Source organism: Elgaria multicarinata, chromosome 11 (assembly GCF_023053635.1).
Source record: "Elgaria multicarinata webbii isolate HBS135686 ecotype San Diego chromosome 11, rElgMul1.1.pri, whole genome shotgun sequence".
In the NCBI taxonomy this organism is placed as follows: Eukaryota; Metazoa; Chordata; class Lepidosauria; order Squamata; family Anguidae; genus Elgaria; species Elgaria multicarinata.
This window is the reverse complement of record NC_086181.1, coordinates 42,680,050-42,751,931: the sequence shown is the minus strand read 5'-3', so window position 1 is coordinate 42,751,931 and position 71,882 is coordinate 42,680,050. Positions and strand designations below refer to the sequence as shown.

General features: G+C 42.5%; 2 protein-coding genes and 5 gene segments (V, D, J or C); 2 read left to right on the top strand and 5 right to left on the bottom strand.

Moving 5' to 3' along the window:
- The first annotated feature begins 12,704 nt into the window (after positions 1–12,704).
- Positions 12,705–17,614, top strand: LOC134405981 (vomeronasal type-2 receptor 26-like). Its single transcript, XM_063137210.1, has 4 exons — positions 12,705–13,484; positions 15,161–15,388; positions 16,292–16,418; positions 16,713–17,614. The coding sequence occupies exons 1-4, from the start codon at positions 12,705–12,707 to the stop codon at positions 17,612–17,614; spliced, it is 2,037 nt and encodes a 678-aa protein (XP_062993280.1).
- A 9,069-nt stretch (positions 17,615–26,683) lies between these two features.
- LOC134405980 (vomeronasal type-2 receptor 26-like) lies at positions 26,684–31,789 on the top strand. The gene is made up of 4 exons (XM_063137208.1): positions 26,684–27,475; positions 28,433–28,660; positions 29,225–29,351; positions 30,888–31,789. The coding sequence occupies exons 1-4, from the start codon at positions 26,684–26,686 to the stop codon at positions 31,787–31,789; spliced, it is 2,049 nt and encodes a 682-aa protein (XP_062993278.1).
- A 7,578-nt stretch (positions 31,790–39,367) lies between these two features.
- LOC134405979 (immunoglobulin heavy variable 3-21-like) lies at positions 39,368–39,888 on the bottom strand. The segment is given in 2 exon segments: positions 39,368–39,702; positions 39,789–39,888. Coding segments are annotated over 2 exon segments (378 nt in total).
- A 1,785-nt stretch (positions 39,889–41,673) lies between these two features.
- LOC134405978 (immunoglobulin heavy variable 3-21-like) lies at positions 41,674–42,233 on the bottom strand. The segment is given in 2 exon segments: positions 41,674–42,047; positions 42,134–42,233. Coding segments are annotated over 2 exon segments (417 nt in total).
- A 10,867-nt stretch (positions 42,234–53,100) lies between these two features.
- On the bottom strand, positions 53,101–53,662 carry LOC134405977 (Ig heavy chain V region 3-like). The segment is given in 2 exon segments: positions 53,101–53,474; positions 53,563–53,662. Coding segments are annotated over 2 exon segments (417 nt in total).
- Positions 53,663–57,113: 3,451 nt separating this feature from the next.
- Positions 57,114–57,637, bottom strand: LOC134405976 (immunoglobulin heavy variable 4-38-2-like). The segment is given in 2 exon segments: positions 57,114–57,481; positions 57,571–57,637. Coding segments are annotated over 2 exon segments (414 nt in total).
- Positions 57,638–59,043: 1,406 nt separating this feature from the next.
- LOC134405975 (immunoglobulin heavy variable 4-38-2-like) lies at positions 59,044–59,567 on the bottom strand. The segment is given in 2 exon segments: positions 59,044–59,411; positions 59,501–59,567. Coding segments are annotated over 2 exon segments (414 nt in total).
- Positions 59,568–71,882: the final 12,315 nt, after the last annotated feature.

Genomic DNA, 71,882 nt, shown 5'->3' with positions numbered 1-71,882 from the left:
AAGTGGAGCCGAATCTTCTCCCGGTTCATGGATCCTATACACACGGTGCATAGAGCACCCATAAAAGGGGGTCCAGGGAGGCTCTTAGAGCCAGGTCTGCTGAACACACTTTTCCTCACCTTTGGCCTGGAACCACCAGCCTTAGACTCTGGTTGTATCATCCTCAGGGACTCAAGGACCCTTTTCGGCAACCCCCAAAGGCGGAGCAGTTTCATCTTCTGCACATGGATTTCCAGGTGGTTATGGATGTCTCGGGGAAGGAAAAATAGGTCCTGCACTGGAATATGGACACAGACATTGGCCTTTGTTGAGGTAGGCAGCAGAGGTGGCCCATAAATGAAGCCCTTGAGTGACCTTTGGATAAGGACTGGGCAGCCCCACTCACGTTGGATCTTCTTCTTTTTGACATGAAGTTCTAAAATCTGTTGATTGACTCCTGGAGGGAGTGGCATCTGAACCTCAGTGAAGACGAAGGCATCCCTTCTCTGCCTGAGAGGCCGGGACAGTGGCCTGGGCCTCATTCCTCTAAGCACCTCCACGTAGTGGCTGCCCAGCTCCCAAAAGGATGCTAAGTGGCTGCGCTGCACAGCCACCTCAATCCTATTCATGTCCTCTCGGCATGCAAATGGCAGTAAAGACCTGCGGGGCAGCAGAGGCTGGTGGCCTGGGAGGATCATCTTGGGGAGAGGCCATCTCCACGTGAAAAACGCACATCGAAAGGAAATGCTAACAGCCACAGGCAGAGACTCCAAATGCATCTCCAAACACTTCTTTGCCACGTGGAGCTGCAGCTTGTCCCGGGCCTCTGTTTGGAGAGAGAGAAGGAGCTGTGGGGCTCCAGCAACCTCTTTGGACTTCTTGCTACTCGGCCTTTCACTTACACCATCCACGCGCCAGGGCTCTGGGGCTTTCTTGTGTCCATACCCATATTTGGGATAGAAGAGCCTCACAGGCTCAAGGGCTCTTGTAGGCAGCAGCCATCGCCGATGGACTATGATCCTCTGCACGTTCTTCTCCAGCTCTCGTCTGGTGGCATGACTGAGGAAGTTGAGATCCATTAGGAAAACAGCCACTTCCCGGTGCCTGGCCTCTTGGAGGTGAATATGGGGCTTGGCTGGTAGAAAGTACTGGAGGGATCTTTGAATGAGGCCAGGGAGTCCCCAGGTGTGCTGCAGAGCCTTCCTTCTCACATGCCACTCCATTGTCTCTCGAATCTTCTGGCCAATAAATGGAGTCTCTCTTTCAGAGAATCTGGACACAGCAGATTTGCTGTGCAAGTGGTCAGTCATAACTGGTGGTACAATATCCTGAAATAGCCGGCGGAGGGACTTATTGAATAGAGTGGGCAGCCCCCACTTATAGGTCAGGACTTTGTGGATGACGCTGAGTTGGACACGATGAAAAATGACCTGATCCATAAAGAGCAGCTGCTGGGATCTTGGCTTTAGATATCTTGGCCCAGGTGGGATAAGTTTGGGGAGCTTGTGTGTTGCCATGTCATAAACACTTTCCCAAGATTGCCGAGCCATGGGAACAACCACGCCCAGCTGGATCTGAAGGGATCTCTTGGCCAAGCTGGCTTGTAGGACCTGCTGCTTCCAGGCACAGCTCAGCTCTGGGGAATTCACCCCTGAAGAGAGAGCAGGATTCTTGGAGAAGCTTAGCGACACTGTGGAAGACGTCCGCTTCTTAATTTCCTCTATCTGAGGTAATGCAAAGGCCTTCCTACCCTCTTTCTCTCTCTTGATCCATGGGGGAGAGACTGGAATGAACCTCTGCAAGGACTCAAAGACACGTCTGGGTATGCCCCACCGCCTTTCGACGATCTTGCTCCTGAGGTGGCTCTCCAGCTGCTGCTTTCTCTCTGAACTAATGAAAAGGAACTGACTGATGCCAATGCATACCTGCACTTCAAGTTCGCCTCGGAGCCTGGGGCCAGGAGGAGTTGATGGTGGTGGGGCAGGCAAGAGGAACTCTTTCATGAACCGTTGTACCAGGCCAGGCAGGCCCCACTGGTGCTGAAGTCTCTTCCTGAGGATATGGGTCTCCAGGTGCTTCCTATCACTCTGTGCTATGAAGGGAGACTCTGCATTGCCACGTTCAGCAAAGCTACGTGTCCAGGAAGGAGAAACTGGCAACGAGGGGGCACTGGAGGAAATCCTGTCCAAGGACTGCGTGTACAATGTTGGTAGCCCCCACAAGAAGTGGAGGTATTTGCACTTAATGTTCATCTCCACAGTGTCTGCTTTTCCCCGAAGGCCCAAGCATAGCCTGTTCCTCAACTGAGGATAGACGTTACTGAGGGAGCTAAGTTTGGGCAAAGGCCTACTCAAAGGCTTTGTACTAGTCATCTTCTGGGAATGCCGCACAATTACAGGGAAGGTCTCCAGCCTCATCTCTAAGGATTTCTTTGTAAAGTGGGCCTGAAGCTTTGCTTGAGAGCTGGGAAGAGTTTTGGAGTCCAGGACTTCAGCTGTGAGCCTTGTGATGGTTCTCTGTTTCTTTTTTGACCTTCTCACATGAGATGTGTCCTGGGGACTCTGTTGTCGGGCTGCCTGCCTTGGCTGAAAAGAAGCCTTCATGTGCCTGAGAGTCTCTTGCACCCTCTGGGGTAGTTGCCAGTGCTTGAACTGAACCATTTTCTTCAGGTGCAGCTCCAGCTTCTTCCTGGTTCCCACACGCATGAAGGGGAGGACTTCAGGCTTTGTCACCACTGTAATTTCACCCTGGTGCCTCTTGGGAGCTGAATATGAAGCAGAGGGCATGAAACGTCTGAGGGACCTGAGGAGTGCTGAGGGCATCCCCATGAGATGTTGCACTCTCTTTGCCACCAAGTGTGACTCCAATCTCGAAGTCACAGCCTCTTCCACAAAGGGAAGATCCACAGGGGTGAATTCTCTCAAGTGACCCCGGCTGATTCCAGCTGGCAATGAGTGGGCCATAGGCCCATACATGGCTTCTCTCCGTGCTCTCCGTGCCTTTCTCTTACGTACTCTGCCACGGCTGGCCTCTCGTAATGACCGCTGGAAAAAGAACCTCTCACTATGACTTTCAGTCACCTGTGACTCTGGAAAGGCTTCACTGTCATCGCAGGAGGAACCTCTATAGCCTCTCTGTTGTTTATGGGCAAAGATATGAAGCTTCAAACTGTGGTCTCCCTTGGAATAAACCAGTTGTGCAGCTTCCTGAGCCGCCCGATCACAGACTTTGCAGCTCTCATTGTCACACAGCAGTTGACAAATGGAGGCTATACGAGCATGCCGGGGGGCATCATGGTCCGCCCTGGCAAACAGTGAGATCTTGAAGCCTGCAATGGAAAGGCAAGCTTCCAATTAATTATTGAATAATGTCCAACAGGTAAGTAATTATTAATTAATTATTAATCAGTTAGTAATTTATTAATGCTTATTAACTAATATTTATTAATTAATGATTAATTAATGGTTGGTTAATTAATGGCTTGTTATTTAATAATTAATGGCTGATTAATTAACTTTTGTAATTCGCCCAGAGAGCTTCGGCTATGGGGCGGTATATAAATGTAATCAAATAAATCAAATAATGAACAATTAATGGCTGATTAATTAATTGTTAACTCCTTGACTATAAATCCACAATTAATTAATTATTAATTAATTTAAAATTAATCTATGATTAATTAATTATTAATTAACCCTCAATTAATGGCTCAGTTCATTGATTCTTGTAAGCTGCTCTGGGAGCCTTTCAACTCACCTCTTTTAACTTAAGAGCAGGATAATGAACCAATGAATGAACAAATGAATACATAATACCATGTCACATTATTCTCGTCACTTATCAAATGAAACAAGTGAAATCAACAAATAAATTTATGTGTTAGGTTTTTAACCTGCTTTTCCATCCTGAAACATAGATTACAACACCCCCCCCAAATGTAATTGTAAATGCAAATTAAAAGAGAAAGGATGAAACAACAATAAAAATAACAAAACTGCAACCCAAGAGTCATTAACCAATTGGCTAAAAATAATCCAGCCGTTATATAATCGCCATGCTTACCCCCAGGGTAATCTTTGGTACTACCCAGCAAGGTTGGGGATCTGATGAAGAAAACCCAGCAATGGCCATTTGGAAACTACACACACAGTTTAAGGGTTCATGATGTGTGGCGAGAAATGTATTGGGTCTGCATTTTTATGTGAGATGACCCACCTCCCAGAACCAAATGTGGAACGGAACATAATTTACACTTGGAAATCCATTTATTTATTTATTTATTTATTTATTACTAATCATACAGTGCATTCTGGAAAAAAGAGAGTGCTTGACAGCATACATACATTCCTTTCTCTCTCAAAATACTTTAATTCAAAATGCACATTTTATAAAGCATGTTCCCATGTTTTCTCGAGCTGTTAACTGCATAGGAACATTCAGGAAGCATAGAAGCCAGTGGAAAACTTAATTCAGATCCACACACTGGTCCAGGGTTTGATGAATACTAGGGTCACACTGTTTGTCCAATCCATCTAGCCCATATGCTGATTGGCAGCAATCTTTTGGGCTGGAGATGTCGTGGACTGAAACTGGGACTTCCTGCGTGCAAAGCAGGTGTCCTTCCATGTTGCTTTGACATCGGGGTTGAGAAATATATTTACCTGCTCTCTCTTCTGTGGTCACCTGCTGCCTCAGTCTGCTTCTCTGATGAACCAACCATGAAGAAGAAAAAGAAGATGAGAACAAGATGTCAAGTTGCACAGAAAATAATGGAATAATATATTAAGTTGATGTAGCGTGATTATTGTATGTGTTATAAAATCTAAGCTGCAGGAGCTATACTAGAGTGACCTGATACAACACAGGGCAGGGCTTCTGTGGCTTCAACTGCTCTGATGAAAAGGGAATTTCACCAGGTGCTGCATGCATACAAATGACACCTGCTGAAATTCCCTTTTCTACACAACTATTAAAGATACAGGTGCCCTGTCCTCTTTTTCATATGGTCACCCTAATGGTCACCCTACACACAAAGCACTTCCAGAATGCTGAGATGCCCTTTAGCAGGGATACCCATTGCTGGAACAAGACCTAGCAAATTCCATGAGTCAAGTGAATTTGCCTCAGTATTGAAAAATGCTACATTAGATGCTTAACTACTATGGTTGTTAACAGAAGTTGAGTAAGACAGCCAAAGAGGTGAATACAGTACTTATCCATCCTATGATGGCTGAAAGCTTTGATAACATTTCAGGGAAGGCAGAGGGACACCTGCAGTTTCTGTAGAGCCAGTTAAATACCTCAATCCATGCAGGGAAACTATGCTGGAGTTTCCATATGAGACAGATAATCAGGGCCAATATGAGATCTCTGCCCTGAAGGAAACAAGATTCCCAAAGGGCAAGGAGGAGTCTATACAAAGCCATCCCCATAAATTGTAGTGGAAGTTCGCAAACCCAATGCAAACAAGACCTGGAATACCCAGCCAACGGCTAGCTCCCGATAGGAACACCCTAAGAGTGTTCTGGAACGCATCATAAAGGATGATGCAATAGGGCCTCTGCACAACTGGAAGCCAAAAAGAACTCTCAGCCATAGACATGGCTGGCCCTCCTTCTTGTCATTTGTACAATGATGTTTTTTGTTTTGGTTTTTAGAAAACAGAACCCCTTGGCTGTAATGGAAAACTTCCCCTCCTCTTGCCACTTGAAGCACCACACTAGAGGATGTGACAGCACCCTCTAGTGGGCGCTTTGTAGTGCAACTTCCCCTGTACAGAAGCCAGGTCTACACCAAGCAGGATGTAGCACTTTGAAAGCAGTTTGAAAATGGTATACAGAATGTGTCCTGGGCCACAAACAGTTGTTAAAGCACTTCAATACCTCTCTTAGATTCAGGGCGTTGCTTTTAAAGGGGTGTTCCCTGGTAAAACAATAAATAATACAATTACATGTGGTTGTGTCAGGGAGGAGATACCACAGTCTGTGGCTTGACACTGACAAAGAAGCAGGCTATGCGCATCTCAGCTGCTGCCATTTGGCTAAGTTGGATGCAATTGATGTTAGAGAATGTTGTGAGGACCAGTATATAAAACCTGGCACATAGCCAGGCAGGCCCTGCCATTAGGCAGAGCGAGGCAGCTGTCTCAGTTGGCAGCTGCTGGGAGTTGTGGAGTGGCAGCAAGGTGCTGGAGAACAGAGCTCCAGGTCTATCTTACACTCTCCTAAGCTAGCCTATTGCCCTCAGGAGATGTGGAGAACACCACATCTTGGAGTTGTTGTAGATCGCAACCTGAATATGAGCCAACAGTGTGATGTGGCTGCAAAAAAAGCAAATGCTATTTTGGGGATGCATTAATAGAAGTATAGCTTCCAAACCGCACAAGGTAGTGGTTCCCCTCTATTCGGCATTGGTTAGGCCTCATCTTCAGTATTGCATCCAGTTCTGGGCACCACATTTCAAGAAAGATGCAGACAAGCTGGAGGGGGTTCAGAAGAGGGCAACGAGGATGATCAGGGGTCTGGAAACAAAGTCATACGAGGAGAGACTGAAAGAACTGGGCACGTTTAGTCTGGAGAAGAAAAAACTGTGGGGAGATGACAGCACTCTTCTAATACTTGAAAGGTTGTCGCACAGAGGAGGGCCAGGATCTCTTCTCGATCCTCCCAGAGTGCAGCACACAGAATAATGGGCTCAAGTTAAAGGAAGCCAGATTCCAGCTGGACATCAGGAAAAATTACCTGACTGTTAGAGCAGTACAACAATGGAACCAATTACCTAGGGAGGTCATGGCCTCTCCCATACTAGAGGCCTTCAAGAGGCAGCTGGACCTTAACAGGTATGCTTTAAGGTAGATCCCTGCAATGAGCAGAGAGTTGGACTCAATGGCCTTTTAGGCCCCTTCCAACTCTACTATTCTATGATTCTATGCCATCACCAATGGTGAAGTACATAAGAACATAAGAAGAGCCATGATGGATCAGACCAAGGGTCCATCTAGTCCAGCACTCTGTTCACACAGCAGTCAACTAGCTGTTGCGCTAAGGTGCATAAGTGCTAATTTGCATTAGTGCATCAGCACATGTGTACTTGCACAAATACACGTTAACTAATGAATTTGTGCAAGTGCACATTAGCCTTAATGCACATTGATGGTAAAGCAAATTAGCTTGAGTATAACGAAGTTCTGGGGAACACCCCCTTGAGAATTCTGGGTTTTATAGGACTTCCCCCTGATCTAAACATGCATAGGATTGAACTCTTCATTGGCAGTATTTTTACATTCATTGTTATATATTACTCTTTGAGGTTTTATGATAAAGCCACTCCAAAGGTCATCATTAGATGTGTGGTATATAAATAAAATCAAATTAAAAGAGACAGGATGTGGAACCCTCACATAGCGACCAGAAACACAATTCTTAGTTTGGAGAGATCCCATGGAGATTGTGATTAAATTCACAATGGTCACCTTGAAACTTCTTACTTGCTGTCTCACTAAGGAGCAGAGGAGAGAGATTTGTTTCCAATGGTGCCACTAAGAGCCCAAAATCAAAGTTTCCTACCAATACTGGTTCTTGGTGCTCCAGAGACTCAACTTGGCAGCTGTAATTATCTCACCCAGCAATTATCGGAGTGGCTGTTATTGCTTCTTCGTGATACAGCTCCAGCAGCTTTCTAGTGAGTACTAAAAAATAACCCATAAGGAAGTCTGAAAGAGGTTATAAATCCCTCCACTTGTGCCCATCAAAGCTGTCAGGTGGGGGCGAGAGGCAGGGAATGCTATGTCACTTTGAACTCTGAGCATTTCCCCCTTTCCTAGAACAGTGCTGACCTCAAATCAAACTTGTTGGACATCGAAAGCATGCTCCTCAAATCTGATTGATGTCAAACGTAAGGATGATTACCTGTCTTTCTGTCTTTGTAAAAACTGTTGCCAGCCCTTGTCACTTGCTTGAAGTAGTCTGATGCCATGCCAGCAATGAAGCTGTAGGCAAGCACAGGGGTATCTTCCCGGGAGAGAAGCCTTGTTGTCAAGATGGTGATCCTATGGATGGTGCTGCTGTTGCTGGTTGACATGATATGCAAGGTAGATACCATGAGGTGCCTCATGAATGATCCCGTCCCCGTTCCTCATGAGTGGCATCGACCAGAAGACCTACTCATTGGTGGGACTGCATCTCAGATAATTTACATTTTCAAGCAACTTTCCTTCATGGAAGACCCTTCTGGGAAGCTGTTTGAGATCCCATTGTAAGGAATTCTTTTTTCTCCTCCTTGCAGAAGCTTGGGAAAAAGAAAACAAGTAAACAAACAAGTCTCAAAGCCCAACTGAACCAGTTGGCAAGACATGAATGTACTTAGAGAAAAAGCTCCTTCATCTCTGAAAATACTCTGTCTGAATATTACGTTGTCTTCGGTGCAATTTTTATTTCCGCTTCTCTGTCTGTATTCAGATTAGGTATTAGAACTACCCTTCAATATAGCCTTGTATTGCAGGACCGGGGCTTCAAAACGCTGGCTTGTGATACTGCCGCAATGCTGTATACTCCACAGTTCCTTCCTGCAGTCAAATACCACCCCATCCCAGCCATATAATATAATATAATATAATATAATATAATATAATATAATATAATATAATACACCAGCCCATTCAAATAGATAGGAAAACTAAACCTAAGACAAACATGCTAATAGTAACAGTAATTAAAAGCTTTGAAAAAAGACACCGCTTTGTTGCCAGAAGTGAAATCCAAGTCATTTCTCTACCGCACATACAGACAAATACTACAGCCAATACTTTAAAAAGTCTCACTGCACTATTCAGCCACGTTGCACCATTCAGTTCCTGCATTTCATCTATCCACCCTTCCCACCACCATGATTGTTGAAGCAGGTTGTTTCACCCTAGTACATGGCATGATGGGCCCTGATTCACATTGAGTGAAGTTTTACTCTATTAGGGTGACCATAAGAAAAGGAGGACAGGGCTCCTGTATCTTTAACAGTTGTATAGAAAAGGACATTTCAGCAGGTGTCATTTGTATAGATGGAGAACCTGGTGAAATTCTTCATCACAACAGTGAAAGCTGCAGGTGCCCTGCCCTCTTTTAAATCTGGTCACTCTAGTATAGCTCCTGCAGCTTTAACTGTTGTGATGAAGAGGGAATTTCACCAGGTTCTCCATATATACAAAGGACCCCTGCTGAAATTTCCTTTTCTATACAACTGTTAAAGATACAGGAGCCCTGTCCTCCTTTTCATAGGGTCACCCTATATTAATTTATTTATTTCTATACCATCCAATAGCCAAAGCTCTCTGGGCAGTTCACAGAAGTATATAAGTGCAGCATAAAATATAATGTGGAGGTTTAAAAGCACAATACAAAATTACAATTAGAATAAAACTGAGCAGCAATGCAGAGATTTGAAATACAAATTTAAAATGCAGATTTAAAAGAGCAGAGTTAAAAGACTAGGATGGTAAAATGGTAAAATACTGGGGAAATAAAAAGCTGTTCACCTGACACAGGAAAGAGTGCAATGTAGACGCCAAGCAAACTTCTTTAGGGAGCTCATTGCACAGCCTGGTTGCCATAGTAGAAAAAGACCTCCTCCTTTATAGATTTCAACGACAGGTCTGCATTAAGTTCTGGAAGGTGTGAACTGAATTAAAAGGAATATCTGATGCATCCCTATTTGTATGCCTCTTTCTGTAATTTCTTGACAGCTTCGCTCTATTGAGTGATACTTTTAAGTACATGCATCTCTCTTTCCAGTATGGTGACAAAGTTCTACCAGCATGTCCTGGCCCTGGCATTTGCTGTAAGTGAGATCAATGAAAATCCCAAGCTCTTGTCCAACATCACCCTGGGATTCCACATCTGTGATAGCTACTATGACATGAAGATGACCTATCGTACCACGCTGGAGCTGATCTTCAGATCACATACATTTGTCCCCAATTACAAATGTGACACTGAGAAAAACTTCGTTATGGCTATCATTGGGGGACTTAGTGCTGATATCTCCTTCCGCATGTCAGACATATTAAGCATTTACAACATTCCACAGGTAGGAGCTGTGTATGGGAATGTGGGTGTTTTCATAAATTGCACAGACATAAACTTGAGAGGGAGGGGCATACAGTGGTGGCCAAAATCACGGACACTTTTTGAAATTTTCATGTTTTGCAACTTTGCATTTGTTTCACGAAATTCAAATGTTTATATATCAATTGAAAGACCTGATTCACGTAATACAACAATCCTGCTTTTCTTCCTGGTTGTCCAATCAACTCTTTTCTTTGGTACCATTGCTCTACTTATGACGTACGTACATACACTTTTAATTGAGACATACTTCAAATATTCACACAATCTCCAATTGCTCTTCAGTTACAGAACAAACAGCAAAAGTGACTTTCCCCAACTTGAAACATGATGTATCGCAGCTACTGCCATGTGATTGGTCCCCAGAACAAGGACTGTGATTGGCCAGTAGGGTTTGCAATTCCAATCTGCTTCTTCACTCAATCACACCTGTGTTTGTTTTTAGACTAAAGTAAGCATAACTCTTTTTTTTGTACTGCAGATATTTGCATTCTGTTTTTTGTATTGAATTCAACATTAAATTCTCTTTCAATTGATACAGAACATTTTCTATAAGCTTGCAAAGTTGCAAAACATGGAAATTTCAAAAAGTGTCCACCATTTTGGCTGCCGCTGTGGCTGTAGCTAGACCTAAGGTTTATCCCAGGATTGTCCTGGGGTCAAACCTGTTCATCTAAGTGCCACACAGGGCATCCAGCGCTCAGGCAGGGATGAACCCTGGATGATCCTGGGATAAACCTTAGGTCTAGCTATGGCTTATATGTGTGGGAATTGGAGACATAAGTTTGTAAGTGGGAAGAAAGAAAGAAAGAAAGAAGGAAAGCATCAGCGCTTTAAAGGCCCAATGAAGAATGACACAGCATATTCAGTTGAAAATTCAAGCAGGAAAGCAGTGAGGGCTCTTTAACCTAAATACAGTTAAAACATACCATGTGGGGAGTGTTAAGCTATGAAAAGTAAATGCAAAACCTAGGGTGACCATATTTGGGAAACCAAAAAAGAGGACACCTAGTGTGTGTGGGGGGAAGCAGCTTTCTGAGTCCTGCAGAAAGTACGTTATTCCCCCGCCACCTTAAAGAACCCGATTGGAGTGGAGGAGGGGAAAGGATTTCATTCTGCACCACCACCATCCACTCCAACTGGGGCCTTTTCTATAATGTCCACGAATGACCCACTTTCCCCTTTAAGACCTCAATTGGAGCTCGGGGTGGGGGAATGATGTGCCTCAAGAAAGCATGTCATTCCCTCCTGCCATGCTAATGGCAGCCTTAAAGGGGAAGGTGTGTCATTCCAGGACATTATTGAAAACTATAGAAAATCCCCCCTGACACCATGGAAAGAACAAAAACCAGGACAAATCCGGGGAAATCCTGACAGTTGGTCACCCTACAAAACCACTTCACATGCATAAGCGAAGTGTGAAACATGTAATGATTCCAGAGAAAGTACAGCTGTAATCGTATTGCATGCAAAGTTTACACCATGCAGTGTAAACTACAGTTTAACTCTTGCTGAGACTTATTAGAAAACAATGTTAGTAAATTAGGGTGACCATATGAAAAGGAGGACAGGGCTCCTGTATCTTTAACAGTTGCATAAAAAAGGGAATTTCAGCAGGTGTCGTTTGTATATATGGAGAACCTGATGAAATTTCCCCTTCATCACCACAGTTAAAGCTGTAGGAGCTATACTAGAGTGACCAGATTTAAAGGAGGGCAAGGCACCTGCAGCTGTAACTGTGGTGATGAAGAGGAAATTTCACCAGGTTCTCCATATATACAAACGACACCTGCTGAAATTCCCTTTTCTGTGCAACTGTTAAAGATACAGGTGCCCTGTCCTCCTTTTCATATGGTCACCCTAAGTAAATGCTTTCAAGCATCAAATGGAATAGCTATGAGACACAAAAGTTATAGTACTGTACTGGCAGGTTCATGTTGGGAGAGATGTTCCTTCAGGTATATAGGAGTATAGTCCAAAGCTTTAGGGAAAGGGGAAAATTGTAGCTATCTATCCCGGGCAGAGTTTTGAGGAACCAGCTCCAGTTGGAGGAGAATTTTTCCAGTGTGGAACCCAGTAAATTCCAGAGAGGAAAATTAATCCTGGTAGGAAGTGAAGGAATTATTTTACAATGAAAACAATCATTTTAAAACAATCAACCACTTTCATACCGCTTTCATAGTGGAATATCCTGCTTGGTGTAGATGACTCCATAGACACACTTGGTAGGGTGACCAGCTGTCAGAAGTTCCCTGGATTTGTCTGGATTTTTGTTCTATCCTGGGTGTCAGGTGGGATTTTCTGTAATTTTCTTTAATGTCTGGTAATGACACACTTTCCCATTAAGGCTGCTTCAATACTGCTCCATTCAGGGCCTTAAAGGGGAAAGCTTCTCATTCCTGGACATTATCGAAAAGGCACCTATTGGAACAGTGGTGGGTAAAGAGGACACTGGGTGTCCTCTTTTTGTTTTCCCAAATACGGTCACCCTAACACTTGGACATTCCTGCTTACTAGTGTCCAAAATAACTAGACATTTTCTTTTAGCTCACCTATGGGTCATTTGCCCCAGAGGACAGTTTTACAATGCAGCTTCCTTCTTTTTATCGCATGGTCCCAAATGAAGCCCATCAGTACACTGGGATTATCCACTTGCTTAAGCATTTTGGATGGACATGGGTCGGCCTCCTTGCTGTGGATGATGACAGCGGAGCCCATTTCTTGCGGTTCCTCGAGCCATTGCTTTCCAAGAACGGAATCTGTTCAGCCTTTGTGGCGAGAATCCCTAAACAAGCGGTTTGGTTTTCTACAGAGGTCTTCCGTGACCTGAAATCAAATGTGCTTGTACATTTTACAGAGAGTAAAGTCAATACATTTGTTTTCTATGGAGAAACTATGAGTGTCATACTGCTGAAGATTGTGAGCAATTATATGGATGAAGAGTTTGGAAAATTGTGGATTATGACAGCCCAGATGGATTTTGCATTGACGAGATTTGGAGACTCAGATTTGCAACTGTTTTATGGTGCCCTTTCCTTCACCATTCACTCAAATGAACCCCAAGGGTTTGATACATTTCTTCAAATGACAAAGCCTTGCAGGACACAAACAAATGGTTTCCTCAAGGAGTTCTGGGAACAAGCATTCGACTGTTCTTTTCCGGATTGCAATGTGCCAGCAAGGGATAGCGAAACATGTTCTGGTGAGGAGAGGCTGGAGAACCTTCCTGGGGCTTTTTTTGAAATGCGCATGACAGGCCACAGTTACGGTATTTATAATGCTGTCTATGCTGTGGCACATGCTTTGAGTGACCTAATCTCATCTAGATCAAAACACAGAGCAAGGGTGGAGCGTAAAAGAGTTGAACTGCAAGACCTCAAGACTTGGCAGGTAATGTCTCCCCAATGCAATGTCTTCATTGCCATGAACAGAGCAATAAGACGACATCCAGCTTCTTCCTCTATGATTAACTAGTGGAATCATGTACCATTGAAAAAAGCTTTGTGGGATCACATTTTCTCCTATTCTTTATGCCTGAAATTAGTTCAGCTGTTCATATTCAGCTTTCTGTAGCAAAAGCAGATGTTTTTTTTTTTTTATTATTAAGCTGGATCTAGATGACTACTTAAAATAAGCAAGGAAGGGAGCTTGTTTCTAAAACATGGCATGAAGAATTCAATGGCTGGGCTTCAAATATTGCCATATTTAGGGGTGGAGAGTTTTTGATCTTGCCATGATTGTCTTTTATTTTATTGTTATTTTTTAGATCAAGGTTGATTAGTTCTCTCTCTCTCTCTCTCTCTCTCTGTGTCTTTTAAAGTTGTACCAACATGTATATGTATTTTTTTTGTAATATATGCACACATTCGCTTACACATTTTAAAACACATTCATGTTTGTATGCATACACTCCTTGACTAAAGTACATCTATTGACATTTTGGAAATATACGCTTTTTGTTGGTATATTTTTTTTTCAAATCTGCTGATAATGGCAAAGCCATTTTTTCCCTTTTTGCTCTTTGTTTTGTATGTGTGGAAGTGCAATTCAGCCACGCTTCGCACAGCCTGGGCATGGGGAAGGCTTTGCAGGTGGGGGAGAGGGATGAGATGTGCCCGCCAGGTATAGGCTGGGTACAGTAAGGTGCCTTCAGGCTGGGAGGGGATGAAATGGAGCTATAAAGGAGAACTCACCCCTCCCAGCTTCCTCTCCATTTGTGCAGTTCCCTCCGTAGCTGTAGGCAGTGTGAGCTTGCTGGTTGCCATTAGGGGGCTGAGTATGAATTTTTTTACTCATGTTCTGAATTGTTCATGAGGGTTTTTTGCCACTCCACACTGCAAGACAACTAGGGAGTATTAAATAGGTTGATTTGTCTGTTTATCAGTTTGGTCACATTTGCTAATAGGTGGCCTCAGATCTTACAGGCGTAAGAGAAGGATTTGGGAATGGTGAGCATTCATAGGCACTGTTAGGGTGACTGGTAAGATCTGAGGCCTCTCTGCCTTCAGCACAGCAGCCTGAATGGGAGATAAGGCTTACCTTTGAGGCCAACCCTTCTCACTCACCCAGCGCCCTGTGGCTTGGGTTGGGGGTGATACCGGAAGGTCTTCCTATTCCACAAGGGGCAGGCCCATGGGAAAGGTGAATAGTCCAGTGCCAACCCAAGGGCCATTAATGGCTTGCCCAACTTAGAAGGGCCTGAAGACAGGCCATACTGGATGCCCTACAAGATTTCACCCCCTTTGCAGTTCTTGAATAAATGTGGCCCAACTCTCATTATTTATCAACCTCCACACTGCAATATATCACAAGCTCAGAGATGTATGGATTTCTGACTACAAATGGTGTTCAGGGCCATTCTTCCTCTTAATGGAGTGGTTTTGGTAGATCCATTCTTGAAAAATCATGAACAAATCCTTCACACACCTCTAGTCATACTTGTACTAAACCCTTTAAAATCAATAGGAATTATGATGATCATTATTAACTGATGACCAACTTATTTCAATAGGTCTACCCTAAGTAAGAATACATCTCGATCCAAACCAATGTTCTCTTCCCTCTAGCTCCATCCATTTCTTCAAAGCATTTCATTTAACAACTCAGCTGGAGAGACGGTGTCCTTTAATGATAAGATGGAAATGGGAGGTGGATTTGACATCATGAACCTGATCATATTTCCAAACACCTCTGTCTTCAGAATGACAGTTGGAAAGATGGATCCCAAGGCATTTGATGGAAATGAATTCACTATTAATGAAAATATAATTGTTTGGCCCAAATATTTTAAGCAGGTATGGATATTAAGGTATTTGTAATTTCCTAACCATTTTCTGGATAGATGATTCAGAGGCCAGAAATTTCATTTACTGCAAAACTTACCCTTTTATGGTTTATTTGTCTCTATAATAAATTGATTGCCTCAAATATCAGATAGAAGGATGCATTTCACACAAAATTTAAAGCAATTTTATTTATTGATTTATTTATATTTTACACTTATATACTGCCCCCATAGCCAGAGCTCTCTGGGCAGTTTACAGAATATTCCACTATGAAAGCGGTATATAAAAGGCAGGAGCCACACTACTGCTTTATAGCGTTATTGAAGTGCACTGACAATCTGTTATATTTTCTGTAGAATTAAAACATGGTATTTTCCATGCCTCAATTACAATTTGTTATGCTTGCTAAGGAAGTGGATAAAATTCTTTTCCTGATAATAGTGGTCCATGAAATCAGGAATGCTCAGGAAATGATTTACTGCATTTTCAGTCATCCATTTCATTTTATTATTCTAGGACAACTACTGTTAGTTTTGTAAATTAGGTGATGACTAAGGGCTCATCTACACCAAGCAGGATATTCCACTATGAAAGCGGTATATAAAAGGCAGGATCTACACTACTGCTTTATAGTGGTACTGAAGTGCACTGACAAGTGTTGGGGCCCATGACACATCTACACCAAGCAGGATATAACACTATGGAAGTGGTATGAAAGTGGTATATGGTATGTGTGAGTGGGCTCCAACAGTTGTCAGTGTGCTTCAATCCTGCTATAAAGCAGTAGTGTGGCTCCTGCCTTTTATATACTTTCCTGCTTTCATAGTGGAATATCCTGCTTGGTGTAGATGAGCCATAACACAACCTTTCTCACACATTAACCTCCTGAACTCTTCTCCTGGTTGCCAACAGGTGTTGCCCATTTCATTATGTAGCAATTCCTGCCATTCTGGTGAACATAAGGAAAAGATGGAAGGGCTGAAATTTTGTTGCTACAATTGTGTTCCATGCCCAGAAGGGGAGATTGCAAACATGACAGGTAGGTGACACATTGAAGAATTATCTCTGTGTGTGCTCATTTTCAGTATTTACTGGTTTTGTTTGTTTGTTTAGAGAAGCAGAGGGGTGATAAGGTTCATTTCCATTCAATAACAATATTAACAGTATTATCAGTTAGAGCATATTGAAATGCTCCTTCAGATTATGTCCTTTAGTCAAATTTGTTGTGTTTGAACAAGAGAAATTATGGATCCATCCAAGCACGGACAATAATTGTAGTCACAGGAATTCATGTCCATGTACATATGTGACAGCCCCTCATTCTTTGTTTCAGACACACAATACTGTTTCAAATGTCCACAAGATCAATATCCAAGCAAGAACAAAGATGGATGCATTCCCAAAGTTATAACCTTTCTTTCATATGAAGAACCTGTAGGAATCAGTTTAGTCTTCGTTGCGGTTTCTTTTTCCATTGTTACAGCTTTCACCCTGGGAACTTTTATTAAGCATGAAGACACCCCCATAGTCAAAGCAAACAACCGGGACCTCACCTACACTCTCCTCATCTCCCTCCTGCTCTGCTTCCTCTGTTCCTTGCTCTTTCTTGGGAGGCCAAGGAAAGTAACCTGCTATCTCCGACAGACAGCTTTTGGCATCATCTTCTCCATGGCTGTTTCTTGTGTGTTGGCCAAAACCATCACGGTGGTTGTAGCTTTCATGGCCACCAAACCAGGCTCCAGCATGAGGAAGTGGGTGGGGAAAAGACTGGCTAACTCCATTGTTCTTTCCTGCTCCCTCATCCAAGCTGGAATTTGTGCCATCTGGCTTGGAACATCTGCCCCATTCCCAAATTTGGACATGCAGTTTCGGACTAGTGAAATCCTAGCAGAATGTAATGAAGGTTCTGTTATAATGTTTTATCTTGTCCTGGGCTACATGGGACTTCTGTCCGCCATCAGCTTCACTGTGGCTTTTCTAGCCAGGAAGTTGCCTGACAGTTTTAATGAAGCCAAGTTCATCACCTTTAGCATGCTGGTGTTTTGCAGTGTTTGGCTGTCTTTTGTTCCAACCTACTTGAGCACCAAGGGAAAATACATGGTAGCTGTGGAGATCTTCTCTATCTTATCTTCCAGTGCTGGGTTGCTGGGCTGTATCTTTTTCCCTAAATGCTACATTATCTTGCTGAGGCCTCAAATGAACAGCAAGAAGCAGCTTATAAGAAGGAAGAATTGAAGAATCTATCATGCTGGTCATATGTATTTCTCCTATGGAATGGATTTAATAGGCCTAGTCTAAGGGCTCATCTACACCGAGCAGGATATTCCACTATGGAAGCAGTATGAAAGTGGTATATAAAAGGCAGGAGCCACACTACTGCTTTATGGTGGTATTGAAGTGCACTGACAACTGTTGGGGATCATTGACACAAAACATATACCACTTTCATAGTGTTATATCCTGCTTGGTGTAGTTGTGTCATGGGCCCCAACAGTTTTCAGTGAACTTTAGTACCACTAGAAAGCAGTAGTGTGGCTACTGCCTTTTATATACCACTTTCATAATTGAATATCCTGCTTAGTGTAAACAAGCCCTAAGAAACAGACAACAGCTGGGCAGTTAGAAATGTATGTTTAATCCATTTTGCCTACATATGCTTAGTAAATACAACAATTAACTAGTGTGATCTAGGTTGGATCCTATGTACTTCAAAGAGCAAAGAGGAAAATGAAGTAAATCATACTGAAAGCAGCTACTGGCTGCAAACAATTCCAAACAATCCATAGTGAATTCTTAGATCCATATAATCCTTAGGAACATAGATAACTGTCTTATAACTTAATCAGACCCTCATCTATCCAGCCAAGTTTTGTCAACACTGACTGGAAGTGGCTCTGCAATGTGAGCAGGCCTAGTCTAACAATCACATGAGTGCTGGGCTACCAGATATTCCAATTCAATGCCTTTCAGCTGCATACCCTGAGCAAATGCAACCAGCTTCCAAAATCATAAGGATGAAGAGGTAGAATGCATCTTATGATTTTACTAGGGTGACCATCTGTCCTGAAGAAGCCGGTCTGAAGCCAGCCACTTTCGCTTATCTCTTTGGGCAGAGTGCCCAGACTGGGAAGCCTGCCAAGAATCAGACAACACAGCACTAAACGATAAACAATAATGTGTATTCACACACGTTAAACACCAAATAGAACAGTCTTTAGTGCTCACGTAAAGTTCCAAGCCAATTCCAAAATACCAATCCAGGGTTCAAAAGGCACAAGAGAGCAAGTCACCAAAGTCCATAAGCCAGTCCAAGTTTCAAAGGGCAGGAGAGAGTCACGGGGTCCAAGAAGTCCAGAGTCCAAAATGATCCAACAGGAACATGGCACAGTCAAGGGTGCACGGTCCAGAGCTTCTCCCAGGCAAACCAGATAAGCTCTGACAATTTGCTGGCCTGCGCACTGCTACCTAAATACACCAGCTCAGCCTCACAGCTGTTCCTTGTTCAGCTGGCGTTTATTAGCAATCCGCTTGGATCGGCGTAAAGCCTCCTTCTCTGCCCTTTGCTGTTTGAACGAGGGCACGTGTAACAAGTCTGTTTGCTCCTCTTCTAAGTTTGCACTGGATGAGGCCTCTGCTGGCTGTTGATCAGCCAAGCTGGTACTGGGTCCCGCCTGTGGCTGCTCATCCCCAGAGTCCTCATCCTCAGAAAACTCATCGTTCCTCACACCATATGAAAAGGAGGACCGGGCTCCTGTATCTTTAACAGTTGTATTGAAAATGAAATTTCAGCAGGTGTCATTCGTGTATATGGGGAACCTGGGGAAATTCCCTCTTCATCACACCAGTTAAAGCTGCAGGAACCCTGCTCTCTTTTAAATCTGGTCACTCTAGTATAGCTCCTGCACCTTTAACTGCTGTGATGAAGAGGAAATTTCCCCAGGTTCCCCATATATACGAATGACACCTGCTGAAATTTCCTTTTCAATACAACTGTTTAAGATACAGGAGCCCTGTCCTCCTTTTCATAGGGTCACCCTAATTTTACAGCTATGAATGATTCTTTCATAGTGTATTTTCTTTTACCGTATTTCTTTGATTCTAAGAGGCCATCGATTGTAAGACGCACACTAATTTCAGTACCACCAACAGAAAAAAAGCTTTGATTCTAAGAAATAATAAACGCTCCCGTGGTTCTAAGATGCACCCCGTTTTTAGAGATGTTTGTATGGGGAAAAAAGTGTGTCTTAGAATCGAAGAAATATGGTAGTTCTGGTGAACTTCTGTTGGTAATGGCAACAGATTGTCGTAGCAGGACAATATGGTCCAGACTAGGAGTGGAGAACCTCAAGCCAGGTCTGTGTGTGCTTTCCTCATACATGCTCCATTGCTTTGGTTCACTGTGTATCTTGCTCAGCAACGCTTTGCCCTGCATGTTTTGATAATAGCCATCAATATTATTTTGTTTCTCGATTTTAGTAACAAGGACAGTTTTCTTCTTCTTCTTTCTGCTCTTACAATCTAGTGTTTTTGCTTTTTCATAACCTGGTCAAATGTTTCTTTTGGCTCTATGTTACTTTCTTGTATTTTCGAATTCTTAAGAATCCCCACTGATGTATTGTTGCACAAATAAATAAATACAAAAATAAATAGTTTCTTGCATTTTATTTTTATTTTCAAAGGTAAAGTCATGTCCTTCTAGGAGAAAATATTTGTCTTTTGAATGTTTCCCTTTACCTTTAACCTCACGATATGCTTTCTTGCTTATGTAGTCCTATAGTTGCTTACCGTGTGCTATGTTTTTTTGAAGATCAACCTTCTAAACAGCTTTCTTTACTATTAGTTTATATCTTTGTTTTCCCTCAATCATTGCTTATTGTCCTTAAGGATTTTCAGGGGAGAAATGAACTCTTGACTGGAGCTCCCTTAGACAGAAGTTCAGGTTTTTAAAACGGCTGTGGGTAAATCAAATGATAGTGTCTTTGGGCTCATCTACACCAAGTCGGATATTCCACTATGAAAGTGGTATGAAAGCAGTGTGTAAAAGGAAGGAGCCACACCAGGCAGGATATAGCAGTATGGAAGTGGTATATAGTATGAGTCAATGGGCCCTAACAGTTGTCAGTGCACTTCAGTACCGTTATAAAGCAGTAGTGTGGCTCCTGCCTTTTTTATACTGCTTTCATACTGCTTTCATAGTGGAATATCCGGCTTGGTGTAGATGAGCCCTTTGCATTATTTACTTTGGGTAATGTAGCCTGACCTATCTCAAAGGAACAGCAGTGCACATTAGGGAATGGCAACCTCTCAGGAGGGCCAGTCTGCAAACTCGCAGGCTACTGCCTGGCCAGCCCTGTTCTGGACAAGTCCAGCTGAATGCTCAGCATTGCATATGTGCGGGGACTCCAGAAATTGTGTAATTCCCCTGGCACAACATTAGTGTGCTGGGGGAATTGTGCATTTTCCCGGAGGCCCCAGAAGTGCACTTTCCCTCCCCACCCCCGTACCCATCAGGGAGAGAGAAGGGGGAGAGGTGTAGGAAAGCATGCTGTATGTAGACTTAGTTTGCCACAATTAGAAGTGACGATGCAGAAGTCATGGAGAGAATCACTGGGACTAAGAGAGGCCTTAACCTCTCCCCGCTAATGATCTTGGAACAGATCAGTGAGGTGGGGTAGAGGCTTTAAATCTTTCTATGTATTTTTGCTGTATGTATTAGAGAAATGATAGGCTGGAGTGCTGGGCTGAAAACAACAGAATGAAATTTAATAGGGATAAATGCCAAGTTCTACATTTAGGGAATAGAAACCAAAGGCACAGTTACAAGATGGGGGATACTTGGCTCAGCAATACTACAAACGAGAAAGATCTTGGAATTGTTGTAGATCACAAGCTGAATATGAGCCAACAGTGCGATATGGCTGCAAGAAAGGCAAATGCTATTTTGGGCTGCATTAATAGAAGTATAGCTTCCAAATCACGGGAGGTACTGGTTCCTCTCTATTCGGCCCTGGTTAGGCCTCATCTAGAGTATTGCGTCCAGTTCTGGGCTCCACAATTCAAGAAGGACGCAGACAAGCTGGAGCGTGTTCAGAAGAGGGCAACGAGGATGATCAGAGGTCTAGAAACAAAGCCCTATGAAGAGAGACTGAAAGAACTGGGCATGTTTAGCCTGGAGAAGAGAAGATTGAGGGGAGACATGATAGCACTCTTCAAATACTTAAAAGGTTGTCACACAGAGGAGGGCCAGGATCTCTTCTCGATCCTCCCAGAGTGCAGGACACGGAATAACGGGCTCAAGTTAAAGGAAGCCAGATTCCGGCTGGACATCAGGAAAAACTTCCTGACTGTTAGAGCAGTGCGACAGTGGAATCAGCTACCTAGGGAGGTTGTGGGCTCTCCCACACTAGAGGCCTTCAAGAGGCAGCTGGACAACCATCTGTCAGGGATGCTTTAGGGTGGGTTCCTGCATTGAGCAGGGGGTTGGACTCGATGGCCTTGTAGGCCCCTTCCAACTCTGCTATTCTATGATTCTATGATTCTATGAAATACGCTCACTCCCAGCTTCTATTTGGACCCAGTTTTGCCACTGTAGAAAACGTCCCAATTTGCCTCAGAATGATTCAGACTCTTTCTGCTTTAATTGGGTACTGAACCCTGAGTTGATGTTTGGAAATTCAAGTCTTTGTCTTCCCACTGACTGCCATGGGAAATCCAGAAATGGCTAGATTTGCTCATTATGGAAATCTGGAACCCATCTGCCACAGCGTCCCCCTGAGGAACAGAAGGGAGATGTTGTAAGAGCTAAGGGGAGGGGGGATCATGTTTGCTACAAATGGTGTCATTCAAATCCCAAAGTGTGCAGAGCTAATTATCTTCTTCACTTCAATTATCAAAATCACTCTAATTTGTTCACTGGGCCAAAGCACCAAAGGATTTTTGGAAGGGCTAAGCAAAAGCAGTAGTCAAACTGGTATTTTTTTATATATATAACATCCCTCGTACTATTGAAAGCTGGCAGTTCCTTCTGACTCTCTCTCTTTTCATTTTAGAGGTGTCAAACCAGAGATTGGGCAGTGTTGGCAGGCATGTAAGACGTGCATTTATAACCCCATTGGTGCTAAAAGTAAGGCTGAGAGCGTCCCCTTTATGAATTGTGTTAGCAGAGTCAAACATGGTCCAGTGTAGCCTGTTTAAACCAGGCAATTGCTGTGGTTGTCCAGAAGAGAATCTGCATCTAAGGAGAAACTTTCCTACTAAGATGCTGGGAGCTGTGGTGGCATTGCTGCTACTTCAGTTGCCTGACCGGGTATGCAAAGTCCATATTATGCAATGCACCACAACTGCTCCCATCCCAGTTCCACACGAGTGGTACCAGTCAGGGTCCATCATCATTGGTGGGGTCGCTTCTCATATCTTTTACCATTTTGGTGGATTAGCTTTTGAGGAACATCCTTCTGAGGAGTTTCCTATGGTTCCAATGTAAGGATTGTTTTTAAAATACAAAAATAAATAAACAAATCTGGTTTATGTCGGTTTAGTCATGAAACCTAAGAATTGATTTTTGTTTTTTTTTCAAGCAAAGGGATCCTCCAAGAAAGCACATGTAGGTCATGTATAACATCATAATATTTATTTATTTAGTTAGTTAATTGATTGATTACATGTCTTTCCATTCAGCCCTTCCCATGTGATCTGAAGCAATATGTAGTGAACACGTCCACACAGAGCTGATGAACGCATGGAGGGTAGGACAGGTGTGTATGTGTGTGGGTGAACATTCACCTCTACGAAAGTGGTAGTCACTCAGTGGTAAAGCACATGCATTCCAAATGCAAGTTCCAAATTCCATCTCCACTGTTTCCAGTTAAAGGATCCTTATGTACTGAGTTAGATCATTGGTCCATGTTCTGGCTTAATTAAGGCAATGCATGATGCCAAAGGCATTGCTTTTTCACCACGATTTGGATCTCTCCTGATGTAAGGTATGATTTCATTGCTCTTCTGCTCTTAGCTTTTTCTGCAGGTTGCTGTCTGTTGCTCCTTTCCTCAACCCTGATTATGCCTACCTCTTTGTTAAATCTTTATTATGTATATTTCTATGACGTATTGTGTATTTTTCATGTTATTATTCTTAGGCACTATGGTATCTTTTAAAATAAGAAGTGGAATATAATTTCTTAAAATAAATATTGACCAAAAATTATATGTTTGTTCGTTCGTTCGTTCATTCTCTCTCTCTCTCTCTGTGTGTGTGTGTTTATGAAAAGGGCTTCAGGCTGCAACTCTATGACCAACGTACTAGGGAGGAAGTGCCATTGAATTCAATGAGATTTATCTCTGTGCAGTCATGTATTTGCATATCTCTAATTATACCAAATTTGCATGAGGCTACATTTTGGCAACTTTTTACATGCTGCCATCTTTTGTGATGTGTGAAAAAATCCTGAAAAATTAGAAGAAATGCAGTTAGCGGGGGATGATTCAACAGTCACCTCTGTGAAATATCACATAACAGCTGGACATTGGGAAAATATGCAAAATATCCAGCAAATCTGGGACAGAGTGGGCATAGCTTTTGTTTTTCGTTTTAAATAAAATATTGCCAGGGGGACAGCATAGATAAACGTACATATGGAAACATAGGTTTTGTTGTTGTTTGTATTAGTGATTTTTATCGTGCTTGATATTGTTAATGATGTTGTATGATTCAAGAAGTCAAGAAAAGTTTTTTGTTTTTGTTTTTAAACGGGGGGGCATGCAAAATTTCAGGATGGACAATGCCAGGAAATTAGCAGGGATTGTGAGAATGGGTCAGATCAAAATTTAGTTATAATTACAGCAGACCCACTGAAATGATGGCTAAATGTGGATCCACATGAAAACGTGAATGGAGGTGACCTGGAAGTGTGGGCTGATAAGTCATCAATATGTGGATGACATCCAGCTCTATCCTTTCCATCAAAGGGGGACTTAGGCCTTAGCTAGACCTAAGGTTTATCCCAAGATTGTGCTGGGGTCATCCCTGTTCATGTAAATGACACACAAGGGATCCCAGGAGCAGGCAGGGATGATCCCGGGATAAACCTTAGGTCTATCTAAGGCCTCAGTGACACGGATCACATTTTAGCAGCTTAAGTTAAAACCAACCACATCTTCAGTTGTTCTTCTCTGGGAGTCTTCACCAAAGGAAGCATGGTGGGTGGCTACTAAGAAAAGGGCCTTTTTTGTTGTGGCACCCTGATTGTGGAATGAGCTTCCCAGAAAAGCCTACATTGTGTTCTTTTCAGTGCCAGGTGATTTTAGTCTTTCAGTTTCTGTCATTTTAAATCTGTAACTATACTTTAAACCTTTGCACTGCTGCTAGGTTTTATTTTGTTTTTTATTTGTATTGTATTTTATAGTTTTAAGCTGTTATTACACATTAACTTCCCAGAAAGCTTCAGCTATTGGGCAGTACAGAAATGTAAGAAAGTAAGTAAGAAAGAAATGAGATATTCCTTTCAGTTCATTTTTTATCATCATTTATTTATTTCGTTTCTAAACATCCCAACCACCAGAGCTCTCTGGGTGGTTACTCCATTTGCATCTCCCAGAGACACAGGATTTGCCAAAAAGCTGAGAACTGTTTTCGGGTGGTTTTTTCTTTGCTTTTTTCATGGATAGAAATGTGTGCAAATCACACACAAAAAATATGCAACTGCAATTTGCACTACTTTCTATTTGGGGTGATGGAAAATCTGCAAGCAGGCCGAACTCCATGCAGATTGAGTCAGGCTAGTTTATAGGGAAATGAGATGAAATCCTGTGTCCATGCATTTTTGATGATAGGTTTTCAGGTGCACAGTCAATGCACTTGTTACAGCACAGATGAATTATACTTATCATCTAGGCTATAGAGGAAGATCCCCCCCCCCACACACACCCTAGAAACATCAGGAACAAGTAAAAAGATATCCCAACATCTTGGCTAGACCAAGAAAAGCTTGAATAGCGGTAACACTTTTTGTGTACTGGATAATTCTTTTCTGAAAGAGCATGTGGCTTTCTTTACAGTCTGATGCCAAGGCTGTACCACCATATCCTCACCTTGGTGTTTGCTATAAAAGAGATCAATGAGAATTCCATGCTCTTGCCCAACATCACACTTGGCTTCCACATCTATGATAGTTACCATGATGACCAGATGACATATCGTACCATGCTGGATCTGCTCTTCAAGTTGCATATGTTTGCTCCCAACTACAAATGTGACAGTGAGAAGAACCTAATTGCCATCATTGGAGGACTTAGCGCTGATATCTCCTTCCGTATGGAAGACATCTTGGGTCACTACAAGATTCCACAGGTGGGAATTGTGCATGCGGTCTTATCAGAAATCATAAAAATAATGTTCTTGCAATTCTGGGAAATATTTTGTGGTTCAGAATGAGGGGAAAGACAGCATGGAAATTAATGATGGTTGAACTCCCTTTCTGGCTCAGTTCATAATTTGGTATTTATTTATTTATTACATTTATATACCTCCTCATAGTCGAAGCTCTCTGGGCAGTTTACTGGTTATGAGTAGCATATGTGAACATTTTTTTTAAAAAATGTACAAAGCCTTCTTTTCTGAGAATCCTTGTGGCTTGTGAGTTTCCCCACATGCACATTCTCACAATGCTAGTTGAGAAATGTTATGTGGGAGCAAGGAATTGCTGAGCTCAAAGGCAGGGTGATGTAATGGTTAGGTTATTGGACTGGGAGTTGGGAAATCCGGGTTCTAGTCCTCACTTGGGCATGGAAGCTCACTGGGTGATTTTGGGACAATTATAGACTCTCTACCCAACATACCTCACAAGATAGTTGGTGTGGGGATAAAATGGAGAGGAGGAGGATTATGTATGCTGCCTTGGGTTCCTGAAGGAGGAAAAAAGGTGGGATATAAATGTAATTCAAATTCAAGCAGGGATTGCTAGCTGAATCTATCTATCTACCAACCATCTCTCTCTCTCTCTCTCTCTCTCTCTCTCTCTCTCTCTCTCTCTCTCTCTCTCTCTTATTTTAAACCTATTATTTTTGAAATGCACATCACCAATACAATTTCTCAGAAATTGCAAGCATTCTTCATTGCCTCTGCCCTTGACAATGCAATCCTACAGATGGCTACTCAGCTGTCAGCCCCACTGAGTTGAATAGAACTTACTCCCGGGGAAGTGGGAACAACTCAACTTATCTATCTATCAATCATTTTGCTTTCAGCTCACTTATGGCTCGATTGCTTCAAGAGAGAATGAGGGAAACAAATTGCCTTCCTTTTATCGCATGGCCCCAAAAGAATCCCATCAGTATATGGGGCTTATCAAGTTGCTTGAACATTTTGGATGGTTGTGGATTGGGCTTTATGTTGTGGATGATGACAGTGGTGAACATTTTGTGCAAGCCCTGGAGCCATTGTTATCCCAGAATAAGATATGCGCAGCTTTCACAAGAATCATCGCACAACGACGCCATATAAATTCCATGCAGGAAATTGGCAATATGGCCTCAAATATTTATAAATCTTCCATAGAGAACAAAGTCAATACATTCATCATCTATGGTGAATCTAGGACCATGGTAGCGCTGACTACCTTCATGTTTCTAGGAGATACCAGTTCCTCTGGAAGGGTATGGATATTGACAGCCCAGATTGATTTCACATTAATGAGCCTTCAAAAGAATGTAGGTTTTGAACTGTTTCAAGGGGCCATTTCCTTCGCAATCCATTCTACTGAGCTTCTAGAATTCCACCAGTTCCTTCATACTGTAAAACCTGGCTGGACAGAAGGAGATGGTTTTCTCAAGGATTTCTGGGAGCAAGCATTCAACTGTGAATTTCCAGATCCCCAGAAGTTGACAGAGACCAACGAGGCTGGGACATGTACTGGGGAAGAGAAGTTGGAGAGCATTCCTCGGACTTTTTTTGAAATGGGCATGACTGGCCATAGCTACAGTATCTATAATGCTGTCTATGCTGTGGTGCATGCTTTGAGTAATCTAATCTCATCTAGATCAAAACACAGAGGAAGGGTGGAGCGTAAAAGAGTTGAACCGCAAGACCTCAAGCCTTGGCAGGTAATATGTCCACTGCTATGTCTCACACTATTGCCCCGCTCGTGCTCTTCGCTCCTCTGATGCCATGTTTCTCACCTGCCCAATGGTCTCTACTTCCCTTGCTCGGCTTCGTCCATTTTCTTCTGCTGCCCCTTACGCCTGGAACGCTCTTCCAGAACATTTGAGAACTACAAGTTCAACCGCAGCTTTTAAAGCTCAGCTAAAAACTTTTCTTTTTCCTAAAGCTTTTAAAACTTGATTTTGTTCTGACTTTATACTGTTAGTTTTACCCTACCCTGTGCCTGTTTACCCTACCCTGTGCCTGTTTGCATTCTCTTCCCCTCCTTATTGTTCTACTATGATTTTATTAGAATGTAAGCCTATGCTTACATTCCCCTTGAGGGGAATTCCCCTTGAGTTTCCCCTTGAGTTTTCCCTTGAGGGGAAAACTGTGCAGTGTAGGCATAAATTCCTGTTCTGAAGAGCCATTATCCATACCACCATTTCTCCAGGAACCTCCAAGAATAAATTCTCCATCCAAAAGAATGGCCTGACGGCTATTGACTTCATGGTGAATTATTGTGCTCGAACAACAGGGTCTTGCTATTTACTGTTTTACTCTGTACAGCACCATGTACACTGATGGTGCTATAATAATAATAATAATAATAATAATAATAATAATAATAATATGAAATGGATTGATTTCCCAGAACAAATCAATACAAGATTAGCCAGCATCCCATGTTCTCCTCCACAAATAAGAGGTGTGGTACACATTATTTATTGACAGGGCCTTATGGGTACACGCCACACAATTCCTTCTATAATAGGAGGAGGACCCCATTTTAGGGATTCATCTGTCTGTGATAATTAAAACTTCATTACAACGTATCAGCAAAACAATGTGTTCGTCAATCTCACTATGGAAATTCTAATTGGTCATTATGCCTTTATTGCCTTTTCTCTTTCAATTAGCTCCATCCATTTCTTCAAGGTCTTTTGTTTAATAACTCAGCTGGAGAAATGGTGTCCTTTAATGATGAAAGGGAAATTGGAGGTGGATTTGACATCATTAATATGGTAACGTTCCCCAATACCTCCTTCCAGAGGGTGAAAGTTGGAACGACACAACCCAAAGTTCTTGGAGGAGGCGAATTCATCATTAATGACGATAAGATTGTGTGGCATGGAGATTTTAACCAGGTGTGAATTCTGGGGTACTTTTGATGTGTGATTTGGAGGTTGGAATTTTCTTTTGCTGTATAACTGACACCATCATCAGAAGCAGTGTGTGTCTGAAACCAGTTGTGGTTGAACATAACTGGGAGAGTGCTGTTGCACTCATGTTCTGCTGGTAGGCTTCCAATACACATTTGATTGACCGCTGCTTGAACAGAATACTAGACTACACAAGCCTTTGGTTTGAACTAGCATTGTTCTTATGTCTTATCATTAGTTCTGTGATGGGACTAGTTAAAAATCCTTTAGTGGCCGCAGGATGGGGGCATCCTTGTTTCTTTGGGATATAGTACTCGGCTGTGTAGTTGACTTCTTTTCATCTTTTTCTCACAATGTTCCTCAGCCAACCAACAGATTGAACAAATAAAACCATCCATTCTCGGCATCTTAATAGCACACAGTTGAATGCATAGTTTTATATATTATTTCATATCAAATTCCATGTCACTTGTTTATTTGTAAATCAGCTGACAAATAATAGCACACTCTAAGTTCTCCTGTTCTAACCTCATTCCTGTTTGTGGATAGGTACTACCCCTTTCTCTGTGTAATGAGCATTGCTACCCGGGTAATCACAAGAAAAGTAAGGAAGGGGAAAAATTTTGTTGCTATGATTGTGACCCATGTCCAGAAGGGAAGATTTCAAATGAGAATGGTAGGTCATATAGTTCAGCAAATTTTCTACCATACAGGGTCAATTCTGGTGAACATAACACCAAACAGAACGTTATGCCTGATTATGTCACCAGTTGGTAAGCAAAATGTCTAAGTGAATGCACAAATTCACATACTATGTGATATGATTTCCTTACAAACAGTTGCTTGTGTGTTTGTGCGTGTGTGTTTATATTTGAACTATTAGAGCTTCATCTCACGTACCTGATTCCCTCGAATTATCCCCTACAGCGCTACACTGAATTTAGAAGTTCCAACTAAGGCCATTTCAAATTGTAAATGGCAAAGATTGAATTTCTCAAGCATCCCTTGCAATTATAGTCCTTTGTATATTGTCTGATGATGAATCTGTGCTTGTGTGCATGTAATTCAAGCTGCTTTTAAAGGTGTACAGTCCTACATAATATTTAAAGGTTTACAGTTCTACATAAGATGAAAATTAGTGTTGGAATTTTTTTCAACATAGGCCTTAGCTAGACCTAAGGTTTATCCTGGGATCGTCCCGGGGTCTTCCCTGCCTACTCCCGGGATCCCCTGTGTGTCATTTACATGAACAGGGATGACCCCAGGATGATCCCGGGATAAACCTTAGGTCTAGCTAAGGCCATAATCTTTTTAAGAAGCCAGATTTTGTTTCTGGAGAAACTGAGGCTGCAACAGAGTGCCTGGAGGAGAAGGCTATCAGTGGCTACTAGCCCTGATAATTATGTGCTACCTCCAGTATCTGAGGCAGTAAGCTTGTGTGCACCAGTTGCTGGGGAACATGGGTGGGAGGGTGCTGTTGCACCATGTCTGCTTGTTCATCCCTGGCCAATGGCTGGTTGGCCACTGTGTGAATAGAGTGCTGGACTAGATGGACCCTTGGTCTGATCCAGCATCAGGGCACTTCTGATGTTCTTATCAATTGTATCCCCCTTCCAAGGTGGGGAGCCTAACTTCAGAAGCTTCATACCAGGCCCTGTAGAAACCCGAGTCCCTTCTCTCTCTGATGGCAGAGCGCCAACATTGGTGAAGGTAAAAAATTAAAAATGACAGATCAGAAGGCATAGGTGGGTAGATCAGGAGGAGTCTTTGAATGTATAGGAGCTAAGCTTTCCTTGTCCCGAAACACACACACATCCAATAAAGTAAACAGGGAATGTACACCTCTCCTGGAGAACTTCCAATGGGAGATCAATCAGGAACTCCAGGGCTTCAGGCAGGATTTATTCCAGCCCTACCTGGAGATGCCACGGATTGATCCTGGGACCTTATGCATATAAAGCATGTGGTCTACTAATGAGACACAGCACTTTCCTTCTGCCCTGCCTGCACGAGCCTGACAGGTCTTTAAGTAAGGTGGTCTTCTGGTTCCAGATCTTCCACTAGGATTGCTCTGTAAATGTAGATGGCCTTTAGAAACTAAAATGTACCCTCCTCACAAGCAATAACTGGTACGTGGGAGATATTTTGTTTAAAATTTTCTCATAATCACACATGAATTGTGATTGAGATGAGACCATTTTCTATTTTTCAGACATGGCTGACTGTTTCAGTTGCCCTGAAGATCAATATCCAAGCAAGGAAAATGATAGATGCATCCCAAAGACTATAAGCTTTCTTTCGTATGAAGAACCCTTAGGAATCAGTTTAACCTCAGTCTCTGCTTCCTTTGCCCTGATCACAGCCTTGGTGCTACGAACCTTTTTAAAGCACAAAGATACCCCCATAGTCAAAGCCAACAACCGGGATCTTACCTATACTCTCCTCATCTCCATCCTGCTCTGCTTCCTCTGTTCTTTGCTATTCCTTGGCCAACCTGGGAAACTAACCTGCTTTCTTCGACAATCGGCTTTTGGCCTCATCTTCTCATTGGCTGTTTCTTGTGTGTTGGCCAAAACAATCACTGTGGTTGTAGCTTTCATGGCCACCAAACCAGGGTCCAACATGAGGAAGTGGGTGGGGAAAAGATTGGCCAACTCCATTGTCTTTTCTTGCTCCCTAATTCAAGCCGGCATTTGTACCATCTGGCTTGGAACATCTGCCCCATTCCCATATTTAGACATGCAATCACTGGCTGGAGAAATCATAGCATTATGTAATGAAGGATCCGTCATTATGTTTTATCTTGTCCTGGGCTATATGGGATTTCTGTCCATCATCAGTTTCTCGGTGGCTTTCCTTGCCAGGAAGTTGCCAGACAGTTTTAATGAAGCCAAGTTCATCACCTTCAGTATGGTGGTGTTTTGCAGTGTTTGGGTGTCTTTTGTTCCAAGCTATCTGAGCACCAAAGGGAAATACATGATTGCTGTGGAGATCTTCTCTATCTTAGCCTCCAGTGCTGGATTACTAGGTTGCATCTTTTTCCCCAAATGCTACATTATTGTGCTGAGACCTGAGCTGAACAACAGAGAACAGTTAATTAGAAGAAAGAATTAGAATGTAAATCAAAGGGTACTATTGTATTTATCCTGTTGCTTCTGTAACTTGCAGACTATGTCCACCCCCCGCCCCCAAGTCAGATTGGGTTACCATACATTCCAATCCAGTATATTGTACACTCCCATATTCCAGAGAAACGCAACTAAAAACTGATGAATTGACAGGAGTGAAACAGGAATGTTAATGTGTAATGACTGTTATTGCTTAGTACGGTGTGTACATATTTCCATGAATAAACTTAACTTGGAGTACATAGGTTACGATCTTCCACTATCACCCCCATTTTCTATTGAAACAGCCCAGATTAGGCTATTGAGCAGTATAAAAATGCAATAAATAAATAAATAAATAAAGAAAGAAAGCATAGATTCCCTCCCCACTTTGAAATCTCTCATTCTGTATTTGATATATTGACATTTACTGGTAAATGAGGATAAATTGGGTGCAGTTCCTGAAGAGAAATAAACGAGTGATGAAATCGTTTATGGGAGAAATAATTGAGTGATGAAACGTGTAGGGCTTGAATTTGGATCTGAGTGTTCAACTCCTTTTCCAATCTTTCTTTTGGTGACATAAAGAAGCTTAAACTCTTCAAAAAGATTCTGGGCTTATATCTCCCCCATTTTAAATTAAAAGCAGGGGATGTATAGTAAATTTGATCTTAGAAGGGATTTGTTTATTTATTTATTTATTGACCTATACATCACCTTTCTGCCCTATCAGGTTGGAATGATTCAATAAGATTTTCCTATCCAGATGTTTCCTTTGCTTCTTGATGGCTTGTCAATGGATAGGAAAGAGTCATATGATTCACAATATGCACATGATAGCAGTATTTTCTCTCTCTCTCTCTCTCTCTCTCTCTCACACACACACACATGCACGCACGCACACACGCATGCACGCATGCACACACACACTCACACACAGTGCTAGGTGAAAGCTTCAGTGCACCAATCAGTAGCACAAGATTATAGACAGACAGAGTTTCCTGTCCTGGCATTTCACACACAGATGGTTATCTACTGAAGGTTTTTGGTAGATGATATATTGCTGTGGTGACGCAGGAAGCTTCTCATGCAGTAATACAAAGAAGTATCATCAGGTTTCAAATTATTCATTTGTAGATACAACATGTTTGAGGGGTTGTTCCTGGAGATCGTGAAGTGGCCTTTCACTGAATTAGCATAGAACTGTTGGCTCCCATCGGTATATATCAATGCAACCCATTCCAGCCCCTTCTCGGGAACCTGTATCACCCAATGCATAGGGTGGCTGTGGAAGGTGAACCCAGAAGCTTGACAGGAAAGTTGGAGGGATTCGCCAGGCCTTCTCATACCCCCTCCAGACTGCACTAATTGGACTTCCAGTTGGACACCTGGAAAGAAAGAGATTTTAGTGCTTTGCATTCACCCCTATCATGGAAGAGTGCTCTGTATTAGAAAGGAGGCAAATGACCTTGGAAGTTGGCTGAAAAGAAAACAAACAGAACCCACAAGTTCATCTCCCTCCTTATGTTTCGACAAAGATTGACTGGGAAGTGGCCACAGGCAAACCGGGTCATGTAATAGGGGATTAGTGCTACTGCTTTAAAAAGGAACCTGTCCTGGTATTTACATTTATTATTATTATTATGATTATTATTTGGATAAAAGAAACAAGCAGGCCCCCTTGTGGAAGAGACTGCATACTGGCCCTATCATAGACTCTGCCATCCAGCCTTCCAGATGTTTGAATATTTGGGTGTAGTTCTAAAGAGGGAAACTATGTGCGTACAATCATAGCTGCATAGACTTCTCCACAGAACCAGGAGCTCCAATTGTGCAGGGCTCCCAGTGGTACAGAAGGCCCTAGTTGGTCTCGTAACCTGATTGGTCAAAGTTACATGAGTCAGTTTTTAACATATAAAAAGTGGAGGCCACCCTGCTCTTGAGGTGTTTTGATTTTCCTAATCTTGTTCTGTAACTTTGATACTGACTATTTCAAACCACGAAATGGGACTAGAAATATGTGTTCCAAGAAGGTTTCCTCTGATTGTAAGCCAATCCAATTTATTTTGCCTCACATTATTATTTTACCGACCTCGGGAGGATGGAAGGCTGAGTCGACCTGAGCTGGCTGCCTGAAACCAGCTTCTTCTGGGATCGAACTCATAGGAGTGCTGTGCCCATTAGGCTGGGGGGGGGGAATCGTGGGGGGGGGGGAGATGGGGGCCGGGGGAAAGACTGGACCCGGCAGGAGAGAGGGGGAGAGAAGAACGGGGATGGGCATCAGGCATGGGGACGGCGAGTGGCAACGGGCATCGAGGATGGGGGGGCCTGTAGGACAGGGGGCAGGGCCTGGCGAGCAGGGATGGGGGATGGGCAGGGGGAGCGGGGAGCCTTTATTTTTTTTTAAAAAAAACCCTACCTTCTTCGGTGGTGCGCTCCTGCACACATGGCCCTTTAAGGGGGGGGGGAAACCGGAGCACACATCGGGTATTTCCCTTGCCCCGTTGCACGTTGACTTCTAGAAAAGGGCGACGGCACATGCTAGCTGTAGCGCGCCGTCACCCCTCCTCCCAGATGGATTATCTGGTAAGTCTAGCAAGGCCCTAAGACAGGATCTACACTACTGCTTATAACGGTTTATAATGGTTATGACAACTGTTCAGGCCCAGGTCACATTCCATATACCGTTTTCATAACGTTCTTAAAGTGTTATATCCTGCTTAGTGTAGATCAGGCCCAAGAAGTAAGATTAGAAGTGAACACAAGTGATCAAGGTCCATTCAGACTGGCCACCTGCAATTAGTAAGCCTCTTATACTCCTCTGTAATTGTGAGCTGCTATAGAGCTCAATGTGCTTGTTTAAAGACAGTCCAGTTTCCTTCACAGGTCCTTGGTTCATATCATGTTACCTGGGCTATATGATTCCACAGTGTATTTTGCTGGGGCAGGTAGGGATGGATGAGAAATTTGTTTCAGGTTGTTTTTGATCAAGATTTACCTTGTCCGCACCGTCTGGATCAAACACAATCACAAATGCAATGTGTTGCTGAAGTCTGTCCATTTCAGAACTTGCATTTTTATTCATGGACCAAAAGCATTAACAACACAGTGTCTGACAGCAGGTGGAATCGCTTCCCTGGTGGAAATACAATACTACAAAAGATGAATAAATATAATAAAGAGTTTAATTCTAATTATCCCATTTTGAGGAACAATGAGATCGGCCTAGATGACCATGTCCTGCCTTTGCTGTTTGTTTCTAACACCTGAAATATGTCAATGAAGCAAATATAAAAAGATTTTGAATTATTTGGGACAAACATGTCCTTCTTTCTTTCTTTCTTTCTTTCTTTCTTTCTCGAGTTCTACAAATTTCCACAAATTATGCTTCAAAGCTCAGCACAACTGGAGTCCATATCAGAATTTGACCTTTTCATTTCCCACATGAAAATCAATGCATATTTCTGTGCATATTTTTCCCCTAACTGTATGCATCAATCTTGCACGTTTTGGGAAGATATGCAATTTTTTTTTGAAAAGGACATAATTTTATGAGTACACATTTTTAAATACTCTCCTATTTTAAAATGAATATATGGATTTAAAATGAATATATGGATTCTGAAATGTATGCATGTTTTAAATGTACACATTTGGAAATGTACATAATTTTTGAAGTGTATGCATTTTTGAAATGTTATGCTGTCAAGTGTGTGTGTGTGTGTGTGTGTATGGGGGAGTCCATGGATCCTATTGCAAGCTCAAAGTTGTATGGATTTCTCCTTCAGATTGCATCCAAGTCCATATTCAGTCCGGTAGTTGCAAGGTGAGTAAAATCCTGGTCAACAACCGGCTGAAACACATTCGTTTCTTCTATTTTCCTTTTGATATTTATAGCTGATAAACTAGGGATGTTGGAAGAACCAGGCTTGTGGCTTGAGCTTGGCCAGTTGTTGCTAGCTCGGCCCACTGGATGCCCGCTCATGTGCATTGAGTTGGGCAAACGTGTGGCATCCTGTTTTGATGAGCCACTATTTCATGCAAAATCTCAGGTAAGCCTTTGACGTCAACTACCTTGCACAAAATGGTGGCTGCAAATAGTGCGACCTACACAATATTACGGGCATAAATGGTCTAATGAAAAAAATGTTAGGTAATATGTGGTTAGGACCTGGAGCAGAAAGGAAACACATTACCAGCTTTCAGAACACTACTACCAGATACACACTTGTCTGCTTGGAGGGTGTTGTCAAAGTACAAGGTGGGGACAGTCACACTGTTAGGACAGGAATGCTCATGCTCAGACTTTTGGTCAGGTAAAAAATTGTATTGCCAAGAGTAAAGCCAACACATCTTTCTGTCTGAATGGAACCCATACAGAGACTTCTCCTAGTCCCCCCCTCTCTCTATCTCTCAAATTTCCTTCCTGCACTTTACAGAAAATCCTGCATTCATCTCCTCCCTTCCACGTTATTGCCTGAAACAGGTTTCCCACTCTACTTCAATGCAGGAGGCTCCAGAAGTAGTCCCTGGTCCTTCTGAAGTGCTGCACAGAATTGTGGAACTAATACCCACATGACCTCTAGGAGGTGCCTTTTGCCCCTGATTCCAAGGAGTGGACCCCAGGCTCTTTTAGTGAACAGGGAGAGCTTCAAAAGCATTCACAATGTGGCTTGTTAACCCACCAACCTCCACTCCTTAGGAGAAGATAATCCCTACAGGAAGAGCCTGCTGGCTTTTTAAGACTAAAATGCAGAGAGAATAGAGCTTAAAGAAGGCCTCTCATTTTCTGAAAATAAATCCCTGACAGTTGTACCCAGTCAGTGCTGGACTAACTTCGAAGTAGTCTCATGTCCAAGACTGCTGTCCATGGTCCTGAAATTAACTCAAGTCCAAGATGTGAGCTAGCCATCTTTCCCACTCCATGCCTCCTCCTCACCTGAGCTGTCATCCAGATGAAGTGATGGAAGTCCATATGGAGCAGGTCAACTGGGTCAGTAGCCAGTGAAAGTTAAGGCTACTAAGAGTCTGATAGAATCCTTTTGATTTCAATGTGTTTTACATCTCAGATAAGAATGCGTAGATTACCACATAAAGGATTTTCAAGAAGGAACAATAAGAATGAGGGCAGGAATCCGGTAGCCTTTGAGGCAGTATGACATATGATTTCTTGTATTTCCCCCTCTGAGGAGAAAGAGGGAGGTTTTGTTGAGATGAATTTTAACCACAGAGGGTTAAATGATTGTAAGGGGTTAAAAGCTTTGTAATCATGTTTCTGGACTTAGCAAGATTGCAAACAGAGTGTGGAAGACATGGTCTATGTGTCAGACATGGACAGAGGAGAATTGGTTAATTGGAGAGTTTGGTATGGTGCAATACTAATGGTGATATTTATTTAAGATGCACAGTGTTTAATGGCATCTTGTTAGGTGTTTGGAGATCCGTGCTGATGTATCGTGATGACCATGTGTGTATGTGAAAGTTTATACTAAATCTGATGAGAAAACCTCAGTAAAAGAACTTTACTGATTAATAAGGACTGTGAGTATTATTTATCCCCTCAACTAGCCTGTCAAAGGAAAAGTGCTAGGACTTTGCAGGCCAAACTTTCGTTGTATGCTACGCATTCTGCTCTTATTATTCAGATAGGCTTGCCCTCAGAGGAGTCATTTCTACACAGCCCTTACTTCCCTGATGTTACAGCTCCACCATTGGGAGGGGCAATGATCCAAAATGGACATGTGGAGAGATTTTTCAAAATGCAACTGCAATCCTGGCATACATTCATGCTGCCGCACACCTATGATCATTCAGGGTTATGTATGTGGGGTAGGTAGCCAACCAAATACAACACCATAAATAAATAAATAAAAAACAAAAATGGAGAAAATTATGAGATTTTTTCTCTTTCTAATGGGGTAAGGAACATAAACATGTGAAATTTATTGGCTCACCTCTAGGTGACATTCCTAAGGGCTCAGAACCTTCCCCAGACCTAAAATATCTGCTTGCAGCAGAAAATATCGGGTTGGCATTTGCACTCTACCACAATCTATTTTAATACTCACAGAACCGTATTCAAAGCATTGAACCTCAAAGGCACACACACCACACACACACATAATTGCAATGCCCATGTATAACAACTGTTGATTGTGCCTAAATCCAAAATAAAAAGATGAGGCATTTGCATTTGCTTTAGCTCATGTCACACATTATTTAAACCTCAACATAAACAACAACAATGACAACAACAACAACCCTGCAAAGAATTCTATGACTGTGATGCTATCATAATGCAGGAGCCACCGTGCATCTATCTAAAATCTAGGTGAGCTTGAGGCACCCCTGAGTTGGAAGTGTGTGTTTCCTTCATGTGACCTTAACCTCTTCAGATACTGTTGGAGGCTTTCCTGGGCCAAAACTCTCCAGAAGGCCATGAGTCTAGATTAATGAGCAATCTTATTCCCAAAGACTTTTCTTTCCCCATCTTGGGTCTCCAATTCCCTTGAGTACCCAGACATGATAATCACATCTGCCACGCAGTGTTGCAGAGGGGCTGGCAGTGTACATCTGTGGATGTCCTCCTCAGCCCTGATGATGTGAGCATCTAATTCATTTCATTATGAAGTCACTATTGTCCAATCTTCTCTCAAAGTGAACAGTTTAAAGTAGGCACAAATAAAAACAACCCCCTCCCCCTGATTGTCTGCCCATTTCCTCTCTATCTGAGGGACAGATGCAACACTGCATCTGCTCAAAACTATTGAGGTTGGGCAGCAAGAGTGGAATTCTATGGTCGTCATGAGCTTTATCACATCAGCGTTATACTGTGAAATCACTGTGAATTGCATGCAAAGGACTCAGAGGTTTTCCACCTTATAATCAGCTTTGATTGTGAAGTACTCCCATGCATCCTGCTTTAACTGTGCTTCAAAGCCAAAAGATTCACCAAATTTAGCCCCTACTTTCTGAGCGTATCTTCTGAGCGTATCTGAGCGTATCTGAGCGTATCTGAACGTATCTTCTGGGGTGCAGGAGCAGGATTTAAAACAAATGCTTACATCTGCGTAGGCTTTAAAGATAAAGACACCAAAATTGGCACAGTAGTAGATATTAGGGAGAGCTTTAAGCATACCAAATTTGAATTGAATTGGATCATCCATTGATTTTTTTTAATGATTTTTTACATTTCCCCCCTTAAACTTACTTCCTGGTATGCAAAGGACCGCTGTTGCCCATAAATTTTTGTTTATGGTTTTAATTTTTGTGAACCGCCCAGAGAGCTTCGGCTATTGGGTGGTATAAAAATGTAATAAATAAATAAAATAAATAAATAAATAGCAAAAACAACAACAACCGTGAAAGCTTATTGCTATGGGGATAATCCGAGGCAAGCAGGTACGTGTGACAAAGCTTGTGTTTCATTTACGAATGCCTTATTAGGTCTGGGGAATTATAATGAAACAGTTCAAGTCTGTAGAACAGACATGCTTGTTGTTTTCATTTTTCTAACTTCTTCCAATTGACATATATAGCTGATGAATCAGCATTGGGACCTGGGGTGAGCAAAGGAGAGTTTTTGTCATGCTTCAGATTCACTTCCCCTCACTGTGTGACTTGCACAATAATATATCCCAGAGTCCTCAGCTTGCAGGCTGTTCATTTGCAAATACATCTGACTCTTTGAATTGTCCCTGGAAATGGTGAATCGTCCCTTCGCTTTATCCGAGTAGTAAATGTTGGATGAGCTGGTTGGGTGCATACGTGCAACCCATTCCAGGCCCTTTCCAGGAGCTTGTCTCACCCAGTCCATCCAGTAGCCAGAGAACCCAGACTCTTGACATGTTAGGCGGATGGACTCCCCAGGCTTTTTTAAATCTCCTCCAGACTCCACCAGCTGGATCTGTGATTGGATACCTGAAACAAGAGACAAAAAAATGAGTTCTGCTGCATATTGACCCATCAACTGTGCCAGTCGTCCTTTTCTGAAAGCAGAAAAATACCTTTGAAGGCTGCTAAGAAGAGAATAAATTGAAGACCAAACATCCTTTCCCCTCCTTTGCTTTGAGAGGGATTGAAAAGAAGTTGGTCACAGGCACAATGGGGATGTGTCTCTGGGTGCTACTAGGGGGGTAAGGAGAAGTTAGGATGGATTTAAACAGGAAGCTGCCCCTGCATTTACATACCACTTTGGATAAAAAGGCCTGTGGCTACCTCTGTCTCCTGGTATTATACGATGGACATGGTTAAGTAGAGGGCAAGCCGTATTCACCATTTCCACCATTATGAGTTCAAATGTGGTAGTTTTGTGACACAAAAACATATGAGACTTGAGACAGGAAAACTTACTTATATAATGAAAAATGAAGTAGAAATGAAAATGCAAGAGTTCAGAAGGTGGAATCACCTGTCTTGGAGTCTTACAACAAAATGACAGACGGAAAGCTGAGGGAAGGAGTTCACTTCTAATTATCTCATTGTGACAGATTATGCACTGCCTCTGTTCTTTTAATTCATAGCAAACATGAAAATCATGCTGAATTATTTGAACCTGGGACATTTCTCTTTTCCTTTCTGGTCATACGCTAGCTGTGTTTAGTGTTCAGCAGTTTCCTTCACCCTAACCCTAACCCTATCATAATGCAGGAGCCACCATGCATCTATCTAAAATCTAGGTGATCTTGAGGCACCCCTGAGTTGGAAGTGTGTGTTTCCCTCATCTGACCTGAACATCTTCAGATACTGTTGGAGGCTTTCCTGGGCCAAAACTCTCCAGAAGGCCATGAGTCTAGATTAATGAGCAATCTTATTCCCAAAGACTTTTCTTTCCCCATCTTGGGTCTCCAATTCCCTTGAGTACCCAGACATGATAATCACATATGCCACGGAGTGTTGCAGAGGGTGTGGCCGTGTACATCTGTGGATGTCCTCCTTAGCCCGGGTGATGTGAGCAACTAATTCATTTCATTATGAAGTCACTATTGGCCAATCTTCTCTCAAAGTGAACAGTTTAAAGTAGGCACAAATAAAAGCAACCCCCTCCCCTGATTGTCTGCCCATTTCCTCTCTATCTGAGGGACAGATGCAACACAGCACCTGCTCAAAACTATTGAGGTTGGGCAGCAAGAGTGGAATTCTATGGTTGTCATGAGCTTTATCACATCAGCGTTATACTGTGAAATCACTGTGAATTGCATGCAAAGGACTCAGAGGTTTTCCACCTTATAATCAGCTTTGATTGTGAAGTACTCCCATGCATCCTGCTTTAACTGTGCTTCAAAGCCAAAAGATTCACCAAATTTAGCCCCTACTTTCTGAGCGTATCTTCTGAGCGTATCTGAGCGTATCTGAGCGTATCTGAGCGTATCTTCTGGGGTGCAGGAGCAGGATTTAAAACAAATGCTTACATCTGCGTAGGCTTTAAAGATAAAGACACCAAAATTGGCACAGTAGTAGATATTAGGGAGAGCTTTAAGCATACCAAATTTGAATTGAATTGGATCATCCATTGATTTTTTTTAATGATTTTTTACATTTCCCCCCTTAAACTTACTTCCTGGTATGCAAAGGACCGCTGTTGCCCATAAATTTTTGTTTATGGTTTTAATTTTTGTGAACCGCCCAGAGAGCTTCGGCTATTGGGTGGTATAAAAATGTAATAAATAAATAAAATAAATAAATAAATAGCAAAAACAACAACAACCGTGAAAGCTTATTGCTATGGGGATAATCCGAGGCAAGCAGGTACGTGTGACAAAGCTTGTGTTTCATTTACGAATGCCTTATTAGGTCTAGGGAACTATAATGAAACAGTTCAAGTCTGTAGAACAGATGTACTTGTTGTTTTCATTTTTCAAACATCTTCCCATCGACAAAATAGTTGATGTATCAGCTTTGGAAGCTGGTATAAGCAAAGGAGAGTTTTTGTCTTGCTTCAGATTCACTTCCCCTCACTGTGTCTCTTGCACAATAATACATCCCTGTGTCCTCAGCTTGCAGGCTGTTCATTTGCAAATACATCTGACTCTTTGAATTGTCCCTGGAAATGGTGAATCGTCCCTTCGCTTTATCCGAGTAGTAAATGTTGGATGAGCTGGTTGGGTGCATACGTGCAACCCATTCCAGGCCCTTTCCAGGAGCTTGTCTCACCCAGTCCATCCAGTAGCCAGAGAACCCAGACTCTTGACATGTTAGGCGGATGGACTCCCCAGGCTTTTTTAAATCTCCTCCAGACTCCACCAGCTGGATCTGTGATTGGATACCTGAAACAAGAGACAAAAAAATGAGTTCTGCTGCATATTGACCCATCAACTGTGCCAGTCGTCCTTTTCTGAAAGCAGAAAAATACCTTTGAAGGCTGCTAAGAAGAGAATAAATTGAAGACCAAACATCCTTTCCCCTCCTTTGCTTTGAGAGGGATTGAAAAGAAGTTGGTCACAGGCACAATGGGGATGTGTCTCTGGGTGCTACTAGGGGGTAAGGAGAAGTTAGGATGGATTTAAACAGGAAGCTGCCCCTGCATTTACATACCACTTTGGATAAAAAGGCCTGTGGCTACCTCTGTCTCCTGGTATTATACGATGGACATGGTTAAGTAGAGGGCAAGCCGTATTCACCATTTCCACCATTATGAGTTCAAATGTGGTAGTTTTGTGACACAAAAACATATGAGACTTGAGACAGGAAAACTTACTTATATAATGAAAAATGAAGTAGAAATGAAAATGCAAGAGTTCAGAAGGTGGAATCACCTGTCTTGGAGTCTTACAACAAAATGACAGACGGAAAGCTGAGGGAAGGAGTTCACTTCTAATTATCTCATTGTGACAGACTATGCACTGCCTCTGTTCTTTTAATTCATAGCAAACATGAAAATCATGCTGAATTATTTGAACCTGGGACATTTCTCTTTTCCTTTCTGGTCATACGCTAGCTGTGTTTAGTGTTCAGCAGTTTCCTTCACCCTAACCCTAACCCTATCATAATGCAGGAGCCACCATGCATCTATCTAAAATCTAGGTGATCTTGAGGCACCCCTGAGTTGGAAGTGTGTGTTTCCCTCATCTGACCTGAACATCTTCAGATACTGTTGGAGGCTTTCCTGGGCCAAAACTCTCCAGAAGGCCATGAGTCTAGATTAATGAGCAATCTTATTCCCAAAGACTTTTCTTTCCCCATCTTGGGTCTCCAATTCCCTTGAGTACCCAGACATGATAATCACATCTGCCACGCAGTGTTGCAGAGGGTGTGGCCGTGTACATCTGTGGATGTCCTCCTTAGCCCTGGTGATGTGAGCAACTAATTCATTTCATTATGAAGTCACTATTGGCCAATCTTCTCTCAAAGTGAACAGTTTAAAGTAGGCACAAATAAAAGCAACCCCCTCCCCTGATTGTCTGCCCATTTCCTCTCTATCTGAGGGACAGATGCAACACAGCACCTGCTCAAAACTATTGAGGTTGGGCAGCAAGAGTGGAATTCTATGGTCGTCATGAGCTACTTTTCGAGCGTATCATTTGTTGTTTTCTGAGCAGCCACTGGGGTGCAGGAGCAGGATTTGGAGAAAAATTAAACAAATGCTTACATCTGCGTAAGATTTAAAGATAAAGATTTCAAAATTGGCACAGTAATAGAAATTAAGGAGAGCTTTAAGCATACCAAATTTGAATCAGATTGGGTCATTTGTTGATTTTTTAATGATTTTTTTACATGTCCTCCCTTAAACCCTTTGCAAAGGATCTTAGGAGCACTGCCACGTGGGGTGTGATTTAGCAACAACAACAACAATGCCCACAGTTTAGCACTGTAGGGGAATAATTCGAGGGAAACAGGTACATGGGATGAAGCTCCATTAACAGAAAATTAACAGAAAATTATTCAGAGGTGACTGTCTCCCTCTATTGGTGAGAATGAGACATTAACTTCTCAATATGTTCCATTCAACAAAATAAATCAATATACGGTAGTCTTTTCGGAGGAAAGAAAAAAAGAGGAAATGGAGATTATCAAGGGGCTGGTTGTTTTATCCCCACTTGGGGGGGGGGGGGATAAAAACGGCCTTCCTCCTGTTCAATTGTATTCAAGTAGTGCTGTCAGAAAAGCATTTCTCCTGTTAGTTTGGCCTCTTCCTTTAGTTCTCCTGCTGTGCCTCTCGCACAGTAGTATCGGGCAGAGTCTGCAGCAGTGAGGGAAGACATCTGAAGGTAGAACTCATTCTTGCTGTTGTCTTTGGAGATAGAAAAACTGCTTCTGAGTGAGGGAGTGTAGTAAGTGCTTCCATCAGCATATATAGCTGCTACCCATTCTAGGCCTTTGCCAGGAGGTTGCTGGATCCAGCCCCAATAGCAACAACTCGAGGCCTGTGGCTACCTCCGTCTCTTTGGGTATATACAATGGACTTTTTTTTTTTTTAAAAAAAAAACACGTTTTACATCTGTAACATAATGTAATGTGTTAAATTGTATGGTGTTTGATTGGAGTGCTGGTTGTTATACCATAATAAACTTATTCGATGGCAAGCCGTATTCACCATTTCCATGGGGAGGAATGGTGCCGCTATGATGAGTTCAAATGTGGTAGTTTTGTGACACAAAAGCATATGAGACTTGAGATAGGAAAACTTACTTATATAATGAAAAATAAAGTAGAAATGAAAATGCAAGAGTTCAGAAGGTGGAATCTCCTTTCTTGGAGTCTTACAACAAAATGACAGATAGAAAGCCGCAAGAGAGGGTTCACTTCTAATTATCCCATGGTGATAGATTATGCACTGCCTCAGCTCTTGTAATTTGTAGAAAACATGAAAATCATGTTGAATTATTTGAAACTGGGAATTTTTCCTTTTCTTTTCTCTGAGTCAGTAGAAAGAAGGAAGACCCTTGGACAATTGGCTATGTTTAAAGAGGTATGTGGAAAACCTATTCCTCTTCCAAAGGAGAAAATTCTCCAAACTTCTCACCTCTCCCAGCTTCTTTCATCTGTGTTTTCATCCCTCCCCACAAAAATGCCCAAAGTGGACTGGTTGAAATTTTCAGCACAGCACTACTTTTGTTAAATAAATGAAAAGGGTCCCAATGCATTTCAGGCTACATATAGGTCTTTCATCAAAAAAATCTAAAACAACAACGCACCTTAACATTTATAGACATTTTGTGTGTGTGTGCTCAGTGCTATATACCATATCAGCAATCCAGCTCTTCTTCACAATACAAGGAATCGAAAATGTCAAAATCTGAAAAAAAAGAGTCTCAAAGTATACAGATGAATGTACAAACATCCACATCTCTTGGGGCTCAATTTCACCAAGTAGGATATTCCACTATGAAAGCGGTATATAAAAGGCAGTGCTTTATAGTTATATTGAACTGCACTGCAGGATCTACACTATTGCTTTGTAGTGGTACTGAAGTGCACTGACAACTGTTGGGGCCCATGACACATCTACACCAAGCTGGATATAACACTATGAAAGCAGTATGTAAGTGGTATATGGTATGTGTCAATGGGCCCCCACACTTTTCAGCGCACTTCAGTACCACTATAAAGCAGTAGTGTGGCTCCTGCCTTTTATCTTCTGCTTTCATACTGCTTTCATAGTGTTCTATCCTGCTTGGTGTAGACGAGCCCTTGGAGATAAACTGACGTACTTATGAATCATGCAACTATTGCTGTTTGCTCTTCAGATGCTGTTCTCCTATGCTAAGTGAGATGTGAGAGAAGAAGCCTGATTAGAAACAGAAGCATTTCAAAGAAACATTCCAAGGTTGAGAGACACATTAATACCAAAAAGATGGGTTGTATTCAACCTCAAGATCCACCTGGTTTCCCTTTCTAAGATAATTGTCTATCCTTTTATAAATTGTCTATATTTCCAGAATGAAATGTCTGTCTTTGTGATATATCATTCCACTCTTGGACTAATAGCACTCCCATATTTCCATGTTTAATATTGCTAATATATTCTCCTAAAGCATCATCAGATGAGCGTTTTTTTGCACGCTTATTACTGGGCACTCACGGATTTTTGTGGGTCCTATTCACAATATTATCCACGTCCTGTGCATCTCCCAGCTCTTCTAGCTTTCTTTCTGCAACAGAAAAAGATCCTGGTAAGTCTGAATTATTTTTAGAGTCAGATCTTGGCGCTATCTCCTGCTATGTGCCGGAGAAGCAGCATGATCAAAACGGCCCACTGAATGGGCCATGTGCACATTGTTTACTTCCTCTTTCCTCTCCCTCAGAAAGAGGAAGTATTGAGAAACAAAAGTGGGGGCAGAGAAGCGATGGGAGGAAAGCATGATTAACCCCTCTCTGATGGAGGTACTATTCTAATTTTAAGCTTTCTTGTATACACAATTTGTTATATGGGCAAAATATAGCATAGACAGCAAACCCACTATTACATCTTGTGAAATCTTTCATCATATAATTTCCCATCTATGAGATTCACAAACTGTTCCAATGATAGACAATATCTACAATGTCCACAAGATGGGAAAACTCATTTCTTGAACCCATGTCATCATTTGGGTTAATCAGTTTCTGGATGGTGTATATACTCTGCTTCCTGTCTCTCTTTGTTGATGGTTCTACAGTGCATCAGAATCAGTGGTTTGTTGGAATTACTCTCAATACGTCTGACGGGAGAGGGTAAAACAGATGTAGCAAATAGTTTTTGCTTCAATGAAAACCACAGTGTCCAATGACTAGCACAGTAATACACAGCAGTGTCCTCGGGGATCAGGTTGTTCATTTGCAGATATAGCATGTTTGAAGGGTTATTCCTGGAGACAGTGAAACGTCCTTTCACCTGGTCTGCATAGTATTCCTGGCTCCCATCACTGTATATCAATGAAATCCATTCCAACCTCTTCCCAGGAGCCTGCCTCACCCACACCAACCAGTAGGCCTTGAAGTTCAGTCCTCCAGAGGCGTGACAAGACAGGTGGACAGACTCTCCAGGCCGTTTTATGGCCCCTCCAGATTCCTGCAAGAGTTGCTGTGATTGGACACCTGGAAAGAAAAGAATTGTAAAGCTCCCATTATATTACACATCAATTGCAAATATCCTCTGACTTTAACGAAGAAAGATTTACCTCCAGTGGCTGTTGAAAGGAAAGCAAACTGAAACCAAAATAACATTTTCTCTCTCTTCTTTCTTTGAGGGGGACTTGAATGGAAGTGGTGACAGACTCACTGGGTTATCTCCCTGGAGTAACTAGGGGAAGGAAGGCATATTAGTGATTTGAACAGGAAGATTCCCCCCCCCAGCCCCGTGCATTTACATACCGCTCAGGATAAAAGAGCAGCAGAACATACATGGGCTTTGCAGCACCTGCAAAAACCAGTTTGGGCTTCTGATTCAATAGAAACACTCCCCCCTCACACACACCTGAATGTTGCCTCCCACCCTGAAAGTTCACTCCCACTCCAAAACCTCTAGAGGGGTATTGACCCCCCTGCAACATCAAAATGTTTGTCTAGAATGAAAGATGGGAAATGGATTAATCCCTAATGTATGCACAGTGCACTTGATCTTGGAAATGGTGAATAAGAGCTGATCATACTTGTGGGAAGGAACAAGTTGACAAGTATGGGTTTAGATACAAATTATTGGAGAAGGGAGTAGTTGTCAAGGTCAAAATTACACAGATAGCGTGAAGGCACACAACTACTAATGTATATAATTAGGGTTATCAAACTGGGGTACACAATTCTTAAATTACAAATTTTACATGCATAATATCAATACTGTGACAGTGCGAATGCAGAATTACAATTGTTATTATCAAGCTGAAACAGCTGAATAATGGATATTTGAAACAACCGTTAATCAGATGCTGATAAAGAGCCACAAGGTGTATCTTCAGTCTTATGAAGAAATTATAACAAAGTTCAACAGATTTCTTCAGTGTTAAACAGGCACCCTGAATATTTTCACACCCTGTTTCATGAATGGCTTCGTCAGCAATTCGTATAACAACTGAAAAGACATAAATACTAATAAATAAAAGTTTGATAACACCCCAGAGAGAAGCTATATATCATTATTTATACAAGAAATATTCAAGTTGGTATAAGTATTTTAACTCACCACTGTCTAATTGGCAATTACTTTGAATGAGAAGAAGGAAATATTCTTCCACTCCATATGGAGAATCACTGTTTAACTTTGTTATAACTGCTTCATAAGACTGAAGATACAGCGTGTTGCTCTTTATCAGCGTCTGATTAACTGTTGTTTCAAATATCACTTATTCAGCTGTTTCAGCTTGATAATAACAATTGTATTTCTGCATTCTCACTGTCACAGTATTGACATTATACACTTATTATTATTATTATTATTATTATTATTATTATTATTATTTATATAGCACCATCAATGTACATGGTGCTGTACAGAGTAAAACAGTAAATAGCAAGACTCTGCCGCATAGGCTTACAATCTAATAAAATCATAGTAAAACAATAAGGAGGGGAAGAGAATGCAAACAGGCACAGGGTAGGGTAAGCAGGCACAGGTTAGGGTAAAACTAACAGTATAAAATTTGTAATTTAAGAATTGCATACCCCATTTTGATGCCTAAGTATGGGTTTAGAGACATATTCCTGGTTAACTCAACCAGTTAAGATTGTATGAAAAGCAGGATTTGGGGCTCAACACAGTTATGGATTAGGTTTATCTGACACTACAAATGATATTGGTTTTAAACCTCTTTAATTCACATGCCTTTCCCCTTCCAGGAATAGTGGGTAATTCTGTATTAGAGATGAATAGTTCTCTGGACATTCATGTTCTTAAACTCTATCCTTTATTACAGTGAATTGGCAGATAAGAAGGGGGATGGTGGGTTCAGTTGGTTGAAAGTTGTTATAGTCCTGACTGTGACTGGGGATGCTTCTCACACAGCATTGACAGTATTGGGAAGGACTGTATGTATGTTTAGCAAAACATGTTCAACGTTCTCTTTCAGACCTTCCTACACAACTTGTGTTTCATTTACAAATGCCTTAATAAGTCTAGGGAATTATAATGAAACAGTTCAAGTCTGTAGAGCAGATGTACTTGTTGTTTTCATTTTTCTAACTTCTTCCCATCGACATGTATAGTTGATGAATCAGCTTTGGGACCTGGGGTGAGCAAAGGGGAGTTTTTGTCTTACTTCAGATTCACTTCCCCTCACTGTGTCTCTTGCACAATAATACATCCCAGTGTCCTCAGGCTTCAGGCTGTTCATTTGCAAATACATCTGGCTCTTTGAATTGTCCCTGGATGTGGTGAATCGCCCCTTGACTTTATCAGAGTAGTAAATGCTGGATGAGCTAGTTGGGTGCATATAAGCAACCCATTCCAGGCCCTTTCCAGGAGCTTGTCTCACCCAGCTCATCCAGTAGCCGGAGAACCCAGACTCCTGACAAGTTAGGCGGAGGGACTGCCCAGGCTTTCTTACATCTCCTCCAGACTCCACCAGCTGGATCTGTGATTGGACACCTGAAACAAGAGTTAAAAAAATGAGTGCTGCTGCATATTGACCCCTAAACTGTATCATTCCTCCTTCTCTGAAAGCAGAAAATACCTTTGAAGGCTGCCAAGAAGAGAATAAATTGCAGCCAAACCATCCTTTCCCCTCCTTTGCTTTGAGAGTGATTGAACAGAAATTGGTCACAGGCACAACAGGGATGTGTCTCTGGGTGCTACTAGGGGGTAAGGAGAAGTTAGGATGGATTTAAACAGGAAGCTGCCCCTGAATTTACATACTACTTTGGATAAAAAGGCCTGTAGCTACCTCCATCTCTTTGGGTATTATGCAATGGACATGGTTAGGTAGATGGCAAGCTGTATTCACCATTTCCATCACCATGAGTTCAAATGTGGTAGTTTTGTGACACAAAAACATATGAGACTTGAGACAGGAAGACTTACTTATATAATGAAAAATGAAGCAGAAATGAAAATGCAAGAGTTCAGGAGGTGGAATCACCTGACTTGGAGTCTTACAACAAAATGACAGACAGAAAGCTGAGGGAGAGAATTCACTTCTAATTATCCCATTGTGACAGACTATGCACTGCCTCTGTTCCTTTAATTCATAGCAAAGATGAAAATCATGTTGAATTATTTGAACCTGGGACATTTCTCTTTTCTTTTCTGGTCATACGCTAGCTGTGTATAGTGGTCAGCAGTTTCCTTCACATGCCATTAGTCCATTTTATGTTTTCTGGATTATAGGATTCCTCAGTTTGTTTTGCCGGGCTTGGAAGAGAAATTTGTTTCAGGTTGTTTTTGGTCAAGTTTTACCCATTTTGCACTTTCTGCATCAAACACAGTCTCAAATGCAATCTGCTGCTGAAGTCTGTCCATTTCAGAACTAGCATTTTGATTCATGGACCAAAAACCACAAAGAAAAACTGTCAGACAGCAGGTGGAATCTTCTCCCAGGCAGACTTAAAACACTACAGAAGATGAATACCTGCAATGATAGGATGTAATTCTAATTATCCCATTTTGAGGAACATAGTTGCCTTTCCTCATTTTTTGTATCTCTTGTAAATATATATATATATATATATATATATATATATATATATATATATATATGAGAGGGACATATTTTTCTTTCTTTGACAACAAAGTTCTGCAAATTACACTTTGAAGCTCATTCCAACGAGTCCATATCAGATTTCAACCTTTGGAGTTTTTCTTTTTTTTGAGGAGTCAAAACTCTTGAGGGACCAGTACACTGTCAGTTCCCAAGCAAGCAACTGAGGAAATCATGAGCATGATGTTTAGCATCATGTTAAATCATGATGTTTAAACCACAAAACATCATGCCCACATGGGGGAGGCCAATTGCTCAGTAATCCATGAAAGTAAAGGCTAGCAACAGTCTGATAGAAGCCTTTTGATTTCAATGAGTTTTACATCCCAGATGACAATTCTTAGATCACCAACCTAAACAATTTTCAAGAAGGAACAATAAGCATGAAGACGAGAACCCAGTAGTCCCTGAGGCAGTATCCCCAGGTCCAAATGATTTCTTGGATTTCACCCTCTGCAGGCAAAGACAGAGTTTTGCCCTCAGAGGAGTCAGGTCTACACAGCCCTTACTTCCCTGATGTTGCAGCTGCACCATTAGGAGAGGCAATAATCCAAACCTGACATGTGGATTTTTTTTTTAAAAAAAATGCTACTGCAATCTTGGCATACATTCATGTCAACTCACCTGATCATTGAGGGTTATGGATGTGGTGGAGGTAGCCACCACAATGGAAAATAAATGGTGGAGAAAATTAGGAGACAATTCTGCAACATCTGTTTCTAAAAGAGTAGGGGGAAATAAATATCTTAGATTTTCCCCCCTTGAGAAACGTCTTCTGAAATTTATTGTCTCAGCTTAGGTGACATTCCTAAGGGCTCAGCACCTTCCCTAGGCTCTCCCAGACCTAAAATATCTGAGGGGCAGACCTTGTTTGCAACTTCAAATGTAGGGTTGGCACCTGAACTCTTTCACAATGTACTTTAAGGCTCACAGAAAAACCCCTCGATGTATTTAAAGCATTTAACTTCATGGGCACACCTTTTTTTACAAAAATTTTTTGGTGTAATTGTAAAACTATTTGCCAATCTTCATTGTGCCTAAACCCAAAAAAAAAGATGAGACACTTGCATTGGTTTAGCTCATGTCCCACATTGATTTAAACCTCAGCATAAAAAGAAGACTTGCAATAAATTCCATGCCTGTGATGCTATCATAACACAGGAGCAACCATACAGCTACCTAAAATAAAAGGCAGGAGCCACACTACTGTTTTATAACAGTATTGAAATGCACTGACAATTGCTGGGGCCCATTGACACATACCATATACCACTTTCATACCACTATATCCTGCTTGGTGTGGCTCCTGCCTTTTAAATACCATTTTCATAGTTCAATATCCTGCTTCATGTAGATGAGGCTTAGGTGAACTTGAGGCCGCACTGAGTAGGAAGGGTGTGTTTCCTTCTTCCTCTTCATCTGGGCCCCCAGATGAAACTGAAGGGGGCCCTTCCTTAGTCAGAACTGTCCAGAAAGCCAATAATCTAGAGTTTTGAGCAAGTTTAGTCCAAAAGACTTTCCTTTCCCCATCTTGTGTCCCCAACCCCCCTGAGAAACCAGCCATGATTATCACCACATCAGCTACACAGTGTTGCAGGTGGCCTGGCAATGTATATCTGTTAATGTCCTCCTCATGCTGATGATGTGAGCAACTAATGCTCCCCATTATCCAGTCACTATTGGCCAATCTTCTCCCAATGTGAACAGTGGAGAGTGGCACAAATGAAACCAATTACCTCTCCCCCAGGCCAATCTGATTGCCCATGCATTTCCTCTCTATCTGAGGGTCAAACCTATTCAGGTTTGGGCAGCAGGAATAGAATTCTATGAGATCTGCTGGGCAGCTGAGGAGGCAGCAGGGGTTTAATCACAGAATCATAGAATCATAGAATAGCAGAGTTGGAAGGGGCCTACAAGGCCATCGAGCAGAACATAGATGGGGCAAACATTACCTGCAAAGACAAGTTTGGGCTTCTGATCCAATACAAACACCCACCCACTTGAATGTTGCCTCCCACCATGAAAGTTCACTCCCACTACAAAGCCTCAAGAGGGGTTTTGACCCCCTCCAACATCAAAACATTTGGCTACAATGAAAGATGGGATCTGGATTAACCCCTCATGCATACACAGTACACTTGTTGATCTGGGAAACAGGGAAAAACAGCTGATCATATTCGTAGGACGGAACAGGTTGGCAAGTATGGGTTTAGAAACATATTTGTGGTTTTGTCAACCAGATAAGATTGTATGAAAAGCAGGATTTGGGGCTCAACAGAGTTATGTATGAGGTTTATCTGACACTACAAATGATATCGGTTTTATGCCTGTTTAACTCACATGCCTTTCCCCTTCCAGGGATATTGGGGGATTCTGTATTAGAGATGCATAGTTGTCCACACATTCATGCTCTTAAAATCTATCCTTTATTGCATTGAATTGGCATGTAAAAAAGGGGCTGAAAGTTGTTATAGTCCTAGCTGTGACGGGAATGCTTCTCACACAGCATTGCCATTACTGGGAAAGACAGTATGTGTGTTTAGCAAAACATGTTCAACATTCTCCTACAGACCTTCCTAATCAACTTGTGTTTTATTTATGAATGCCTTAATAGGTCTAGGGAACTATAATGAAACAGTTCAAGTCTGTAGAACAGATGTACTTGTTGTTTTCATTTTTCAAACATCTTCCCATCGACAAAATAGTTGATGTATCAGCTTTGGAAGCTGGTATAAGCAAAAGAGAGTTTTTGTCTCACTTCAGATTCACTTCCCCTCAATGTGTATCTTGCACAATAATACATCCCAGTGTCCTCAGGCTTCAGGCTGTTCATTTGCAAATACATCTGGCTCTTTGAATTGTCCCTGGATGTGGTGAATCGCCCCTTGACTTTATCAGAGTAGTAAATGTGGGATGAGTCAGACGGGTGCATATAAGCAACCCATTCCAGGCCCTTTCCAGGAGCTTGTCTCACCCAGCTCATCCAGTAGCCGGTGAACCCGGACTCCTGACAAGTTAGGCGGAGGGACTGTCCAGGCTTTCTTAAATCTCCTCCAGATTCCACCAGCTGGATCTGAGATTGGGCACCTGAAACAAAAAGACAAAATAGAGACATCTGTTGCATATTGACCCATCAATTGTATTAGGTCTTCCTTCTCTGAAAGCAGAAAAATACCTTTGAAGGCTGCCAAGAAGAGAATAAATTGCAGCCAAACCATCCTTTCTCCTCCTTTGCTTTGAGAGGGATTGAAAAGAAATTGTTCACAGGCACAATGGGGATGTGTCCCTGGGTGCTACTAGGGGGTAAGGAGAAGTTAGGATGGATTTAAACAGGAAGCTGCCCCTGAATTTACATACAGCTGTAGATAAAAAGGCCTGTGGCAACCTCTGCCTCTGCTCTTTCAATTTGTAGCAAACATGAACATCATCATGAATTATTTGGAACTGGGACATTTTTCTTTTCTTTTCTGGTCATCGTCCTGTAAATGTGCACAGTGGTCAGACGAGGATGAACCTATGTCTTGTTTATTCACACACAGCCTTTACTGTAGATGATGTATAATCAGGTTCTTTCACATGCCCTTGGTCCATTTCATGCTTTCTGGTCTGTAGGATTTCTCAGTTCATTTTCTTGCACAGGTAGGGATGGATGAGAAATTTGTTTCAGGTTGCTTTTGATTGAGTTTTACCTGTTTTGCACCTTCTGGATCAAAAAACAATCACCAAAGCAAAGTGCTGCTGAAGTCTGTCCATTTCAGAACTTGTATTTTGATTCATTGACCAAAAACCACAAAAAGAAAAAGTGTCTAGCAGCGGGTGGAATCTCCGCCCTGGCAGACTTAAAATACTACAAAAGATGAATTTATTTATTTATTTATTTATTTATTTATTTATTTATTTATTTATTTTATTACATTTATATACTGCCCCACAGCTGAAGCTCTCTGGGCAGTTTACAACAATTAAAAATGGTAAACATTAAAAGTATGCAAAATTTAAAACCATCAAAAACATAAAAAAAACAGTATAAAAACAACAGTATCCATTTAAAAACAAAAATTCTGGGGTCCATTAAAAACAAACTTAATGTTGTTAAATGCTGTTAAAAAACCTGGGAGAAGAGAAAAGTCTTGACCTGGTGCTGAAAAGATAACAATGTTGGCACCAGGCGAGGAGATCATTCCACAGTCGGGGGGAGGGGGGCAACCACCGAAAAGGCCCTCTCCCTTGTTGCCATCCTCTGAGCTTCCCTCGGAGTAGGCACTCGGAGGAGGACCTTAGATGTTGAGCGCAGTGTATGGGTAGGTTCATGTCGGGAGAGGTGTTCCATCAGGTATTGCGGTCCCAAGCCATGTAGGGCTTTATAGGTTAAAACCAGCACCTTGCCATGTAGGGCTTTATAGACTAAAACCAGCACAATGCACTACCTGCATTGATAGGATTTAATTCTAATTTTCCCATTTTGAGGAACAATGAGGTAGGCATAGATGTCTTTCCTCGTTCTTTGTATCTCTAGCAATTTGTTAATGATATATATATATATATATATATATATATATATAGAGAGAGAGAGAGAGAGAGAGAGAGAGAGAGAGAGGGACATATTTTTTCTTTCTTTGACAACAAAATTCTGCAAATTTCACTGTGAAGCTCATTCAATACTACAAAAGATGAATACCTGCATTGATAGGATTTAATTCTAATTTTCCCATTTTGAGGAACAATGAGGTAGGCATAGATATCTTTCCTCGTTCTTTGTATCTCCAGTAATTTGTTAATTATATATATATATATATATATATATATATATATATATATATATATATATGGGACATATTTTTCTTTCTTTGACAACAAAATTCTGCAAATTACACTGTGAAGCTCATTCCAACTGGAGTCTATATCAGTCCTTACTTCCCTTGTGTTGACGCTCCATCAACTGACATGTGGAGATATTTTTTTTTTGAAGTGCCACTGCAAATCTGGCATACATTCATGTCACCTCACACCTATGATCATTCAGGGTTATGGATGTGGCAGAGGAGGCCACCACAATGAAAAAAAAATGGTTGCAGAAATGAGGAGACAATTCTGCAACATCTGTTTCTAAAAGGGTAGGGGGAAATAAATCTCCCTGATTCCCCCCCCCTTTGAGAAACATCTTCTGAAATGTATTGTCTCAGCTTAGGTGACATTCCTAAGGGCTCAGCACCTTCCCTAGGCTCTCCCAGACCTAAAATATCTGAGGGGCAGACCTTGTTTGCAGCGTCAAATGTAGGGTTGGCAACTTCACTCTTTGACAACGTACTTTAAGGCTCACAGAAAACCCCCTCGATGTATTTAAAGCATTTAACTTCATAGGCACAACTTTTTTTAAAAAAATTGGTGTAATTGTAAAGCTATTTGCCAATCTTCATTGTGCCTAAACCCAAAATAAAAGATGAGACACTTGCATTGGTTTAGCTCATGTCCCACATTGATTTAAACCTCAGCATAAAAAGAAGACTTGCAATAAATCCCATGCCTGCGATGCTATCATAACACAGGAGCCACCATGCAGCTACCTAACATAAAAGGCAGGAGCCACACTACTGTTTTATAGCAGCATTGAAGTGCAAAGACAACTGCTGGGGCCCATTGACACATACCATATACCGCTTTCATACCGCTATATTCTGCTCGGTGTGGTTCCTGCCTTTTATATACTGCTTTCATACCACTTTCATAGTTCAATATCCTGCTTCGTGTAGCAGGCTGCACTGAATAGGAAGGATGTGTTTCCTTCTTCCTCTTCATCTGACCATACCTCTTCAGAAACTGAGGGAGGCCCTTCCTTAGTCAAAACTGTCCAGAAGATTTGTCTAGATTTGTGAGCAAGTTTAGACCCAAAGACTTTCCTTTCCCCATCTTGTTTGCCCAACCTCCCTGAGAAACCACCCATGATAATCACCACCTCAGCCACACAGTGTTGCAGATGGCCTGGCAATGTATATCTGTGAATGTCCACCTCATGCTGATGATGTGAGCAACTAATGCTCGCCATTATCCAGTCACTATTGGCCAATCTTCTCCCAATGTGAACAGTGGAGAGTGGCACAAATGAAATCAATTACCTCTCCCCCTGGCCAATCTGATTGCCCATGCATTTCCTCTCTATCTGAGGGTCGGATGCAACACTGCACCTGCTCAAACCTATTCAGGTTTGGGCAGCAGGAATGGAATTCTATGGTGATCATGACAGAAAAAATATATTCAGAGGTGACTGTTTCCCTCTGTTGGCGAGAATGAGAAATTAACATTATTATTATTATTATTATTATTATTATTATTATTATTATTATTATTATTTATATAGCACCATCAATGTACATGGTGCTGTACAGAGTAAAACAGTAAAACAGTAAATAGCAAGACCCTGGCGCTTAGGCTTACATTCTAATTAAATCATGGTAAAACAATAAGGAGGGGAAGAGAATGCAAACAGGCACAGGGTACGGTAAACAGGCACAGGGTAGGGTAAAACTAACAGTATAAAGTCCAAACTTCTCAAAGTGATCCTCTCAACAAAATAAATAAATAGTGATGTTTTAGGAAGGAAGGAAGGAAGGAAGGAAGATGAAATGGAGACTATCAAGGCTGTGGTTGTTTTGTATATTATTGAAAGAGAAATTAACTTTTGGGGAATTAAAAATAGACTTCTGCCTGTTAAACTATATTCAAGTTCCACTACCAGAAAAGACTCTCCCCTTTTTGTATGGCCTCTCCCTTTAGTTCTTTCGCTGTGCCTCTCGCACAGTAGTATTGGGCAGAGTCTGCAGCAGTGAGGGAGGACACCTGCAGGTAGAACTCATTCTTGCTGTTGTCTTTGGAGATCAAAATTCTGCTTTTGAGTGAGGCGGTGTAATGAATTGGGCTTCCAGCATAATGTATAGCTGCCAGCCATTCTAGGCCTTTGCCAGGAGGTTGCCGGATCCAGCTCCAATAGTAGCCGCTAGAGATGGAGTATCCAGTGACGGTGCAGGTCAGCTTGATGGACTCTCCTGGCCTTGCTGTCCCTGGGCCAGACTCCACCAGTGTGACTTGGGAAAGGACACCTAGGAGATGAGAAAGACTCCATTACACTTAAGCCACCTATTAGCAAGAGGAGAACAATTATTTATGGTCTTCTCCCATTGAAACTCACATGAAGGGGCGATGAAAATCAGCATCAAGGTGAAATAGTACATCATGTTTGTTAGTAACTGACCAGGTGTCCAGTCACAAAGGAATTGCTGGTTCTAGATATGAGGGACAAATGAAGATTCAAAGGTGATGGCATTTAATCAGGACAGGCTTGGGCAGATGATTTGCATTAGGTATTCATCTCTCCTCCCACCCAACCAGCCCTTCTCTGGATAAAGCAATAAAGGCGCTGGCAAGATGAAACTTCAGCTAACAGGAGGGACTACTGGAAGGGTTTGGCATTTTGAGTACTATTCTTCTTTGCTTTGCCTTTTACCTGCATTGAAGAAGGGCAACGGAGCTCTCCTGGGTCAGAGTGATTTGAAACATGAAGAGGTATAAAGCTAAGAAATGAGATTAAAGTGCTGAATTCAGGTGATCAAAATTGGTTTAGATAAGCTGTACTGCTCCTATACGCTGTTATAGGGCAAAGTGTGCTTCCCCCCACCCCTGCAAAAAGACAGTCCAGGCATTCTGCATGAGGCAGTCATTTGAATGACTCCATGCATAGCTGTCCTTCATAAACATGGGGCTCATCTACACCATGCAGGATATTTCATTATGAAAGCGCTATATAAAATGCAGGAGCCACACTACTGCTTTGTAGTGGTATTGAAGTGCACTGCTGGATCTACACTATTGCTTCCTAGTGGTACTGAAGTGCACTGACAACTGTTGGAGCCCATGACACATCTACTCCAAGCAGGATATAACACTATGAAAGTGGTATATAAGTGGTATATGGCATGTCACAATGGGCCCCAACAGTTGTCAGTGCACTTCAATACCACTATAAAGCAGTAGTGTGGCTCCTGCATTTTATATAGCAAGTTTAGTCCAAAAGACTTTCCTTTCCCCATCTTGTGTCCCAACCCCCCTGAGAAACCACCCATGATCACCACCTCAGCCACACAGTGTTGCAGATGGCCTGGCAATGTATATCTGTGAATGTCCTCCTCATGCTGATGATGTGAGCAACTAATGCTCCCCATTATCCAGTCACTATTGGCCAATCTTCTTCCAACAAGAACAGTGTAGAGTGGCACAAATGAAATCAATTACCTCTCCCCCAGGCCAATCTGATTGCCCATGCATTTCCTCTCTATCTGAGGGTCAGATGCAACACTGCACCTGCTCAAACCTATTCAGGTTTGGGCAGCAGGAATGGAATTCTATGGTGATCATGATAGGAAAAATATATATTCAGAGGTGACTGTTTCCCTCTGTTGGCAAGAATGAGAAATTAACTTCTCAAAGTGATCCTCTCAACAAAATAAATAAATGGTGATGTTTTAGGAAGGAAGGAAGGAAGGAAGGAAGGAAGATGAAATGGAGACTATCAAGGCTGTGGTTGTTTTGTATATTATTGAAAGAGAAATTAACGTTTGGGGAATTAAAAATAGACTTCTGCCTGTTAAAATGTATTCAAGTTCCACTACCAGAAAAGTCTCTCCCCTTTTTGTATGGCCTCTCCCTTTAGTTCTTTCGCTGTGCCTCTCGCACAGTAGTATCGGGCAGAGTCTGCAGCAGTGAGGGAGGACACCTGCAGGTAGAACTCATTCTTGCTGTTGTCTTTGGAGATCAAAATTCTGCTTTTGAGTGAGGCGGCGTAATAAATGGGGCTTCCAGAATAATGTATAGCTGCCAGCCATTCTAGGCCTTTGCCAGGAGGTTGCCGGATCCAGCTCCAATAGTAGCCGCTAGAGATGGAGTATCCAGTGACGGTGCAGGTCAGCTTGATGGACTCTCCTGGCCTTGCTGTCCCTGGGCCAGACTCCACCAGTGTGACTTGGGAAAGGACACCTAGGAGATGAGAAAGACTCCATTACACTTAAGCCACCTATTAGCAAGAGGAGAACAATTATTTATGGTCTTCTCCCATTGAAACTCACATGAAGGGGCGATGAAAATCAGCATCAAGGTGAAATAGTACATCATGTTTGTTAGTAACTGACCAGGTGTCCAGTCACAAAGGAATTGCTGGTTCTAGATATGAGGGACAAATGAAGCTTCAAAGGTGATGGCATTTAATCAGGACAGGCTTGGGCAGATGATTTGCATTAGGTATTCATCTCTCCTCCCACCCAACCAGCCCTTCTCTGGATAAAGCAATAAAGGCGCTGGCAAGATGAAACTTCAGCTAACAGGAGGGACTACTGGAAGGGTTTGGCATTTTGAGTACTATTCTTCTTTGCTTTGCCTTTTACCTGCATTGAGGAAGGGCAACTGAGCTCTCCAGGGTCAGAGTGATTTGAAACATGAAGAGGTATAATGCTAAGAAATGAGATTAAAGTGCTGAATTCAGGTGATCAAAATTGGTTTAGATATACTGTACTGCTCCTGTAAGCTGTTATAGGGCAAAGTGTGCTCCCCCCCCAAAAGACAGTCAAGGCATTCTGCATGAGGCAGTCATCTGAATGACTCCATGCATAGCTGTCCTTCATAAACATGGTGCTCATCTACACCATGCAGGATGTTTCACTATGAAAGCGCTATATAAAATGCAGGAGCCACACTACTGCTTTGTAGTGGTATTGAAGTGCACTGACAACCGTTGGGGCCCATGACACATCTACTCCAAGCAGGATATAACACTGCGAAAATGGTATGAAAGTGGTATATGGCATGTGTCAATGGGCCCCAACAGTTGTCAGTGCACTTCAATACCACTATAAAGCACTGGTGTGGCTTCTGCCTCTTATATACCACTTTCATAGTGGAAATACCTGCTTGGTGTAGATAAGCCCTTGCACAGAGAGGAAGAGAAAGAAGGAGACTTCAAGTAAAGCAAAAATCAGACTTTTTAATAAAACCTCAATGATCCAGGAAAAATCAGAGAAAAGTGCAAGACTCCAATGATATTTGAAATACAGGAAAATGCATGCACTTATGAAAGCCCTGCTGGATCAGAGCAATGGTCCTTGTAGGCCACTTGTAGGAGTTCCAGAGCCCCAGAGCAGACACTGAGAAGGCCCTCTCCCGTGTTCCCACCAGGCACGCCTGTGATGGTGGTGGGACTGAGAGAAGGGCCTCCCCTGACAATCTCAGAGAATAGACAGGCTCATAACGGAGAACATGGTCTTTCATATAACCTGCACCTGCTTTCTAGTTCATAACTAGCACTTTGAATTATGCTCGGAAACAGACTGGAAGTTGTGTGCTTCCTGTAGCCAGCCGTGATCAACAATCTAGCTTCAGCTCTTTGAACCAGCTGAAGTTTCTGAACACTCTTCAAAGGCAGCCCCACGTAGAGTGCATTACAGCAATCCAAATGGGATGTAACTAAGGCATGTGTCACCATGGCCAGATCAGACATCTCTAGGAATGGGCCAGCTGGTGCACTAGCTTTAACTGTGCAAAGGCACTCCTGGCCACTGCTGAAACCTGGGCATTCAGGCTCAGAGCTGAATCCAGGAGTACACCAAAACTACGGATCTGTGTCTTCAGTGGGAGTGTAATCTGATCCAGTACAAGCTGAATCCCTATCCCCTGATCTGCCTTTTGATTGATCAGGAGCACCTTTGAGTTGTCTAGATTAAGCTTCAATGTGTTTGCCCTCATCCAGTCCATTACTGCCAACAGACACTGGATTAGCACCGATATAGCTTCCTTGGAATTGGGTGCAAAGGAGAAGTAGAGTTGAGTGTCATCAGTGTACTGGTGGCACCACACCACAAAACTCTGGACAACTACTCCCGACAGTTTCATGTAGATGTTAAATAGCATGGGGGACAAAACGGAAACCTGATGAACTCTGCAGGCCAATGGCCAAAGAGTCGAACAGAAGTCTCCCTGCACCACCATCTGGGTCCATCCCTCCAAGAAGGAATGGAGCTAATATAAAACAGTGCCTCCAAGTCCCATCCCAGCGAGGCAGCCTAGAAGGATATCATGGGCCTTAGCTAGACCAGCGTTTATCCTGGGATTGTCCCGGTGCGTCCAGATAACGCACAGGGGGCCCCAGGATCAGGGAGGAATCATCCCTCCCTGGCCCAGGGATACAGCCCTACACTTTGGGCCTGCTTTTTCCATGTGGACCGCAGAAGGTGTGGCCCATTGCTGCAGCTTGACCGGGCTCTGCGCGATTACTCACGCAGAGCCGGGAGCCGCACATGGGGCACAGTGCTTCTCAGGAGCACTGCGCCCATCAGGGATAGGGTGTGTGTGGGGGAGTGGGGTAATAACATTTTTTTTAAAAAAAAAGCCTTACCTTTGAGCACGAGCATTTGTGCGCTCCATCGTCTTTAAAAAAGAAAAGAAAAAGCGGGCATGACACCTCTCTTCCAGAGGTCACTACGCCTTACGTGTAAACGAGGGTGAGATCTCCCATTAATCACAACATGAGATCTCCTTCTCCCGCCATGATTATCTGGTAGGTCTAGCTAAGGCCATGGTTGATGGCATCGAAAGACACTGAAAGGCCCAGCAGAACCAACAGGAACACACTCCCTCAGTCCAATTCCCGTGAATGTCATCTATCAAGGCGACCAAAGCTGTTTCTGTTTCACAGCCAGGTCTGAAGCCAGATTAAAATGGATCTAGATAATCCATCTCATTCAGGAGTCCCTAGAGTTGGGAGACCACCACACACTCCAATACCTTGCCCAGAAATGGAATACTGGAGACCGGCTAGTAATTGTCTAATACATTGGGGTTCAAGGAGAGTTTTTTCAACATAGGTTGCACTACTGCCTCCTTCAAGCAGAGTGGAAGCCTGCCTTGGTGGAGGGAGGCATTAACCACTCCATTTACCCATTCAGCCAGTCCCCCTCTGGCTGCTTTTATGAGCCAGGAAGGGCAAGGATCTAGTATACATGTCATGGTTCTTACCTCTCCAAGGATCCTGTCCACATCCTCAGGTTGTACAAATTGGAAATTATTCAGTAACACTGGACAAGAAGGGGCAAAGTTACATCTAGCGGGTCTATATCAACTACAGTGTCCAGGACAGAGTGGATCTGAGCAATTTTTGTCTTATCGAAGTGTTCCTTTCAACAAAATAAATAAAAAATTAGGTACTGATGGAAGGAAGGAAGGAAGGAAGGAAAGAAAAGAAAAGAAAGAAAGAAAGAAAGAAAGAAAGAAAGAAAGAAAGAAAGAAAGAAAGAAAGAAAGAAAATAGAGATTATATAGAGGCTGGTTGTTTTTGTATGTTATTGAATGATAAATTCACTCTTGGGGAGATAAAAATGGCCTTCCTCCCTGTTAAAATGTATTCAAGTAGTGCTATCAGAAAAGCATTTCCCCTTTTTTGTATGGCCTCTTCCTTTAGTTCTCCTGCTGTGCCTCTCGCACAGTAGTATTGGGCAGAGTCTGCAGTAGTGAGGGAAGACATCTGAAGGTAGAACTCATTCTTGCTGTTGTCTTTGGAGATAGAAACTCTGCTTTTGAGTGAGGAAGAGTAATAAATGGGGCTTCCACCATAATATATAGTTGCCAACCATTCTAGGCCTTTGCCAGGAGGCTGCTGAATCCAGCTCCATTCATAGCCACTAGAGATGGTGTATCCAGCGACAATGCAGGTCAGCTTGATGGACTCTCCTGGCCTTGCACTTCCAGGGCCAGACTCCACAAGTGTGACTTAGGAAAGGACACCTAGGAGATGAGAAAGACTCCATTACACTTAAGCCACCCATTAGCAAATGGAGAGCAATTATTTCTGGCCTTCTCCCATTGAAACTCACCTGAAGGGGTGATGAAAATCAGCAGCCAGGTAAAATAGTACATCATGTTTGTTAGTAACTGACCAGGTGCCCAGTCAGAAAGAAACTGTTGATTCTAGAGATGAGGGACTAATAAAGCCTCAAAGGTGATGGAATTTAAACAGGAACATCTTGGGCACATGTTTTGCATTTGGTATTCAACTTCCATCCCACCCAACCAATCCTTCTCTGGCTAAAGCAATAAAGGTGCTGTCAGGATGAAACTTCAGCTAACACGATGTACTGCTGCAAGGCCCTGGCATTGTCTGGGTGCTTTTCACCTATGCTGTTTCTTTTTGGCTTAGAGTGGTGTGAAACATCAAGAGGTATAAGGCTAAGAAGTGAGGTTAGAGCTGAATTCATGTGATCAAGTTCCATTCAGACTGGCCACCTGCAATTGGTAAACCTCTTATACTCTCCTGCAATTGTGAGCTGTCATAGGGCTTAATGCCCTATTTATTTATTTATTTATTTATTTATTTATTACATTTATATACCGCCCCATAGCCGAAGCTCTCTGGGCGGTTTACAAAAGTTTAAAACAGTAAACATTAAAAATATATAAAAAATTAAACCATCAAAACCAACAGTATAAAAACAAAAGTATCCATTTAAACAACTGTTCTGGGGTCCGTTAAAAACAAACTTAGCATTGTTAAATGCTATTAAATGCCTGGGAGAAGAGAAAAGTCTTGACCTGGCACCTGAAAGGGAGGTGGGGAGATCATTCCATAATTGGGGGGCCGCCACTGAAAAGGCCCTCTCCCTTGTTGCCATCCTCCGAGCATCCCTCGGAGTAGGCACTCAGAGGAGGGCCTTAGATGTTGAACACAGTGTACGGTGTTCATGTCAGGAGAGGCAATTGTGAGCTGTCTTAGGGCTCAATGCCCTATTTATAAATGGCCTATTTATAAATAAATAAATGTGCTTGTTTTAAGACAGTCCAGGCTTTCTGCTTGAGTCAGCCATTTTAATATCTTCCACCACGTGGAAGCAAATTTTGTTAAGGGCCACCATTTTGTTAAGGGCTTCAATGAATATCCCTCTGTCCTATGACTAGCACAGTAATACGCAGCAGTGTCCTCAGGGGTACGTTTGGCTGAAAGTGGTTACAGTCTTAACCGTGAATGAGAATGCTTTTCACACATAATTGTCAGTATTGGGAAGGACAGTAAGTGTGTTAAGGAAAACAGGGTCAAAATCCTCCCTTCCCACAGACATTCAGGGCTCATCTACACCAAGTAGGATATTCCACTATGAAAGCGGTATGAAAGCGGTATATAAATGGCAGGAGCCACACTACTGCTTTATAGCAGTATTGCAGTGCACTGCAGGATCTACACTAGTGCTTTATCATGGCACTGACAATTGTTGGGGCCCATGACACATCTACACCAAGCAGGATATAACACTATGATAGTGGTATATGGTATGTGTCAATGGCCCCCAACAGTTCTCAGTGCACTTCAATACCGCTATAAAGCAGTAGTGTGGCTCCTGCCTTTTATATACCGCTTTCACAGTGGAATATCCTGCTTGGTGTAGATGAGCCCCAAGGCTTCAACAGGACAACCTGCAGAGGAAATTTCATACTGCTTTCATAATACGCAGCAGTGTCCTCAGGGGACTTCATCAGAAAAACAATGTCATTATCGCCGTGAAGAGCTATGCTGTGGGAGAGTGGGTTGGCAGACTTTAAATAGTCCTCCCCTACTGTTTTTAATTACAATGATAATGCAATTACAATGAAATTGTTTTTCTGATGAAGTTTTGTGAGAAACGAAACACCCTGCCTTCTCTCTCTCTCTCTCTCTCTTCCTCTCTCTCTCTTCCTTTCCTCCCTCCACTTCTTGCCATTGACATATATAGCGGACGAATCAGCATTGGGACCTGGGGTGAGCAAAGGAGAGTTTTTGTCTCACTTCAGATTCACTTCCCTTCACTGTGTCTCTTGCACAATAATACATCCCGGTGTCCTCAGCTTTCAGGCCGTTCATTTGCAAATACAGCTGGTTCTTTGAATTGTCCCTGGAAATGGTGAATCGTCCCTTCACTTTATCCGAGTAGTGAATGTCGGATGAGGTGGTTGGGTGCATATAAGCAACCCATTCCAGGCCCTTTCCTGGAGCTTGTCTCACCCAGCTCATATAGTAGCCAGTGAACCCAGAGATTTGGCAGGAGAGCCGGAGGGACTATCCAGGCTTTTTCACATCTCCTCCAGACTCCACCAGCTGGATCTGTGATAGGGCGCCTGAAACAAAAAGACAACATATATAAATAAGATCTGCTGCATTTTGATCCCTGGAAATGATCATTCCTCAGTTTCTGAAAGCAGAAAAATACCTGTGAAGACTGCTAAGGAGAGAATAAATTGAAACCAAAACATCCTTTCCCCTCCTTTGCGTTGAGGGTGGTTGAAAATAAATTGTCACAGGCACAATGGGGATGTGTCTCTGAGAGTGATTGTGGCAGGAGAGAGGGTGGGTCTGATTTAAACCGGACGCAGCCCCTGCATTTACATACCACTCTGGATAAAAGGGTTCGTGGCAACCTCCATCTCTTTGCTTATATACAGTGGATGTGGTTTGGGAGATGGCCAGCCATATTCACCATTTCTGCAGGGAGGAATGGGATGCTGCAGAGGCTTTCAGTGACCAGCCACGAGTCAAGGCGTTCTGCTGAATGCTTTATTGCTTTAGTGTTTTATTGCCAATTACCCAGCCATAAATCTCTGGCCAAGAATGCAGGAGGGAACTGCTGCGTTTTAAGAAGAACACAGTCCTTTAAGTAAAGTACAATAGTTCTAGCCAGAGACAAGTTCTGAAGTGCAAGCCTACCGATCCGGGTCGAAGAACCAAACAGAGGGTGCTGGTGTCAAGGAGCCAAGAGCAAGCGAAGGTCAGGTCCAGTCCGATATCAAGAGCCAAGTCAGTCATCCAAAATGCCAGGGATAAACGTCAAGCAGAGTCAATCAAGCCAGTCCAGGTCAGGAAACCAAAGTCACAGTCAAACGGTAAGGCGTCGGGCACAGTAGCAACCGGAGGAACGAAAGGTGTTTGCTACACCAGACCAGCGGTCAGGTTCTCCCTTTTCAAACCCTGCCAGCATGACCCCACCCAGATCCCAGCTGTGCCTCATTCCTCCACCTTTTGACCCAACCCCCTCCTACAGTTCAGCGTCTTTTCCCTGCCTGTTCTGCAGGCGCATACTTCGCCTCACCACCTGCATTTGTTCTGCCCTTCTCCTTCGTCTCCTTTCGCGGGGGCTGGGTGGTCGAACCACCTCCGTCTCTGACTCAGCCTCAGGAGCGACAGGCAGAGGAAGCAACTGACTGGCCCGTGGCTCCTCCACGGGACCTGCATTCTCTTCCATGGAATGACTCCCTACCAACTGTGCACTGGTCTCTGGTCCGGCTGTGGGGGAGGAAACACCCTCTACTTCTTGTAAGTTTGCCTCCTCCTCATCTGAGGAGGCTTCCTCGGGTGCAACTCTAACAGGCCACCAGTGAGGGAGGAAGCAGCAGCCAGGCCCCTCTCCATCGTGCCTGGGTCCAACTCCAGCTGAGAGCCCCCTCCCTCCTGCTCCCAACTGTCAACTAACTGCTGAACTTTGCAACTAAGATCGTAGTGCCTTAAATTGTATACTTTTAATGTTTACTATTTTTAAATGTTGTAAACCGCCCAGAGAGCTTCGGCTGTGGGGCGGTATATAAATGTAATTAAATAAATAAATAAATAAATAAATTTGCTTTCCTTTTCCCCCTCCTCCTCCTCCCTCCCAATCCTCTTTCCTTTTGTGTCATGTCTTTTAGATTGTAAGCCTGTGGGCAGGGGCTGTCAAGAAATACTTTTGTAAGCCTCCGTGAGAGCCTTTTTTGGCTGAATGGCGGCATAAAAATGCTTAAATAAAAATAAATAAATAAATAAATAATCAGTGATGAGTTCTGTTAGACAAAAACATGTGAGACAAGAAGACTTACTTACATTTGGGAAAATGCAGTACAAATAAAAATGCAGCAGTTCATAAGGGGAAGAAATTCTTGTGGAATCTCCTTTCTTGGAAGCTTACAAGCCGCAAAAGAAGTTTCACTTCTAATTATCCCACTGTGATAGACTATGTACTGCCTCTGCTCTTGTAATTTGTAGTAAATGTTGAATTATATGAAACAGGAACATTTTTCTTTTCTTTTCTGGTCAAAGTGATATAATTGAGTATAGTGGTATATAGGATGAAGCTACGACATCCTTGTAGAGCACAGCCTTTACAGTAGCCAACCAGCTGTTGCCCAGGGACACGCAAGAAGGCCATGAGTGCAACAGCATCCTACTGCCCATGTTCCCCAGCAACTAGTGTATATAGGCCACTGCCTTAGATACTGGAATTAGCACATAGCCATCAGGACTAGAAGCCATTGAAAGCCTTCTCCTCCAGGAATTTTTCCAATTACCTTTTAAAGGATCCAAATTGGTGGCCATCACTACATCTTGTGCTAGTGAATTCCATAGTATAACTATGTGCTGTGTGAACAAGAACTTCTTTTTATCTGTCCTGAACCTCCTACCAATTTGCTTCATGGGATGATCCCAGGTTCTAGTATTATGGGAGAGGGAGAAGTGTTGACGTTTATGTGTGTGTGGTGTTTGTGAGTGTGGCATTTCACGACAAAATTCAAATGCACCAAGGAGACCTATTCCTTTGTAACCATGTGGTATGTAACATGGGAGACCCTCCCAATCCCAAATGTTAGGGTGACCAGTGACAAGAAAGAGGATAGTCGGTGGGAATGGGTAGGCCCTTGCTATCTCCCCAGGAAAATCTTTCTTACTTTCATTGTTTGAGTAATGAAATAAGATGCTCAATTCAGATGGTGGAACGAAGATCATAGAATAGTAGGGTTGGAAGGGGCCTCTAAGGCCATCTAGTCCAACCCCCTGCTCAGTGCAGGAATCTACCTTAAAGCATCCCTGACAGATGGTTGTCCAGCTGCCTCTTGAAGGTGGGAGAGCCCACAACATAATTTTATTTATTTATTTATTTATTTATTTATTTATTTATTTATTTATTATGTTTATATACTGCCCCACAGCCGAAACTCTCTGGGCAGTTTACAACAGTTAAAAATGGTAAACATTAAAAAGTATACAAAATATAAAAACCATCAAAAACATAAAAACAACAGTGTAAAAACAACAGTATCCATTTAAAAACAACAATTCTGGAGTCCATTAAAAACAAACTTAACGTTGTTAAATGCTGTTAAAATGCCTGGGAGAAGAGAAAAGTCTTGACCTGGTGCCAAAAAGATAACAATGTTGGTGCCAGGTGAGCCTCATTGGGGAGATCATTCCACAGCCAGGGGGCCACCATCGAGAAGGCCCTCTCCCTTGTTGCCATTTTCCGAGCTTCCCTCGGAGTAGGCACTCGGAGGAGGACCTTAGATGTTGAGCATAGCGTTCGGGTAGGATCATGTCGGGAGAGGCGTTCCATCAGGTATTGCGGTCCCAAGCCATGTAGGGCTTTATAGGTTAAAACCAGCACATAAGCCATGTTGCCATCCATTCTCCCCATCCAGATGACTTGGAACCATTGTCTCTGATTCTCACATGTACATCTTACAGTATATGAACACTTAGGAAAACAAGTGTTCAAATTTATTGTATAGATGGTCCTGCAGTTCATCTCTAAAAACTCACTGATTTCCATCTCATCATTCATTATTTCTTTCATTTACTCAACCAGTCTCAGCAACATTGAGCAGGGGATTGGACTTGATGGCCTTGTGGGCCCCTTCCAGCTCTGCTATTCTATTCTATGTTTCTATGAGCTTCCTGTTTACTTTCTGGATAGACGAAAAATAGAGCAGGTTTCTAGCCAGGATACATTCTGCATTTGCTGAAATAGAGAAGTGTTAACTTCATATCTCATTGCTTTCCAAGGTTGGGTTTAGGCTGCTTGTTGGCTGAGCTAGCATCATGAGGGATTTGGGATGGATTTGAGAAAACTAAAACCAAGAGATCACTTTCTCATGTTGTGTACAAGGGGGCTTGAACAGAAAATGGTCACAGACACATCGCGTCATGTCCCTGGAAGTTTCTGGGGCCGGAAAGGTGTATGATTAATTTAAACAGGAAGCTTACTTTATATTCACCCTCAGCTCAGGATGAAAGAGCAGCAGTAGCTACATGGGTCAAACATTTGCTGAGAAATGGTGAGTAATAGGTGATCATACTCATGGGGAGGAACAAGTTGGCAAGCTAGGGTTCAGAGACATATTTCTGGTTAACTCAACTAGTTACAATTGTATTGAAAGCAGGATTTGGGGCTCAACAGAGTTCTGTATTAAGGTCTTTCTGACACTACAAATGACATTGGTTTTCATGCGCCTTTAACTCACATAGCTTAACCCCTTCTGAGAATAATTCTGCATTAGAGATACATGGTTCTCCAGACACTCACACTCTTTAAATCCATCCTTCTTGCATTGAGTGGGCAGGTAAGAAGGGGGATTGTAAGTACTTTTGGCTGAATGTGGTCAAAGTCCTATTTGAGTGAATGTGAACTCTGATCACAAAATCCGTGCTCGTCCCCTCCTACCCCTGGGATTCCCAAAGTGTGATTTGGATGAATAGGGACTCAGCCCTAACTAGACCAGATTTTCAGGCTAGTGTAGAAATGGCCAAAGTTAACACTTACGGGAAGGACCTGTTCAGACAACATGCTAAGCCATGGTTAGGCAGCAATCCCTTTTGAAGCAAATGGTTAGTGAGCATGTTAAACCATTTTTATGTAGCCACCATAGGAATGGATCACACAACACGCTAAGGCCTTTGCTAGACCTACCTGAAAGTTCGGTTGGGAGGAGGGGCAAGCACGTGCTGCAGCTAGTGCAGGCTGTCGCCCCAGTCTATACGTCAGATGCGACGGGCTAAAGGAAAGCCCCATCGCGTCTGCCATTTTTTATTTTTAAAGGGCCAGGTGCGCAGGAGTGCAGGAGCGCCAAAGGTAAGAGTTTTTTTTTTAAAAAAAAGGTTTTCCTGCTCCCCCTGGCTGCGATCCATTACCCTGGGGCAAGGAAGGGTTGACACCTGCCTAAACCCGGGATCCACTGTGCATCACCTGGACGCACAGGGGTGATCCTGGGTATCAGCCCGGGCTAACCCCTCGTCTAGCAAAGCCCTATGTCATGGTTCACTCGACAGGCTAAGAAATACTGTTTACCTCAAAATGCTTAACCACCATGGTTTATAGCATGCCATCTGAACAGGCTCTAAGTGTGTTCAGCTCAACATGGTCAAAATTGCCCTACAGACATTCACACTCAAATTGTGTCCCCTCCATAAATACCCTTTGAGAACGCCTTAATAAGTCTAGGGTAATATCAATAAAAACTTTAAGTCTGTAGTACAGGCATATTAGCCCCCCTCCCTCTCTCCCTGTCTTTCCCCTCTAACTTCCAGCCATCGACATATATAGCTGATGAATCAGCCTTGGCAGCCTGGGTGAGCAAAAGAGAGTTTCTGTCTTGCTTCAGATTCACTTCCCCTCACTGTGTCTCTTGCACAATAATACATCCCTGTGTCCTCAGCTTTCAGGCCGTTCATTTGCAAATACAGCTGGCTCTTTGAATTGTCCCTGGAAATGGTGAATCGCCCTTTCACTTTATCTGAGTAGTAAATGTCGGATGAGCTGGTTGGGTGCATACGGGCAACCCATTCCAGGCCCTTTCCAGGAGCTTGTCTCACCCAGCTCATCCAGTAGCCGGTGAACCCGGACTCCTGACATGTTAGGCGGAGGGACTCGCCAGGCCTTTTTATGTCGCCTCCAGATTCTACCAGCTGGATCTGTGATTGGGCACCTGAAATAAAAAGATAAAATATTTTTATTTATTTATTTATTTATTACATTTTTATACCGCCCAATAGCTGAAGCTCTCTGGGCGGTTCACAAAAATAGAGACACCTGCTGCATTTTGACCCCTAATATGTATCATTCCTCCTTTTCATAAAGCTGGAAAATACCTTTGAAGGCCACTAAGAAGAGAATAAATTGAAGCCCAAACATCCTTTCCCCTCTTTTGCCTTGAGGGTGGTTGAAATTGGTGACAGGTACCACAGGGATGCGTCTCTGGGACTCTGGCAGGGAGAAGGCAGGAGAGATTTAAACAGGAAGCTGCCCCTGTATTTACATATCACTGTAGATAAAAAAAGGCCTGTGGCCACCTCTGTCTCTTTGGTTATGAGCCATGGACATGGTTTGGGAGATGGCAAGCCATTGTCTACTATTTTGTGGGGGATGAATAGGGCAGCAATTATAGGTTCAAATGCAGAGATCTGAGAAACAAAACCCCATGAGACAGGTAGTCTTACTTGTCCTTGCACAAGTGATGTAGAAATAAAAATGTAGTAGTTTAGCAGTGGAAGAAATTCTGAGTGGAATCTTACAACAAAATGGTTGATAGATACCAACAAGAGAGCATTTAGTTCTCATCATTCTATGTTGAGCATTAGCGGTGTGTGGAGCGAGTGTGCTGTGAAATTCAGATCTGAGCTCCAATGGTCATGCTGTCTGCTCT

Bases quoted from the DNA above. Each gene is read 5' to 3' on its own strand.
- LOC134405980 (XM_063137208.1), top strand. From the start codon at position 26,684: ATGGCCCCAAAAGAATCCCATCAGTATATGGGGCTTATCAAGTTGCTT. The intron at 28,661-29,224 runs GTGTGAATTCTG...GTTTGTGGATAG, and splicing joins GGCATGGAGATTTTAACCAG to GTACTACCCCTTTCTCTGTG. The intron at 29,352-30,887 runs GTAGGTCATATA...TCTATTTTTCAG, and splicing joins GAAGATTTCAAATGAGAATG to ACATGGCTGACTGTTTCAGT.
- LOC134405981 (XM_063137210.1), top strand. From the start codon at position 12,705: ATGGTCCCAAATGAAGCCCATCAGTACACTGGGATTATCCACTTGCTT. The intron at 13,485-15,160 runs GTAATGTCTCCC...TCTTCCCTCTAG, and splicing joins AAGACCTCAAGACTTGGCAG to CTCCATCCATTTCTTCAAAG. The intron at 15,389-16,291 runs GTATGGATATTA...GGTTGCCAACAG, and splicing joins GGCCCAAATATTTTAAGCAG to GTGTTGCCCATTTCATTATG.